The sequence below is a fragment of the Moschus berezovskii genome, chromosome 20, assembly GCF_049115385.1.
Source record: "Moschus berezovskii isolate FMDL1 chromosome 20, NW_MosBer_1.0, whole genome shotgun sequence".
Lineage (NCBI taxonomy): Eukaryota > Metazoa > Chordata > Mammalia > Artiodactyla > Moschidae > Moschus > Moschus berezovskii.
The window spans coordinates 30,423,077-30,489,429 of record NC_142479.1 but is presented as its reverse complement, the minus strand read 5'-3'; the positions used below and the strand labels follow the sequence as shown (position 1 = coordinate 30,489,429).

At 49.5% G+C, this 66,353-nt stretch overlaps 1 long non-coding RNA gene across 1 annotated transcript; it reads right to left on the bottom strand.

The window, feature by feature from the left end:
* Positions 1-10,450: 10,450 nt before the first annotated feature.
* LOC148774665 (uncharacterized) lies at positions 10,451-12,466 on the bottom strand. The gene is made up of 2 exons (XR_016035468.1): positions 12,021-12,466; positions 10,451-10,631 (listed from the first exon to the last, which is right to left on the bottom strand). It is a non-coding gene; the product is annotated as an uncharacterized LOC148774665 (long non-coding RNA).
* Positions 12,467-66,353: the final 53,887 nt, after the last annotated feature.

Genomic DNA, 66,353 nt, shown 5'->3' with positions numbered 1-66,353 from the left:
GAACAAGGTCAGTGTCTCCCGATCTATGGGGTTTTTACCCCAAGGCAGGTTGATTCCTCCCAGCCACGGGGATGGGTGTGTAGGGCAAGGTGATAGAGACACGATGACCCTCTGTGTCACACCCGCCCTCATCTCGGGGGCTCTGAGGTTAGCTTGCTTAGGAGGAACCTGACTCCTGTAGGAGTGTGGATGGTGGGGGTGGGGGAAATGGGAGGAGCCGCAGGGCAGACGTGGAGGGAGGGTCAGAGCAGAGGTGTGTGAACGCCCAGAGACTGGGCGCTTCTGAGATACCTTCCTGGAAGGTGCTGGTGGGGAGTGCGGTAGACCGGGGTGGAGAGGGCTGCTCTCCATCTGCACTTACTGGCCGAATGACCCTGGCAAGTAATTTCACCTGTAAAATGTGGGCAATAATAATACCTCTGACCTAGAGTCATTGTGAGAGTGTATGGAGAAGCTCTTAGCACGGGGTCTTGGCACTGAAAATTTTCTCACCAACTGAGAGCTGCAATCATTATCATCATGGCCTGTTCTCTAAGGCAGGCTTTTTCCAACTGTAGGAGGTAACCCATGAGTGGATCATGAAGTAAACTGAATAGCTTGCAAGCAGCCATTTTTTTTTAAAACATGGAACAGAATGGATTAACATCAAGTAATTTGAGTGCATAAGAACGGTTTTATAAAACATTTTCTAAACGTATATATATGTCCTCCCATGAGGCATGACTGAATGTTTGAAAGCCACGCTTCTAAGGCAATGCTTCTCTAAAGATGGTCGGAAGGAGCGTTTTTCTAATTAGTAATTTGCAAGCAACTATCATTACTTTTTGGCTTCCCTGGTGGCTCAGATAGTAAAGAATCCGCCTGCAATGCAGGAGACCCAGGTTCTATCCTTGGGTCGGGAAGATCCCCTGGAGAAGGAAATGGCAACCCACTCCAGTATTCTTGCCTGGAGAATTCCACGGACAGAGGAGCCTGGTGGGCTACAGTCCATGGGGTCACAAACAATTGGACCCGACTGAGCCACTCACACACTGTCATCACTTTTGCCAGAGCAGAATACCACTTGTGCGTGTGTGCTCACTCAGTCTTATTTGCTAAATACTGGTCTTTCAGTTAGCTCATTTGAACCTCATCATGATAACAATATTCATGAAATTTATTTTTTTAAATATCTATTACATTGTTTTTTAATCTAAAACCATCTCACATATGGCTTTGGGGACACGGTGGTAAAAGCAGCATCTTTCTGAAAGTATTTCTGAAAGCTGGGAACCACCAAAACTGTGAGACACAGATGAGTCCAGCCCTCTCAGGGTCCCGTTCTGTCCTTGGAGGCAGGCCCAGCCCTACTGCCCAGTTTCTGAATTCTTGTGGTTGATCTTCCCACAGTGGGCACCTAAGGAAGCAAAGAACAGGCCCTGTCTGCTTGTGGACTGATTCAGGACCTTTTCCTGGGACATAACCCCCTAGTGGAGGAGGCCAGGGCCCTGCTGTATCTTATCTTTTCTCTTGTGAGCCATGTCCTGACGCTGCACAAGTTTGCAGAAAGAATTTCCTTTCTTGTCCAGCTTTGATTCCATTGATGGGATTAGGCACCCCCCACAGCCATGTCCTTTGATGTGGTCAGGGGGTAGCAGGGAGATTTCAAGCTCTGGGAGCAAATCTTAATCTTCTGCGGGTTTCTCTGGGATCAGTGCTGGGGTAAACCCATTACATCCCTGCCCTTTCATCCCCCCAGGACACCGGCTCCTCCAGACTCCTCGAGTCTCAGAGATCCAAAGGGTCTGTCAGATTTAGAGAGAGCAATAAAAGAGGAAGAGAAAGCAGAGCACGAACCTCAGACCCCTGCCAGCACCCGCAGCATCACCAGCAATGTCAGGGCATCTTCCTCTTTCTTCCCTTCTAATCCTGGGCTCCCACAAAATGGGGATTACAGAGGCTTGGGGCCAGCGGCTGGCCGTGCCCTAGCACTGGGCACCTCTGCCGGGCCTGGCCGCCATCTGCCCTATCCTCTCAGATCCGCTTTCCTGGATGCACCTGCCTCTGTACATCTGTCTGTCCTGTGCTGGGATCTCCATGTCAGGGCATGGGGCAAGCTGGCAAATTGAGCAGCTAAACCACTCAGCCCCCACCACAGTGAAGTTTTAAGGCTTGATTTGGATCGGTGAGGCCAGGAAAGAGAAGATAGGACCATAGCCAATATCTATCCCAGGCCACAAGCAGGTATGTCTCATTATTAAACCTGACTCCAAGGCTCTCTCTGAAGAGAAGCAGGGAAATTCAACCTCAGTCATTATTTAGGTTTACCCATCACTCCCTCTGCCATGGGCTTCCCAGCTGGCTCAGTGGGAAGATTCTGCTTGCCAATGCAGGAGACTCGAGTTTGATCCTCTGGAGGAGGAAATGACAACCCACCCCAGTGTTCTTGCATGGGGAAATCCCAGGGACAGAGGAACCTGGCAGGCTACAGTCCATGGGGTGGCAAAGAGTTGCACAGGACTGAGTGACTGAGCTCTCTGGTCCTCTGCCGTGGTCCCTGGAGTCCCCGTCTTGAGGATGGGGATCTTGGTGAAGGCCTAGGGATGCTTCAGACTAGGCTCAGATGAGGCAGGCGATTGCCTCCCCCACGTCCTGCTGCCCCCAGAGATGAGAGTGAGGCAGCAGGTACCCACCAGTGGGGATTCCACTGAACTCCGACCCCTCTCCAGCCTTGGGAAAGTGCTCCCGGGCCTCGAGGCTTTTCCGTACGTCCTTACTCACTCCCTCCCTCCCCGCTAAAGACCTCGGGTTTTCCTTTAGGACAGCACAGCAAGGAAGAGAGGTGGTGGTCAGCAGGTCACTGGAAGGGGGCGTGGAAAATTAACATTTCAGAAATAGTGCTGCAGGGTACAGTGCTTGGCGTCTTATATTTAGTATCTCCTTGATTTGCCCAGGAGAAGGGCCTGGCCGGCCCCGCAGGCTCCCGAAGGGGAGGTTGAGGCGGGCCGGGGAGGCGGCCCGGGAGCGGAGCGGCCGGCAGGGGGCTCTCGGCGCCGGCCTTCGAGGGAGGAAGCGCTGGCAGCGGCCTCCGACCGGTCAGAGGAGGAAAAGGGAAAATTACTGGGGCTCGGGGGCGGGAAGCGCTGCGTGCCTGGGAGGAAGGCACTGGAGACTGTCGAGTCTGGCAGCCCGCGGCCGGACTCGATCCCCGGGGCGGCGCGGACGGCCAGGGAAAGGGGCGCCAGTGCCGCCCCGACCCCGCTCGGGTGTCCTCCTGCCGGTGCCGCCGGCTGGAGCGGACTCGGCGGCCCGGGGCGGGGGCGGCGGCGCCGAGGGGCGGGCGGAGGGCGGGCCGGGGCGGGGCGCGTCCTCCAGGCTCCGGGAGGCGGTGCGGCGGGCGCTGGCCGCGTCCGCCCGCTTGGAGCCGCGGGGCGCGCAGCCTTCCTGATGTGTCAGCAGCACGTGGAGCCAGCTCGGGCCGCGCCGCTAGCGGGAGGAACTCCCCCAACTTTCGAGGGGTCTCGCCGCCCCGCTCCTCTCCCCGCGGCGCCCGGCTCGCGCTCCTTGGGGAGGCGGCGGCGGCGGCCCCCAGGTCCCGGGCGGGCCGAGCGAGGCCCCGGACCCCGGCCCGGCTTGCGCGGGGCCCCGGAACGTCGGGGTGCCGGGCCCGACTGGTGGATTCGCCCCCCGGACCCCCAGATGCAGCGTGGGGCACGGCCTGCGGTGCGAGCGGCCCGGCCGGCCTTGCGCCCGGCGGATCTAAGCGCAGGTAACCCAGGCGGCGCGGCGCTGGGCCTCGCGGGCGCGGCGTGGGATCTTGGCGAAGTTTCTCTGCATGGAACTCTTGCGCTCGGCGGGCGGTGGAGGATGGGGAAAGGCTAGGTCCCCGCGCCTCCCCCGCCCCAGCCCTGTCCCTCGGCCTGCGCCCCGGCGGCCCGGACGCCGCCGCTCGCTGGGCGTCGTGTAACCCTTCGAGGGCTGGTCTCGGAGCCGGCTGGTGGAGGTCAGGCGAGCAGGATGCCGCCTTTGGGGGATGCCGCTTGGGGAAAACCCAGAGCCTCAGCCGAGAAGAGCGCGTGGAAAGCGGGCGGCCGGATCCAGCCCCAAGAAGCCCGTCGGGGGCGCAGCCCGAATCCGAGACGCGCGGGAGCTGAGAGCTGGGTCTTTGCGGGCGAGATGAAGGTGTCGGTTCAACTGGCCTACAAAGTCCCAGTCCTCGGCCCCCAGGACCGACGGCTCCTCCTCGCCCCTCGCCGTTTTCTCCCTGGCGGACGCGAGCTCGGCGCCCAAGGCGGGGCGGGGACTCGGGCCGGGCCGGGCCGCAACCTCGCGGGTCCACAGGGAGATGGGGTGGAGGGGCGCGCTCGCCGCGGGCTCTGTGTGGAAGGTTCGAGGGATCCCTGCTCTTGGCAGGAGCGGTGGGAAAGCACTCAGAGGTTCGAGTTGGTCTCTGCGGGCGGTTGGTGTCCTCCGGGTGGAGCCGGATCCTGGCCGCGGCCGACTTGGAGGGAAGGAGAGACGGTGCCCCTCTCTCCCCGGCCGAGCCGATTCGCCTACAGGGCCCTGCCCTGCTGGGCTTTCCGGAGCCTCCACCTTGAGCTTGAGGGTGGTGAGGACCGCGCGAGGACTAGAGTTGCCCCGGGAATACGGGCCGGGATGTGGAGATTTAGCCCCTCTCCCTGAGCTCCACTACCATTTCTTTAAAGATGCATTTTTGTGGGTGTGTTCTTAATGGCCAGCCTTTTGTTCCCTGACCCAGGCAACATTGTGCTGACCACCCCCCACACCCCCAGTCCTCTTAAGTTTTCCGCTGAAATTTCCTTCTTCAACCGTTTATCCAGTAACTTTGCTTCTACCTCCTCCCGCAAAAGAAAAACCCCAGTAACCCTTGAAACCTTGCGTCTGCCTGGTCTTGGAACTTTCTGTTTATTTTTGTTTGTTTGTATTGTGTTTGGGCTGTCTTGGCAGTGGGGACCTTGGGAAAACATTTGGGAACATGCCGGGAGGTGACCTGAACCGTGCGAAGGGCCAGTTGACAAAATAGGGCTCTTTGGGCCCCTTTCTTCCCGGATTTGGAAAACAGGATAGATTTCTGGAAGCAGGGAGGAGGGAGAAACCCGTCCTGCCAGGTTGGCCCACCTCTCAAGGATGTGGAAGGTTCTTCCAGAATCTTCTCTGACTTCTGTGGGCCCGTGTAGAGGAGACCTCACAGGAATCCTACCACACCTGTATCCCCATTCCAGTGGCCATGAGGGGGCCTGAATGGAGGGGACACCTTGGGCTGTGGGGTCACCCAGGCAGGGTTGGGCCTGTGCGTGAGCCCAGGAGTGGGCAGAACCCGGAACTGCTGTTGACCAGCATTTTTTCCGTTTGAGCTTTGTCCTGCCAACTCTAACCCGTGAACCGTGCAAACGCCAGAATTGTGGGAGAAAAGTTTCCTTAGGGCCATGCATCTAAACGTACAGACATACTCAGTTTTGAGGAAAATTGTCTGGGAGGGGACTGGTGGACTTCAGCTGGAGTTGTTATTTAGTCACTAAGTCGTGTTCGACTCTTTGGGACCCATGGATTGTAGCCCGCCAGGCTCCTCTGTCCGTGGAATTCTCCAGGCAAGAATACTGGAGCAGGTTGCCAATTCCTTCTCTGGGGATCTTCCCGACCAGGGATTGAACCCAGGTCTCCTGCATTGCAGGCGGGTTCTTTACCACTGAGCCACCTGGGAAGCTCTCAGCTGGAGGGTTTTCCCTAATTAAAAGGGTCTGTTCGGAGTACTCAGTCAGGCTGGGAAAAGAGTCCTCCCTTTGAACCCATGCGTCTCCCGGCTCTGGGGATCAGTATCTTAAATGAAGTGGAAATCTCTAGAATATTGCGTGGTCGTAAAACACCTGCAGGACTGGTCTGGAGCAATGAGATGCCAAAAAGCTTTGCAACCACCCTGGAGGTGAGGGGCGCGGAGGACAAGGGGCATAAACCCCTGGGAATAAGGGATTGCCCATGTGGCCGGCAATTTTCTCTTTAAGTCTGTGCCCCCTTCTTGTGGGCTGCTCAGAGTTAGGGGGATTTTTAGGAATCGCCTCTGGCTTCATTTCTTGGGGGGCGGGGGAGTGAGTGATTAGGTTTTTCCTTGGGGTTTTTATTTTCCTTTGCAAGATGTGATTGAATCAGCTACGCCCGTAGGCTGGACTGGCCTGGCCTCCAGCAGGCGAACTATGCTGCGATTTAGGCCGTTGTATTTAGGAATTGAGAACTTTTTGATTTCCCGCCCCTTTTGAATTTTCAAAGTTTCCTCATGCTGATGCCTCCTTCTGCCCCACCCCCACCCCCAATCCATCCCTCTAAGCTAGATACCTAGAAACTTGGTGGGGGAAGTGGCTTAAACTGGGAACTTGTTTGCCCTGGAGCTGCCTTCAGGAAGCTGCTGAATGCAAGGTGGGAAGCTGGTGGGAGGGGAGGATTTTAGCCAGACCCCCAGGGAAACCCAGGGAAGACTCTGTGAAATCCCCTTGCCTACTGGAAGGAAACGTGCATTCCCTTGATTCTTAAGTAAATTGCAACCTGGTGAATAATTAACCTCACCCATTTAGCTTTTTTTTTTTTTTTTTTAAGAAAAATAATATCCAGGCCTGTGAAAGATGAGAGATCAATTTTTGTCCAGCCTGATTGAGTGGACAAAGAAGCGTTAGGAGAGGCTGACCCTCTCACCTGCTTCCCAAAGGGCTAGCTGGCAACTCTGATAGTTGAAAATGCCTCCAGGGTTTCCCTGGTGGCAGTTGTAGAGACAGCCTCTGAGCTGCCTCCCCAGGTCTCCTTCAGTTCCTCTGCCCAAAGCCAAGCTGTCTGAAGCCTCAGCAATGGTCAGGATCCTGCCCCCGCCCCACCCCCTGACTTTCTGTAGCGACAGCTTGGCCTTCATTCCTGCACGGAGTTGATTCTGCTGTCAGGCCAGTTTGTGCCTCTGCACAGGCTGGTAAATATTTGGCCTGTCTCTGTTCTTTCACACAGAAGGATCCGATCCCGATCCGGGTCTGTGCGCAGATGTCCCAGCTGTCAGAAGCAGGGATCCACTGGGGCTCCGTGAAGGCTTTTCTCGAAGCAGCCCAGTGTGAGGGCCACAAAGGTGGATTTGGGGTCCAGATATGCTAGATTTGGGCTTCCCTGGTGGCTCAGACAGTAAAGAATCCGCCTGCAATGCGAGAGACCTGGGTTCAATCCCTGGGGTAGGAAGATCGCCTGGAGGGCATGGCAACCCCCTCCAGTATTCTTGCCTGGAGAATCCCCATGGACAGAGGAGCCTGGCGGGCTAGAGTTGGAGTCCTCCTAACTGCTGCTTGCCAGCTGGACAGCCTTTGACAAGTAACTTCTCTGTGCCCATTTCTTCTGTTGTACACGAGGGTTCTGAGACCTCCCTTGTAACACTGTGGTGAGGCTTCTGTGAAAAGTGCAGGCTGAGTGCCTGGCACATACCAGTAGACCTTTGAGAGTGCCTCTTATTTTGAATAAGCCCGTGGCTTTGGGCAAATCACTTAACCCACTGGGAACAGCAGCTTTGTAATCCTAAAGCGGGGTGATGTCTGGGACCCCCTTCCCCTGTCAGAGCCTATTGTCCATGAACCACATGCCAGGGCCTGGGCCAGGCTGGGGTGACAACTGTGGGTAAGATAGTCATGCCCCCTCCTGCCTACTCCTGTCTGTACCCCAGCTCTGAGAGCAGATGAGGGGTGTGGTGTGTCTTGTTATAGCTGAGGCTGCAACTCTGAGGGGCAAGACTCCCCCAGGATCTCACAACTGCCTTTGGTGCTGAGGGAGCGGGAAGCCCAGCCTTCTAGTGCAATGGAGCCTCCTGGGTTGGAGCCAGCCCCCAGTGAGCTGTGAACAGGCAGGTGGGTGGCTCTGCTTCCTTAAAGGAACCCTGGGTGTGCAGAAGTGGCCACCTTGCACATCTACTGTGCTGTGCGTCCAGCCTGAAAGGTCCCAAGAAGGCCCCCAGGAAAGGCGAATTGCCACAGCTGCTCTTGGCCTGCTCACTCACTGACCATCTTGGCCATCTTGACCAACTTGGCCAGCCAGAGGCACTCTAGTGGGACCAGTCGAATGGGGTGCAGAATCGAGGGGAGGGGAAGGAAATACTTTGATATTCCAAAAAGTGCTGCAGAGTAATCAGCATGGGAAGTTAAAACATCAGGATTTCCTTGGACTTCCTTATGCTTTTTTATGGCCTTGTTGTTGTAGTTGCTTTGTGACCCCATGGACTGTAGCCCACCAGGCTCCTCTGTCCATGGGATTTCCCAGACAAGAGTACTGGAGTGGCTTGCCGTTTCCTTCTCCAGGAGATCTTCCCCACCCAGGGATCAAACCCACTCTTTCTTGCATTGGCAGGCAGATTCTTCACCGCTGAGCCACCAGGAAAAGCCCTTCTTATGGCTTAGTGGTGTTTTTATTCTGCATTTCAAACTGGAGGTTGAGGTAGACCCTAATCCCTCTAGCCCAGGGCAGTGGGCAGGGTTTGCGGGGATACCAGGCAGGTGACTTCTCACCCACTGAGCGCTCCCTCCCCCCTCCCTCCTCCCCTCTGGCAGGCTCTGGGGAATTTTGAAATTGCCCTGGAGCCAGACCCCTTGTGTTGGCTGCCCAGGAGGACTGGGGAAGGAGGTGCTGTGTGGAAAGAACCATTGCCTGATTTTAATCTCAGGTCTCTGAGATCCCCTCTCTCTGTCAAGTGGGGTCTGCACCGAATACAGCACATACCCCTTGTAGCCAAACATCCTAAGGTCTGGAGCCCAGAGGCAGCCTGCCCGGAGGTGCAGAGGAGGGCATGGAGCTGGGACCCTGGGAGGGAGGGGAGCAAAACTGAGATGTGCAGCTGGGAAATTTGGATTGGTCTTGGAGGATTTTGTGGTTCATGCTCATGAAACGAGCTTCCTCTCACTGGATTTCTGCCCCAGGGTGTGTGGGGCTCAAGGAGAAACGCTGGCGTCTCCTCCTCGGTGACTGAGGCTTAAGTTTGGGTCTTTCAGTGCTCTGTCTCCACGTCCACCATGAGGCAGACCTCCTCCCCAAACCCTTCTGAAAACAAATCTGTTGCAGCGCTGCCTACATGCTGATGGCACCTGGTTTTGCAGGAGGCTGAAGGCAGGCGTTTGGGAAAGGGCAATAGCTTTGCAGGCTCTCCCTGTATTAGCTGGGTGACTTTGGACCCATGACTTGCCTTCCTGGGACTGTTTCCCCATCAGTGATGATACACGTCCGCTCTGTTGTCCAATGCAGGGGTCACATGAGGAGGCCTGGGTGAAACACTGCCAGGCTCGTGGTGGGGGACTGGTGGGTCGGGTGGGGGGGGAGTCCCAGTGGCTGTACTTCAGTGACTCTATAGCTCACCCCAGGATCTATGGGGCCAGGGAAGGAACCTCAGGGAAGTACACCCTGAGCCTGGCAAGCTTCCTTGCCACTTTGCTGTCTGGGGAGAAAACACTGCAAGAAAAGCCATGTGGGGGTGGCGTGGGGGTTCCCGTTTCTTCACAGAGATAGGCCTGGTATCCCCTAAGAGGGGAGGGTGGGGTGTGAAGTCACAGATTCTTCCAGTTGTGAGTTCATTTGATTACTTGTGAGTGAGAGCTTTTGAGTGGACTCCGGGGGTTGGTGACGGCAGGGAGGCCTGCGCGCCGCAGTCCACGGGGTTGCAAAGAGTCAGACACGACTGGGCAACTGAACTGAAGTGAAAGCGTCAGGATCCTGTTCTCGAGAATCCTTTCCTAGGGAGCTTGCTGTTGTGAGCTTAAGAACATGGGGGAAAAAAAGTCTTTGCTCTTGGAACCAAGAGGGCGATTCAACAGATACTTAGAAGCAGAATGTTGGTCTCCAACTTGCCTGGCCAGACCCCTGTGTATCTGGGAAAAGTCCGCCAGCCCTCTCACTCCCAGCTGGCCAGTGCGGAGGCTTCCTCCCGCCCTGGGCTGAGCCTCGGTCCATCTAGCCCCACAGCCCTGCCTCGGTGTTCGCTTTGTCGCCCAGGTCGGGGTGCATGCAAACCTCGGCCAAATCGCTGAGTGTTAAAACATCTGGCAAAATATCACATTTCCACAATGGGCCTTTTCTATAGAGCTGGGGATAGAGTGGGCAGTGTCGGGACGCTGGGAAATTACTTAAGCTTTGACAGTGGAAAGCAGCAGGGTCTAGGATCCTGACTTTGAACAGAAGAGGTGAGGATGAAGCGGGGAGGACACGCCTTAAAGCAGCAGCAGGGCCCCAAGAACCAGCTCCCCCTGTTTCCAGAGCTGCTGGGGGAGGGGGGCTGCGGCCAGCCTGCCTTGGCATCCTCCCTTCCGGCGTCCTCTCCTGGATTTTGTTGTAATGAGACAAGTCCTGACAAATATCCCGTCGCCCTTTGGGCCGGAGAGCTGTAAGGCGTCCTGCCTGGAAACCCAGCCCCATTCACTTGGGAGCCATAATTAGGCAAGAAAACAGTTCACCGGCCCTTGATTCAATAAAGACCCTTTTATGATGTTGGTTTTTCCCAGAAAAATAATACCACTTTGCCCCGTTTATTGCATTTAGATGTGTAATCGTATTAGGGCTCAGCAGCCCCGGGGACTGAAGTTACGTAGTTGGGGTTTTCACCAAAGGCTGTTAACCGGTCTTCAGAGGCAAACAGTGACCTTGGGAGAAAAAAAAAAAAGACGACAGTGAACACTTTTGAAGATTTCTCTCTCTCTTGGCATTTCAAGGACGTTTTCTGCCGTCCGGGTGAGAGGCGACCCGGGGAAGAAAACTAGAAAGTGAAACTAACTCTCCTGGCCAGTGTCCCTGCGGGCCACGGCCCTGCACGGCCCCTCCCTTGTCGTTGACCAGATCTGTCAGTCAGATGGGTGGCACGTGCCCGGCAGAGGGCTGGAGGAAGTGTCAGCGACGATGCCCGTGGCTCGGCACCAGGAGTCATGGTGCCCCAGCACGTCCCCACTGAGACGCCGGCAGGGCGGCAGGCACCGGGGTTTGTGCAGGTGGCCGGCCTGGGCCTCCCCCGGGCCCCGCCCTGCTGGGGCAGCCAGCCCTGACTAAATATAGTCCTGGAGGGCGAGGCGGCTCTCCGTTGGTTGGAAGGGTTTGCTTGCCCCGTCCCCTGATCACCGCCACCTTCCAGATACTTGCCTACCCGGGCTCTCACCTGCTGGTCCCTTCCCCCGGCGACCATCCCCTCTGACCTTTCCCCAGGCCTTGTGTCAGGCAGGCTAAGAACTCTGCTCATCACTCCTGGAGTAAAACCCCCTCCTAGAAACCGGCCCAGTGCCGGGGTGTTGGTACAGATCACCAGTGGTGTCCAGCACCTGTTTCCCAATTTGCGGTTGGTTTAGAAATCTCAGGCGATGAGGAAATTTCTGGGAGTCATTCGTAGGCGTGCTCTTATTAAGAAATAGGGTAGGACCTTTCATTAAAACCGTGTTGCCTTAAAAAGGGGGATATCCATTTAATTCCAGGACGTGTAATGGGAATTGTCACCGAAATCTCTTTTCAGATAGGACCCTTTAATGCAGAAGAACTGCATTATCTATTTATAGATACTAAAATGCATACTAAAATATTCTTTCATTGTCAGGATTTGAGATGTGTGCGATTTTGTTTTTTTTCTTAAACTTTAGACACTTTATATTTTTGGGGAAAAGTGCTGTTTTATATATATATATATAATTGTTTTTTTGATTCCACACCCCCCACACAGGAGTATAATTAGAACGTCCGAAACCAGATTATCCAATTAGTAGTTGTTATTTAGTCGCTAAGTTGAATTCACTCTTTGTGACCCTATGGACTACAGCGTGCCAGGCTCCTCTGTCCTCCACTGTCTCCTGGAGTTTGCTCAAATTCATGTCCAGTAAATTGGTGATGCTAGCCAGCAGTCTCATCTGTATCCAATTAGTACAGTTTTCTAATTAACTATTAGAAATTTGTGATGAGATAAATTATTTTAGATTTCCAATGAAACTTTGGCCACAAGGAGGTACATGAGGGGAAAGATTGTGGGTTTTCAGTTTTGGCTACCACCTACTCACCTGCTCCCCACAGAATACCTAATTTGCCTGCTGTTGCCAGCAACAGTGACCAGAAAACAGTTTTCTTTTCCTTGTCCCGAGTAGAGCTGGAAGCATTTCTCATTTATGATGGCTTCGCTCTGCTCCTGACAGTGGAGCAGGCAGATGAAGGTGGGGTTTAGATGCTACGTTCGTACGTTTTTCAGCAGTAACATTGGTCCTTTGGACAAAAACGCAAATTTGTGATGGTCTGCGTTCATTCACTTTGTGTCTTCGTTGTGCCTTGTGTGTGCTTCCTGTGCCAGGAGGCTTGGTGAGGAGAGGGGCAGCCTGCAGGGGTGGGGACCTCCAACCAAGACCAAGGAATGGAGTCAGTTCACATTTGGTAACAGTGCCCGGTGCAAGCCCCAAATCCTTTATCCGAAATTCTAAACTCTGAAAAGCAAAAGTTGTGTTTTATAACGAATTTCATGGGAATTCTTGACCCAAACTGACTTGAGCCTAGATTTCTCCCGGGGAGCATGAGTCTTCATGGCTTTCCCTGCAGAGATGTTCCTTCGTGTGATTTCAGGGGGGTGGGGGGTGCTGCTCTGCTGGTGTGTTGTGCAGTGTGTGGCCTGTGCACCATGTTATCTAAGACCTGAAAACTTCTGCAGCACGTCGGGCCAGAACGTTTGGGGTAAGAAGATGCAGTCCTGGAGCAGGAGCACGCGCCTGATAAAGGCGGCTGGACCTGAGGCCTGCAGAGCCCTCTCCCCCCAGACCTTGAACTCCACGAAGGCCGACCAGGTTTTGCTCACTGTTACATCCTCACTACCCATCTGGGCGCCTGGAGCCTCCTAGGTGCAGAGTGAATGCTGGTCAACAGTAAGCGTTGGCCAGCTTTGTTTGGGAAAGCCAAATAGTAAATACCTTAGGCTCTTGGGGCCATGGGGCCTCTGTAGCAACTCTCTTCTCTTTCATTTCCTAGAACCCATGATATAAAGTGCTGAAGATGCTTTATACAAAAAAAGATATTCGCTATGCTTATTGTTTATAACAGTGGAAGTTTAGAAACAACGTAAAGGAAACAGTAAGATACCTTATGGTGAATCCTCCCTGTGGGATATTTGTGTGTGTGGGCTCAGTTGTGTCTGACTCTTTGTGACTCCATGGATTGTAGCCTTCCGGGCTCCTCTGTCCCCAGGATTTTGTAGGCAAGAATACTAGAGTGGGTTGCCATTTCCTCCTCCAGGGGATCTTCCCAACCCAGGGATCGAACCCATGTCTCCTGTGTCTCCTGCATTGCAGGTGGATTCTTTACCACTTGAGCCATGACCATGTAAATGAATGAGTACCTGTGTTCTGATAAAACGGTGAATGTGGTGGTGGGTCTGGCCTGGGGGTCCACAGTTGGCTGATTCCTATGAGGAGGATAAACACAACCTAAGCCTAGACATTTCCCCATTTGTTAGCCCTACTGTCTACAGGCCTGGTCAGTTTGTTTCCCTGCCCCAATACCATCTCTGGTAAAGAGATACAGGCAGTGCCCACCCCCTGGTGTCTGCCTCTCCCATGTTCTGGATACATGGCTAAAAGGGAGGCGCCGTGCTCCCTGGACCAGCCTGGTTCAACGGAGTGGGTGAATGCGTTTGGGCTCCGGTCCAGCCTTGCCAAGGGGCACTCGCACCTCCACCTGCCGATGAGTGTTTCGGGGGCTGAGCTAACCTCAGGGTACAGGGCCCATCAGCATCAGGCCAGGCAGGGCTGGCATTCGTGGGGTGTGGGGGGGGAGCTGAGGGGGTGAGAGTGAGTGTTTAGGAGGCGTTCTCAGCCAGAGAATTTCTGGCAGAGAGATGAGTGAACGTAAACCCAGGCGCTCAGGTCTCCTGGCTGTGTTCATCTCAGCCCCGGAGTGGCCAGCAAGGGTGGATGGGCCAGCGAGTCCAAGAACGCTTTCCATCGCAGCCGAGGCCCAAATCCAGCCAAGATCCCTGACTCTCACCCCCACAGCAGGCTGACCTGGGGGCAGGGGCGTGGGTGGCTGGAAGGAAGGCAGCACCTTACAGAGCCCACGCCCCTAAGCTGAGTGCCCCTGTGCCCAGCTTCTTCAGGCCCAGCCCTGCCGCTAGCCCTGGCCGTGCCCAGCAGCTCCTTCCAGGACATTCTGCCACCTCTGCTCTACCACCTCCTTCCCTAGTCAAACAAGGGCTGGTACCTCTGGTTGGCCTTTTCTTTTCCTTCTATCATGGTTTTGTGATTTGCTGGCAATTTTGGGGTGGAGCCCCCATGCTCAGCAGCTCCCTCGGAAGCCTTGATGACTTTTTAGCCCCCAGGAGAAGGGTGCAGCGCCCCCTGACCCCAGTCAGCAGCGTGAGTTCAACTCAGTGTGAGGGCTGAAGGGAACCAGACTGGGGGCTGGTGTTTGGTGATGTCAGAGCCAAGCCCAGGGAGGTCCCCATCTTGCACCAACACAATGTGGGGATCCTCTGAGAACTGTCCAGGGCACCCCTATCCCCCAACCTCACCGTGTTATTGAGCACCTGGGCCAGGCACCGCCTGTACCACGGTGGCCCAGAGCGGTGCTTCTCAAACTTGTGTGACCCGGTGAACCACACCAGGAGACTGTTAGGAATGCAGACTCCAGGGCCCTTTGCTTGAGCTCCCGGGCCCGAGAGTCAGCGCTGCTAATAAGCGCAAGGGATTGTGATGTGGGTGGTTCCAGGTTGGTGCTGAGGGGGGCAGGGGTGGGGGGATAGGTGTGGAGTCAGGGGGAGCACGGGGCTCTGACCCGGGGGTGGTGGGGGGAAAGAGGAAAGGTGAGCTGAGCCTTGAAGCACAAAGCAGGCATGGTAGTGATTGCTGACTCTGGAAATCTTGATGCTGGGCCCAGCTCGAAGCCTTTATAGGCATTGACTCATTTAGTCCTTCCAGCAACCCCATGAAATAGGTAGTTACCCTGATTTTTTTTTTAAGTATTTATTTGGCTGCACCAAGTCTTAGGTGTGGCATGTGGGATCTTTTGTTGCAGTGCGCAGGATCTAGTTCCCTGACCAGGGATTGGCCCCAGGCCCCCTGCGTTAGGAGCATAGAGTCTTAGCCACCAGACCACCAGGGTGGTCTCTCATTACCCTGATCTTGGAGCACAGAAGGGTTTAGAAGCCCTGGGTTCTTGGTTGCTAAGTGGTGAGCTGACCCTTAGAAGGGCTTCTTCGGATGTGGTCATGTTGCTGAGTGATTCAGAAGGTTTGGATCCTAGTGTGTAGAGACGGTTTGGCTTTTTTAAAAAAATTTTTATTTCGTTTAAAATTTATTTTTGGTGGTGCTGGGTCTTCACTGCCATGCGGGCTTTTCTCTAGTTGCAGCAGGCGGGGGCTCCCCTCGAGTGGTGGTGCTCAGGTTTCTCATCGTGGCGGCTTCTCTTGACACGGAGCTTGGGCTCTAGGGTGCACAGGCTTCAGTGGTAGCGGTGCTTGGGCTCAGTAGTTGCGGTTCCCGGGCTTTAGAGCGTAGGCTCGATGGTTGTGGCACATGGGCTTAGTTGGTCTGCAGCATGTGGGATCTTCCAGGATCAGGGATTGAACCTGTGTCCTGTGCATCGGCAGGCAGATTCTTTTTCACTGAGCCACCAGGGAAGCCCGACAGTTTGGCTTTTGCTGGTGGAGTATATGCATGATGATCTTGGTTAGGGCCAAAAGTTGTAGCAAGGTAACAGCTGCTATAATGTAGGTTTGAGAGGCAGCTGGGATTTGGTACACATGTTCTCCCTCTGATTGAGGCAGGACCCTGGGGGTGTGGGAAGATGGTGCAGCATTTAGAGCTCACGGAGCAGCGAGGCCTGCGCCCCAACACCCCATCTCCACCTGCCCCTCCGAGAGGGAGGAATTCTCCACCGCCCACGTCCTCAGAGACTCCCAGGGAGCCTGGCCCAGCTCTTGGGGTCTGAGGGCAAGGGGGAAGCTGCTTGGACAGGGGCAGACATTACGTTGGGAACCGGCCCAAACCTTTGTATGCTTTCCTTCCTTCAGTCTTCACATCACCCTGCAAAGGAGGCCATTCGTTCTGTTTACCCATGTGCAAGCCAAGGCACACAGAATCTAAGCAACTTAGACGCCATCACACAGCAAGTAAGCGGGTAGTGGAGCCTGGTCTGTTTCCTGTGGGACGTACTTTACAGCAGGGTCCGCCTTATTCTGAGAGGCACATGTCCTGCTGCACCCACAGTGGGGGGCCTGTGACCAGGGGCCCCTGAGGAGTGGTTCAGTGCCCGGCTGTGTAGGGCAGGCTCCCAGCGGCCAGCTGAGCCCAGCCCTGGGTGGGGTGGCCTAGCTTCATGGGATGGATTACTGACTGACCAGTGGCATTCTGAGGATGCCAAACGTCTGGGGTCTATGGGAGTGGCCAGCTGGGGTCTTCCTAGTCTAGGGCCCTAATACTGGGAGCTGAGCCTCTGCTGTTCTGACAGAGGCCAGGTGACCCTTCCCTCGGGTCTTCTGGCTTTGCCTAGGTCTTGGGACCCCCTCATCCACTTGGGATTCTGCCAGGATTCTAGCCTATGGCTCCCTGTGGACAGAAGGCATTGGGTTCCAAGTTGTCTCTGGGTGGACCAAGGGCTCGTCTCTCCTGGGAGTGCCTGGGGCGTGGGGCAGTGAAGCCAGCCACTGTCCAGGCTGAGAATTGTGCCACTGTGAAGACCATGCAGCCACCCCACCTGCCACAGAGCTTCCTGTGGGCTGGGAGGGGTGGGCCAGTGTTGGGGAGGGGTCACCGTTTCTACCTTGGCTCACCTGGGTCAGCTGGCTGACTCCTTCCTCACCTGGAGAATGCTCGAGGACAGCAAGAAAAATGAGGGACTTTCAGGGGCAGCTGTGTTTTCTGACTCAGTCATAATGCCCCTAAAAATCCTTATTGTTCTTGCAGTGTGCATCAGGCGGCGGCCCCAGCCTAGCCCTTGCCCACCTGGCCCCTCTGGGATGGGGAGAACTACCTGGGGTTCAGCTGGCGTGTCCTCCCACATCGTCCTGAAATGAGACTGTAGGGGTGGATTTGCTGATGATTTAATGTTTTTGTTGGTTGGTGCACTGATTGGCATGTACTTTTATAATTTCTTTTTGGGTGGAGGATAGGGTAGGCTGAGCACTGAGATACTCACGCACAGATCAGAGCCCAGGAGAATGCAAGGCCTCCCTGGCTTGTGCACAGTGAGGGATCCCTAGAACCCAGCTGCACATTACAACCTGAGGAAGGGGGCTTCAAGGGCAGGTGTACCCAGGGCTAGGTCCTGTCCTATTCTTGATGACCCCATGGACTGCAGCCTGCCTGGTTCCTCTGTCCATGGAGCTTTCCAGGCAGGAATACTGGAGTGGGTTGCCATTTCCTTCTCCAGGGGATCTTCCCAACCCAGGGATTGAACCTGCGTCTCCCACATTGGCAGGTAGATTCTTTACCACTGAGCCAGCTGGGAAGCCCCATTTAGGGACACTGTGTTTTAAAGTGGGAGGAGCCTCAGTGTGCACCCTGAGACCACTGAGCTGGCTGCAGTGGACTGAGGTCTTCCCCGCAGCTGTTGCCCCTAGAGCCTGCTTTCTCCTGGGCAGGTGGTCTCTACCCCGTCTCACTTCCTGGGTCTCCACCTTGCCCAGCAGGTGCCTCAGCCAGTTATTTTGGATGTTTTGGGTAGAACTGGGGTTCCTGGGGGATGGTCAAGCAGACATACAAGTTGGTGACATGTCTTCCTGAACACAAGAACGCCATTCAACAAAGATGTCACTAAATGCCACGGCCACACAATCATCCGCTCTGGCTGAGGCTGGGCAGGTGGCCAGCCCACGGATGGACTGACAGGGAGGTGGCCAGGCAGTAAGCAGGGCTGAGCCTGCTCCCAGGCCCGCCACCCACCCTGCCCGCTGGGGTCTCACTGGCCTCCCAGGTCAGCTGAGAAAGTTCATCCTTAAGGTATTGCTCAGGCTCCCTCCCCAGGTGCTGACTTGCACGCTCCTGTGTCCTGAGAAGATGGCCGTGTGTGGGACTCTGACCGCCAGGATCCTCCTTCCTCCTGGCCAGCCCCAGCCGCCCATTCCTCCTGGGCTCCTGTGATCCCAGCTGTGTCTCCATCCCAGCCCCAGAGACAGTTTTTAAGGAGCTTCAACATTCTTCTGTCCAGGGGGAGGGACGGCTCCAAGGTAAAGGTAAATGGGCGGGTGGCACGGGGCGGGGGATGATGTTTATTACTTTTTGGCGAGATGTGGGCGGGGCTCTTGTGAAATGTGATTCTCACATCATAGGTGGACACAAGGCCACAGAACACATCCCACCCTCTCTCATAGCTAAGCATTTGCTACCGTCCACTCAGCTGTCCCTCCCTTGTGTCCCCACAAACCTCCTGTTCCAGAGTGTTTTCCTCATTCTTTATCCCAAAACATCTGGGAAAAAAAAAATCCACTTTTAAAAAAGACTACATAAGAAATAAAACATTCCTGGTTTTCCCTCAATCATATAAGAACTGCTTTCCAAGTGCAGAGCATTTCAAAAATGCAGAAGGATGAAAGAGGCTTATAGGTGCCCATACCTAGAGATCATGTCATCTAATAGATTCTTCCAGGGTTTTTTTTTCTCTTTGCATGTACGTGCGTGCGTGCAAAGTTGCTTCAGTAGTGACTCCAACTCTTCATGACCTTATGGACTGTAGCCCACCAAGTTCCTCTGTCTATGGGATTCTCCGGGCAAGAATACTGGAATGGGTTGCCATGCCCTCCTCCAGGGGATCTTGACCCAGGCATTGAACTCACATCTCTCAGGTTTCCTGCATTGGCAGGTGGGTTCTTTACTACCAGCGCCACCTGTACACCCTTCACCCAGTTAGCAGGAGTGGGGCTTCCGAAAGGGGGAGGGCTCGTAACTCATTTGCGTGATGGCCTTGGGCCCATCAGGAGGCAGAACATCTTTGATTTTCTTTCTGCCAAGTGGGCCGGGGACTGACGTTTGCCTCCAGCAAGGAAGTTTGTTGGAGGGTACTGGGGCAGCACTGGGATTCCCTCTCTAAACAGAGACTGGGGAGGGTGCTAGAAACTTAGGCTCTGGGACTTTTTTGGCCTGTCCAGTGGTTAGGACTCCATGCTTCCTCTGAGGGGGCACAGGTTTGATCCCTGGTTAGGGAATTAAGATCCTGCAAGCCACACAGCCAAACAACAACAACAACAAACAAAAATGTGGGCTGTGTCCCAGTTGAGTTCTAAGTAAAGCTGCTGCAGCACTTCCCAACTCCGGTCACACAGAAGAATCACTTAACGTTTAAAAAATGTCAGCGCCACCTCCCACGCCAAGACCCGTTGGATCTGAATTGCTGGGTGTTGGGAGGGACCCAGGCCCTGGTATCTTTGTTTTCCTTCTGTTCCTCAGGTGATTCTGTTAAGTGGCCAGAGAACTACTAAGCCAGCTCCACACTCACAAGTTAGCGATTTCCTCCAGCCTTCAGGACCTGACGGAGGAGACGGGGCCATTTGCCGCTGACAGCCTTTCACTTCCAGGATGTTCTCTGCTGCTCACTGTCACTTTTGATCCTCACTTTACAGACAGGGGACCGAGGCTCAGGAGACTCCCCGGAGGACACACAGCAAGGATGCGGCCAAGCTGGGGTACAGACATGCAGTTTCTGATTCCAAGGCCAGTGCTCTTTCTGTAATTGCTATTTATAGTAAGCATATGTCGTTAGAACCAGATGTGGTCATCACAGCCTCCTGAGGTGGGTGGGTAAACTCCACGGTCTCACGGAGAAGGTGTCTGCCCTCCGGGGAGGCTGGGTGCTCTCCCCCAAATGCCGAGTGTGCACATGGCCAGCTTAGAGCCACAGTCTGCCCCCATCAGCCTGCATGCTGCCGAGGATCCCAGTGCTGAGCAGGGCAGGGTTTAACCCTATTTGCACACCTCACAAAAGGCATGGCCCAGGTCTCACAGCTGGGGGGTGGCAGAGGCCCACTGGTCTCTGCTCCTTGCCGGCATGCTACACAGAGTCTGTGTGGGGTTTGCTCATCGGGGCCCTGCTCTGAGCTGGCGGCCCTCAGGGTCAGGACGCCTGCTGGGGGCGCCTCCCTGCCCCTCCCTTGTTCCTGCAGAGCTGGACTCCTGGAGCCTGGCCTGAGAGCCGCCTGGGCAAGCTGCCAGTGCAGGGAAGTAGCAGGCAGGCGCAGTGTCGGCTCCAGGAAGTGTCTCTGTTCCTGGGCTGGTCTGTAGGACCGGAGGGCCTGGACATAACAGCAGAGATGGGAGCTTGGGGCTAAGCACACCCCCCGCCCCTACCCAAGGCCCAGCAGCTCCGGGCCGGGGCCACGCCTTCCCTTGCTGGGCCTGGACTCTCTCCTCTGTCTGGCTCCTGCCCTGCTCCCCACCAGCTCTGTGCTGCCAAGTACATGCTCTTGGCGGCAACGACATCCATTTAACCTGCTTCCCAGAAGACAGCATAGTTACGCGGGCCAGCTCAGCCAGCACCATGGTGGGAGATGGGGAGGGGGCCCCCTCATCTTGGTCTTTTCTTGCCCATATTTCTTAGAGATCTGGGTGTGTCGGGGGGTGGCCCTAGGCAACCTTGCTTACTTGGGTCAGAAGTAACCTCGGCTCCACTGGAAGCCTTGAGCAGCCACACTAAAGATCCTGGAGTTGGTGGGTGTTTATATTAGCAATCATTTAGCCTGAGGCTGAGGGTAAAGCTAGCTTCCCTAGTAGCTCAGTTGGTAAAAGAATCCACCTGCAATGCAGGAGACCCCAGTTCAATTCTTGGGTCAGAAAGATCCCTTGGAGAAGGGATAGGCTACCCACTCCAGTCTTCTTGGGCTTCTCTAGTGGCTCAGTTGGTAAAGAATCTGCCTGCATTGCAGGAGACCTGGGTGCGATCCCTGGGTTGGGAAGATCCCCTGGAAAAGGGAACAGCTGCCCACTCCATTGTTCTGGCCTGGAGAATTCCATGGACTGTATAGTCCATGGGGTTGCAAAGAGTCAGACATGACTGAGTGACTTTCACTTGGGTAAAGCTGCCTGCCCTCTGAGCCTGTTGCTGCATTTGTTTGTTTTTTAATGTTTATTTTTTTGGCTGCATTTGATCCCTGACAAGGGATTGAACCTGGGCTCCCTACATTGGGAGCGCAGAGTCGTAGCCCCTTGACTACCAGGGAAGTCCCGCCACGTTCGTTTAATAGCCATAATAGAACACTGGAGGACTACTCTCTAGGCATATTCTGAACACATAAATTGTGGTTCCTTCTGCCCTCCCCAGATACTTTACCGGGGAACTGGGGAGCGTGTTCATTTCACGCCTGCTGTGCTGTGCTGCTCAGGAAGCGAGTATAGGTCTTCAGGCATTGCATCGTGTCTCCTGTTTGTGATCTCTACAAAGATGACCTTTCCTGCAGTCTCCTCTCTGGCCATCCTGTCCTGGCCAGACCCTGTTAGGATGGTGGTTCTGGACTGAGAAGCTGCCCTCCTTGCCCCTTTGCTCCTCTCATCTGGCCCTCGAGGCCCAGGGAGGCATCCTCCCCCTCATTGGGGTTCATCCTACAAGTCCAGATGCTGTCGGCTCCATGGCCTCCCTCTGGGCCAGAGCTCCTCCCTCCCCACCAGCCTTCTTGGGGTGCAGATGGATGGCCCAGCACAGTCAGGAATAGCCCTCTGCTTTGGCTGATGGGGAAGAGATTACTGCTCACTTTCTGTTTTGTCTCTTATATTGAGCTAACACACAGAGCCTCTGAGATAGCAGAAAAAGCAGCCTTGGGTCTTGAATGAGTCTGGGGCCTGTTCCTGATGACCTGGCACCTGTTGAGTGGAGGTGTCTGGAAGTAGAATGGGTGATAACACAGCTTTCTGGGTACGTGGAGAGAGGTGAGGACCATCTGTTGGTTTTCCTGACCCAAGGTCCTCTGCCCTTTCATGGTTTCCTCTGGGGATTACTCCTCCCCACCCCTGAGGTTGGCATGGGGCCAGCCCCATCCCCTGGCTTTAGAGGCTGGCATGTGTCCCAGCTGGACACTGAGATGCCTCCCTTGGAATTTTGAAGCGGCCATGGGGAAAGAGGCATTCACTTTTCATGGGAGTTGCTGGGTTGATGGAACTCCTGGTGACCACTCCTGTTCTCCACTTGAGGATGAAGCCAACAGAAAGGCAAGAGCCACGAGGTGGGAAAAGTATGCTGCCCAGATATCAGTAAGCCCCTGGACCCAGTCATGCCTGAAACCGACCACATCGCTGGGCTAATCTGATTATGTGAGCCAATGAATGCATTTCATTTTTTCAAAAACTATCCTGAGTTGTGTTTCTGTCATAGAAAGGGTCCTAAGAAAACTATATTTTTCTTTGGTCTCATTAAAAAAAAAATCAACTTTGAGGTATACTTTACATGCAACCATTTAAAATGTCCAATTCATATGTTTTTTTCAAATGTGTACACCCTTGTAACTACTACTGCAATCAAGTTGTAGAACATTTCAAGTTCCTCATTCCCCTTTATGGTCAGTTCTCTTGACCCCAACCAACCACTGACCTGCCTTTGTCCTAGAGATTTATTCAGTCTTCTCTTGGTTCAGGTCCCTGGAGGTTGAGGAGAACATTTCCTCAATGCTCATGTAATGGATCAACCTGGGTCATTTCTCCTGGGACTCAGAGTCATCCCTGGTCCAACTGTGCTGAGGCCGGATGCACCTCTGGGCCCTGCAGTTTTGTGGTTCAGCCTTCCCTTCATTTGAGCCAGCTCACCACAGAAGAGAGTCCTGGCTGATACAGCTCAACCACCGCACCCTTCAGTGAAGCTCCACCCAAGAACCTCCAGGCAAAACCAACTAATGGTCAGTCCAGCTCACTTCCTGGGAGCCAGACGCTAGCAAGTGCTTTACATGCATTATCTCAAGTCTTCTCAGCAACCCTCAGGAGGTACTGTTAGCCCCACTTTACTGGGATGTGGGTGTATTGCATACCTGGGTACCTCTGCAGCTCCTCTGTCCACCAGATTCCTGGCTTCTTGTCCCACAGCTGAAGCTGACCCCTCCCAGACCACATGCCAGGGTAAGGGGGCTGGATCCCGAATGGCCACAGAGGCTGGAGAACTCAAGCCATACACACAGAGGGAGTGAGTTCTTGGGATGAACTTTGAGCAGTAGCGTAAGCACCTTCGGCAGGAAAGAGCTCTCTGCAGGAGGCCCTGTTGTCAGTAACCTAGCACACCTTTCAGATCTTTTGATCACATAATACCTTGCCTAACCTGCTGGTTCTTCCCACAGATCAAAGAAGTAGAAATGAAGAATAAGTAATTACCAGGTGACCAGATCTCTTCCCCAGCTTCCCCTTCAGTAATCTCATGAACAAATGGTGGGAACAAGAAAGATCACAAGAAGTCGACAAGCCTGCACACAGCTAGGGGGATCATGACACCTCTGACCCCCTCTATCCGTGATTAACTGAGCTGACTTCCCTTTTTCCCCTAAGAAACTTCCATGGCCACGCAGACTTCAGAGGTGGTTTTGGCAGAACACCCGAGTGTACCATCTCCCCAGATTGCCGGCCTTCTGATTAAAAGGAACTTTCTTTTCTATCAACAATGGCTTCTCGGGTGTTGATTTCCAAGCAGCTGGACTGAGTTTGGAAACAGCAGATGAGACGGGAGGATAAATTCCTTCATCCTCCATCCCTTGGACCATTTGAGGCACATTTTCCAGATGGGGTTTGTTGTACAGTGGTTACACATCACCTTGCTTTGCTTCCTTTTCTTCCCGACCTCCTTTCTCTTATCCTTCCCTCTAGCTGCCCTGGAATTCCACTTCCAAGTTAATGTATCAGCCCTTAATCCCTTGGCAGAGGGCCCACTCTCTAGGGAACTCGGCAGTCTGACTCCTGGGTCTGCACTACACGGCCTCAGTGAATGCTGACCAAGAGGACAGATACACGACGGATCATGGCCATGGGGTTGGGGACTGGAGAGGGAATACGGATGGTGCCAAATTCACCATCACAGATACCAGCGATAAAGGCGTCCCCGTCATCTCTCCCCTTCCATTCACTGGGTCTAATCAGTCAAATCCTGACTCCATGCTATAGGTCAGAGACTGTGGCATCCCCGACTAACCTCTGTCCAGTACGAAACGGTCCACGCTCCTTATCCATCACTTGCTGGGTATGTGATGCTGGCAAGGTACTCGGCCTCTCTCAGCTGCTTTCTGTGGAGATGCCTAATGGACACTAGGTTTGTGCCTAAAGCAGAGTAGGGGGAGGGCATCATGGAGGCTCCCTGTCCAACAGCGGTCCTGCTTTCTTTAGACAAGCACCCCTCCTTCCTTCTGTCCCTACTGGGTAAATAGGGCTGTTCCACCCCTACTGCCAGATCCAGGCCAATCCACACATCTCTACTGACCACAAGATTGGATCAGGCCTGGGCATGAGATCCAAGTCAGACCAGTCCCTGTCATAGTTCCCTGAAGTTTCTGGAACAAGGAAAGAGGTGTTTGCTCTTTGCTTTTAGCCTGGAGCTACCCAAAGCCATTTTTTTTTTTTACTATTTGGACATGTGAGAATGAACGTCAGCGCAGTGACGTCAGAAGATAGCAAAGCCAAGAGATGGAGCAGGATGCAGACTTGTGATGGCCTTGGAGCTCCCAGATCTACCATGCCAGCAGCTAGGGAACCCCTGGTATTTTTAGAAATTAATACATATGCAAAATTTTTCCATTTCAGTTGCCAAAGCCAGTTCAGGTTGCATTTCTGTTACTTAAAACTGAAATGGTCTTGGGTCTTACCTTGTGGGCCAGTGGTGAAGAATCCACCTGCCAGCTTAGGGGACATGGGTTCGATCCCTGGTCCGGAATGATCCCACATGCCACAGGGTAACTAAGCCCACTCTCTAGAGCCCATGCTTCTCAAGAAAAGAACCCACTGTAACAAGAAGCTTGTTTGCAGGCAACAGTAAAGAGCCGGCGACTAGAAAAAGCCTGAGCCCAAGCAACAAAGATCTCTTGCACCTCGTTAGAGACCCAGCGCAGCCAAAATTAATTTCTTAAAAAACTGAAATGGTCTTGACTAATACTATAGGTTCTTTATAAATGATCACTGCCATTATTGCAATTAATAATGTTATAAACACATTCCTAGGAAGATGCAGCCTTGGGGACACACAGGCCAGGTTTCCCCAGGGGTCACTGCTGCTCTCCACACATACTAACCCTGGATATGAGCTCCCCAAGGGCGGGGGATTCCTGTTTGCTGCTGATGTATCCCAGGTGCCTGGTGTCTGCACAAGGTAAGTGGTTAATAGACACCCACTGAATGAACAAATGGTGTTGGCCCACTGCCCCTGGCCCCCAGGCCCGGCTTCGCATGTTGCCCTCTGTCCTTGGCTGACATCTGAACCCACTGGGGTGTTCTGCAGGAGTCTGTCTTGGCAAACTGGTCTGTTTTCACAGTGTCCTTCCTAGGGCCTCACTCATCCCTTCATCTGCTCATATACTCAGTTTCCAAAATTTTTATTAGAAATGTCCATTATGGATCACAGCTTTCACAAAAATTAACTCAAAGTGAATCAAACACTTAAATGCAAAACTGGAAACCATAAAACTCTTAGAAGAAAACAGGGACAAAGCGCCTTGACATGGGTCTTGGCAATGATTTTTTTAGATACGACGCCTGAAGCACAAGCATCAAAATAAAACCAAATGGGACTATATCAGACTAAAATGCTTCTATACAACAAAAGAAATAATAAAATGAAAAGACAACATATGAAATGGGAAAAAAAAATTGCAAGCCATATATCTGAAAGGGGTTAATATTCAAAATCTATCAAGAACTACAAGTTCATAGCAAAGTAGTAATAAAGATGACAATGCTATAGTTAACACAGGACCTGAAAAAACACTTTTCAAAGAAGTGGCCAACAGGTACATGAAAAGATGCTCAACATTACTAATCATGAGGGAAGTGAAAATCAAAACCACAGTGAGGCATCACCGCACACTTGTTACAATGACAATCCTCCAAAGACTGGTAAGTGGAGAAGGGGGAGCCCTTGCACAGTCAGCGGGAATGTAAGTTGATGTAGCCACTATGGAAAACAGCATGGGATTCCTCAAGGAATTAAAGCTAGAACTACCATATGCAGAACTGCCATATGACCCAGCAATTCCACTTCTGGGAATATATTTAAGCAAATTAAAACACTATGATGAAGAGATGTCTACCCCCATGTTCATAACAGTGTTATTTACAACAGCCAAGACATGCCAACAAACTAAGTTCATTGACAGATGAATGGATAAAGAACTGCTATGCCCACACACAATTATATACATACACGCAATGGAATATTAGTCATAAAAATAAGGAAATATTGCCATTTGTGACAACGAGTAGACCTTGAGGGCAATATGCCAGGTAAACTCAGTCAGACAAACACTATATGATACCACATATATATATGTGTGTGCGCAACCTAAAACAGAATAAACGAGGCCAAATGCACAGAAAAAAAAGATTTGTCATCTGTGCAAGGGTTGGGTGCTGTGGGGAGGGGGAAACGAGGCAGTCAGTTAAAAGCACAGACTTTCAGTTATCAGACAAATCTCTAAGGATGTACTATAGAACATGCTGGCTATAGCTAACACCACTGTATGGTATATTTGAAAGTTGTTAGGAGATGGGCTTCCCAGGTGGCGCAGAGGTAAAGAATCCACCTGTCAACGCAGGAGATGCAAGAGACTTGGATTCAATCCCTGGGTCAGAAAAATCCCGTGGAGTAGGAAATAGCCATCCACTCCAGTATTTTGTTTGTTTTGATAGGTAAGAAGTGGACTTATTCAGAGAGAAACACACTGCACATACGGAGTGTGGGCCATCACAGAGGGTGCCACTCCAGTATTCCCGCCTAGGAGGTCCCATGGACAGAGGGGCCTGGTGGGCTACTGTCCACACGGTTGCAGAGTGTTGGACACGACTGAGCACTCGTACGAGAAGAGATCCTTTACACAATATTGTAAATCAACTGTGCTTCAGTTTATTTTAAAAAGCAGTAAGAGTCACAAGGAAGAAAAGCTTCATCTGTTTATTTTACCTACATAAAATGAGAGAGGGAATTCCCTGGTGATCCAGTGGTTAGGACTCCAGATTCCACTGCAGGGGGCATGGGTTTGATATCTGGTCGGGGCCTCGCGTGCCATGGGAACCAGGGAGAGATGTAAAGTGAACAATGCTTTGCCTGCCTTCAGGGAACTTCTAATGGGGGTGTATGTCAACAATTTTGGTACAATTAGGTTATTTTAGGCATTTGGATAATTTTCTGGTATTCTTCTACAGGCCAGATAATGAAATTAAAGAGTGTATTTTGGTTTTAAGCTAAATTGAGACTAACCTGTTTAGCCTTCTTCAAAGAAGGTGGAAAGAGAGACCAAGTCCCTACTGAAAGGACACACAGCAAACTGGGAGCAGGTCTAGAACTCATACCCAGGTCTTTTGCGTCACGTGTGGCACTGGTCTAGAGGCAGGGTGGTGGAGCAGAGAGGGTTTGGGTCTGAGAACTGGTGATCTGGGCTTGAACCTAGGACCTGCTGTTTATAAGCAGTGGGACCTTGGGCAACAACACCCCACCATCTCCTCTGCCAGTTCATACCCCACCTTGGTAGAGTTTTTACATTGTTCCTGGTATTGACATTCACATCCTCTTCTGCTCCACAATCAAGTCTTTATTGCTTTCTCCATAGGTTGACTCAAAAGATTAAAAGCCTTGAAACAGCATTTATGTGACTACAATTGTTAAATATCGTTTATTGTAAACACCCCCTTTTAACTGAAGCTAGTTGGATTGAGGCTTGTGTTTGGTCATGTTTTGTTGAATTGGATGAGATATATCCCTAGGCCTCTGGAACAGAGCTCCCCCTGGGCCCATTTCTTGGGCCTATGACCCAAGCAGTCACCCAGCGCCTGTGTTCAGAAGGGCCCTGTGCTTGGTTTGATGTTTCGCTGTTGCTATCTTGAAGTTCTAGATACTTTTGAACACAAGGTCCCACAATTTATGTGGCCAGTCCTAAGTGCACAACCTTGATGCTAGAGGCCCAGGTGGTCTGAGAAACTCCCTTGTTGAGCACCTTCCCTTGGGAGGAAAGCAGGGCCCTTAGGCAGGTCCTCAAGTAGCCAGGAAAAATTAAAGTGATACGCTGTGGACCTGAGTGATGGCTTGTGAGTGTGCTCCACGTGGTGATGTCAGGCTGCCCCGTTTCAAGTTCCCTCTTAAACAGTGGCTGAAAGGTTGGTGAACCGTGGGCTGCTTGAAGGAGGTAGGACTGTCCTCGTGAGGGCATCAGGGCTGAATGTTCTGCCCAAGGTCCTACTGCTTATAAATGGCAGGTCCTAGGTTCAAGACCAGGTCACCAGTTCTCAGACCCAAACTCTCTGCTGCACCACCCTGCCTCCAGACCAGTGCCACACGTGATGCAACAGACTGGGGTGTGAGCTCGAGAGCTGCTCCCATTTGCTGTGTGTCCTCTCAGCAGGGACTTTCCCTCTCTGAACACTTAGCCCAGAGGGAGGGAGTGGATAAACTTTAAAAGTCCCTTTCAAACAATCACTATGTAACTAATTAAGAGAAAAGAATTTCTTCTATAGACAGATTTCGGCTAATGAAAGCAGAAGGAATGAAATATAATACCATTTGGCAGCCCCCATGCTGAAGCTGAAACTCCAATACTTTGGCCACCTCATGCGAAGAGTTGACTCACTGGAAAAGACTCTGATGCTGGGAAGGATTGGGGGCGGGAGGAGAAGGGGACGACAGAGAATGAGATGGCTGGATGGCATCACCGACTCGATGGACATGAGTTTGAGTGAACTCTGGGAGTTGGTGATGGACAGCGAGGCCTGGCGTGCTGTGATTCATGGGGTGGCAAAGAGTCGGACACGACTGAGTGACTGAACTGAACAAACTGTTTGAATGGCAGCTAGCATGTTAAAAGAAAATCAGATACCATGGACCTCCTGATAAAAGATCTCAACACCACCTTGCCAATCTCAACACAGTTTTGCCAAAAAACAAAACAAACGAATCAGATCTGCTTCTAATAACCAGTAGGACAAAGGACAGAAGAACATGTCCAACTACACCACAGGGCAGCAATCAGCAAAGTCCAGATGGAGTGAAATGCAACAAGATAAACAACCAGTTTCTTCCAACAAATGAAACAAAACACTAGGCCCAAAGAAACTCAAAAGACATCCTGACCAATTATACCTTATTTGGATTGAAATGTAAACAAACTGTAAAAAGACAATTGTGTCACAACTGGAAATGTGAATATTGGCTCTTTGATAATATTAGGAAGTGCTAGTTGCTCAGTCATATTCAACTATTTGTGACCCCATGGACTGTAGCCCGCCATGGAAATTCTGTCCATGGAATTCTCCAGGCAAGAATACTGGAGTGGGTTGCCATTCCCTCCTCCAGGGGATCTTCCTGATGCACAGATTGAACCTGGTTCTCCCTCATTGCAGGCAGGTTCTTTACCATCTGAGCCACCAGAGAACCCCTAACAATATCAGGAATTCTTAATTTGGGGGGTGTGATCCTGGTGCTATGATTACGGTTTATTTGTAAGGAAGGGTCCTTTCAGAGATACACACTGACATATTTATGGATGAATGGATGTCATGCCTGGGATCCGCTTCAAAGTCATACAGGAAGAGAGATGTGGATGGGGAGGTGGGTCTGGATGAGGCAAGTTGAGCCACTGATTGATGACTGTCACAGCTGAGTGATAGAGAAATGGGGGGTTGTTATATTTTTATTGTCTCCGCTTTTGTGTGTAGTTTTCTATTTTTAAAAAGTTCCTCCAGCCTATGCGAGAGGCCAGTGGTGGCCAGGGCTGAGGGTGGGAGGCCAGGGGAAAGACGGCCATGGCTTCTCGGAGCAGGGCTGGGGGCTGACTAAGGGGTCACCACGTCCTACCTCTCCCTGCCCATCTTCCCTGGACAGGCTGAGCCCTGGAATGTTGCAATCACTTGTGCCCAGGTTCAGACTTAAAGGGTGGCTTTCTTGGTGTTCAGATGAGCTCATGGAGTTGGGACACTGTAACTGCAGAACTCTGGTCCCTGCCCACAACCCTCTCTGTCCTCCCCAGGGGACAGCAGTTTCGTATTCCAGGCTCATCATGGGCCACATCAGGCTATCTGGCCACAAGCACAGGCAGGAGAGGGCATGCTCAGTGTCTGACTCTCTGCGACTCTATGAACTGCGACCCACCAGGCTCCTCTGTCCATGGGATTTTCCAGGCAAGAATACTGGAGTGGGTTGCCATTTCCAGGGGATCTTCCCAGCCCAGGGATCCAATCCACCTCTCCTGTGTCTCCTGCATTGGCAAGTGGATTCTTCACCGCTGAGCCACCTGGGAAGCCAGCAGCTGGTAGGAGCTGGGTTATTCCCACACATACTTCCTACAACATCCCTGGTGGCGGTAGTGTGGCCAGGCCGGGTACTGAGGACCTAGAGGGTCAGAGGCCCATTCTCAGGCCCACTGCCCAGGAATGCTCCCCCAGGAAGTTGGTGCCAATCACCTTACTGCCTAATTTGCTGCATGACCTTGATTAAACACTCTCCCTCCCTGGGCCTTGGGCTCCCCATCAAAAAGAAGACTGCTCTGTATTTCGCGGTGGGCTGCTATTGACCTTCAGGATAGACAGTTCTCCCTAGTTTGCATTCCGGGGCCCCGACTGTTCAATGCCCACAGCAGTCCCTGTTACCGTGGCAACCAGAAAACACCCCACACATTTCCAACCACTCCTGGGTTGCAAACTGCTATATGTCTCCAAGACATCACCAAGCCCAAAATTCTGTGTTTCTGGAGAATTCAGGACAAACTGAGGAAGGGAGGGGCAGAAACTGTTAATGTGGCTTGTGGTCTCACAGAGAGATGATATTTGGGTGGGTCCTGAAATGTAACTAGGAGTTTGCAAACTGAGCAAGTGACAGCAGCCGGTATGGGGGGAGCTGAGAACATTCTGGGTGACAAGATCAGCCCAGGCACAGCACAGAGGGATGCAAGCATGGAGTGTTTGGAGGACAGGGGTTCCCTGTGACCCCCGGAAAACCAAGCAGTGGAGATGGGACATCATCGTGGGGGCAACAGGGGACCAGCAAGGATTTTCAAATGGGGGCGGGAGCAGATTTTTCCACCCTGATCCCTCTGGACGAAGAAATCACTGGATGCCTTTGTATGAATCAGGAGATTGTCACTTTTCCTAGAAGATCTCATGGGTCAAAACTGCAGAGGGTACAGTTCCCTGGAATTTCTCGCCCCCGTGGCACCCTGATGGGAGAGAGATTTGGAGGTGACAGTGGAGGAGGGGCTGCTCACAGTTCTCAAATCATCGAAGAGGCCTGAGCGGGGAGCAAGAGTCAAAGTGTGTGGGTGAGTGTGTGAATGTGTATGCAAGCCTGCAGAGGAGTGTGTGATGAGTATGAGCGGGTGAACAGTGCTCACCCAACAAGTATATGGCGGGCACACAGCGGTGAGCAAGCACTGACCTGGCCCTTGTCCTCACGGAGTATGCAGTCTCGTGGATCTGGGGGAGGAGAGAGAAATAGACAGGAAAGCAGAACCACATTCCTGCCCTGGCCACAGGACAGACCCGGGACCCCAGGGCAGCCGATCAGAACCTCCTTCTGACTCTTGGGCAGAGTGACACAGAACCCCCCGCTGCCTCCTGCCCTTCATTGCTGCTCCCAGTCTGGCCACTTGGCCCTCTGGGGCTGTCTTGTTTCTTACCCCTGCCCAGGCCCGTTTTCCAGCCTTCCCAGTGATTTCCGGTGCTCGTGTGGGTGGGTGTCTATCTCTGTGTGGATTTGGTTTTGGCTCTGAGATGAGCAAAGCCAGAACAAGGGTGCTGTGAGCACATATGAGGCTCTCTGGGAACCCCCCCCTTCCCGTGACCCTCGCGGAAGGGGACGCGGAGGCCTCCCGGGGCCGGCACCCCTCCCTGGCACACATGTCGTGAACACCCACACCCTCAGCACACTAACCCCCCTGAGCCAGCCAGCGTGCCGGCCTCACGGGAGGAAATGCCAGCCGCGTTTCTCTAAGCCTCTCTCGGCCTCCCCAGGGACTCTCTGCCGCCCAGCGCTTCCTCTGAGGCCGAGGCAGCGGGGTGGGCCCGGGCCGCCCCGGGCGGGCCTCCAGTGGGGGCCTGTGACTCAGGGCTCAGTCAGGCGGAGGCAGGATGTCGGCCCATTCACTGGGCCACGAGGAATCTCACTCTTCTATTTATAGGCCGCACGACTGCTGGCCCAGCCTGGTGGGAGGAAGCGGCCGTGGCTGGCGAGTCAGGGGAATGGTGGCAGCGGTGCTGGAACCTGCATGAAGCCAGGCCTCACCGGCCGCCTCCACCCACCTCGGCGGGGGGGTGGGGGTGGGGGTGTGGTTTCTAGACTGGGAGTCAACTGGACTAGCTCTTTCACTCTGGAACGGTCAAGGCGGGGATGGGAAAGGAGATGAGCCCAGGGCCCCTGTGACCTACGAATTGAGCTAAAGGAGGTGGTAGACACAGGGTGGCTTGGCCTGTCGTGAGTCTGGAAAGGTGGGCAGAGGTCAGGTGAAGGGAGTACCCAGAGGCCAGGCTTTCTGAAGTTTGGATCCCGGAAACTCATCCTATTCTTCCCATGTCGGAGTCCCAACTCACTTCATCAGTCAAAGACCGCCCCCCACCCCGACCCCTAGCTACCATCTGGCCACGTGGCCAGGATGGCTCCTTGTTCTTAGGAAGCTATGATTTGATACCTGCTATGAGCTGAACCCTGTCACATACACTGTTACGTTCAATCTCACAAAGCCTTGTGACATAGGTATCAATAAGCCCATTTAACAGAAGTAAAAATTGAGGTTCAGGATGGTTAAGGTACTTGCCTGGCTTTGAGCATGCGCGCAAGTGTGTATTAACTGTACAAGATGTGCAAAACGGGGACGATGGAGCCCTGTCTGAGGGTGCCATGAGGAGTGAAGGAGCTGATGCTGACTGTCCTGTGTTGTCTCTTTATGACGCACCATCCACGAGCTTTATTTACTTTGTCCTCAGTTGAGCTTGGGCTTCCCTGGAGAAGGAAATGGCACCCCACTCCAGTATTCTTGCCTGGAGACTCTCATGGACAGAGGAGCCTGGTGGGCTACCGTCCACAGGGTCACAAGGAATCTAAGCGACTAACACTTTCACTTTCACAGCTGAGCTTGCATCTCTGATCATATCCTTTTGATGGGAGTCAATTTCCGGAATAGGAGACCCTTCCAACTGAGCGTACTGGGGCCACTTCAGAGGAAACCAGCCAAGGGCCGCAGTGGATGCTGCAAAGCTGCTGTCACCCTCAGAGAATGTGCGAGGAGCCCTCACGCCTTCCTTGCACCCCCAGGGCCTCCATCCTCGGTTCCTTCCTGAGCCCTGGATCTGGCTACTCTCTGCGGCTGCTACGACTGCTGTCCTCAGTGACCCCAGGCACACTGTGTCCTGAGGATGCCTGAAGCAGCTGTGAGTTCTTTGTTGAAGGGCTCAGGCTCTCATCTCAAAGCCAGGCAGGATGGGAGGGAGGGCTAAGGGAGGGGCTGGGTAGAGGGGATCAGGATCAACAGGAGGTGGATCCTCATGGCCTTGATCTGAAGAGGGGCCGACCCCGGCCTTAAATGTCTCATCTACCTCCCCAAAGTTCTCACCTTTCCTTTCACCCCACACACATCTGCTCCCGAGGTGATCAGCAAATCTCAGGGCCTTTTCTGCATCTTGCAAACTTTGCAACCTCTGCCAGTCTCTGAAAAAAGTCACTGACCCTTTTCTTTCAAGCAGGACACCATGAGGGCACATCCAAGGGCAGAGAGGGTTGGTTCTGTGGGGTTCTTTGAGCCTGAGGAGGAACTAGGGTGAAGGGAAGAGAGGCCTCCAGGGGTGAAGGTCTCGGAGAAGGAAAGGAGGTAAAGCTTTCAGAATTTGGAAGAAGCTCTGGCTGGTTGAAGGCCTGAGGCTCGAGTCCAGGGTGAGGTGGGGAAGTAGGGGGAGGCTGGATGGAAGAACAGCTCTCTGGGGCCTGGGGTCAAGCTACACTTTCCTCTGAGCACACAACTGAAGCCAGACAAGGGTCCAGGCAGAGGCCATTTAGGAAGCTCCTCTGGCCTTGGGGGTTGAAGGGGTTGGAGGAGACAGGCTGGCGGCAGGTAGGACAGTGAGACCCCAGCACGGTTTTCCTGGTGAGAGATGAGAATGGATGAACTTGGGAGGGGGAGACAGGGCGCTGGGAGGGAGAGCGATGATATGAGATTGACTGGTTTCATTGCCCCCCCCCACACCCCCTCCATACTGATGAGGGTGGGGGTGACCAGAATGGGGAGGGGAGGAGCCCCTGATGAGCCCGAGACCCTGGTGACAGGGCCAGCTGGACGGGTGTAGAGATGACATCATTTTCGTCTACTAAACCCAAGGTAAACAGCTGTGGAGAAACCCAAGCACTCATTCTCTAACTTGGTACCCGGCTGCCGGCTCCTTAACAACCGGTTTCCTGGGATTCTGCAGCTCCCTCGCAGAAGGGAGCCAGAACTAGGGGCTTCCCCTCCCTGGGCGCGGGCAGTGTGACTCGGGCCCCTTTGCCTGGGGCCTCATCCTTGGACTCATGCCCTACTTGCTCACGGAACCTGGTTTCCTGAGGGGCCACGCCGCAGGCCAGCCATTCGGGCTCAGTGGGGATTAAGTGAGTGTGGTCTGGGGATTTGATCCTAGTGACCAGCTGGGCTTGGGAGCCCAGGGGTACTGGAAAGTGGGGACATGGGTGGGAGCTGTTTAGAAGCATTCAAGCAAAAGCTGGATGAATTTGAAGGCACCCTGGGGATCACCCAGGCTGGCCCTTGATGCCACTGAGGCCCAGAGAAGTCACATGCCATATCTAGAGTCATATACCTGGAGAGAGGGGTGGGACTAAAACCCTGGTGTTCTGATATCAGTGATTCTGATGAATTCACTGAGAAACTGGCCGACTCAAGAATATAAACAGTTCAGGGGCTAAGACTCCATGCACCCAATGCAGGGGGCCTGGGGTCAGGGAACTAGAGCAGCTCATATGCTGCAGCTAAGGCCTGGCACAACCAAATAAATAAAAATTATACACACACACACACACACACACACATATTTGTGGGGGTAAAAAAGAAAAAATAATTAAAGCATGTAGACTAGCTTCCTTCTTCCCCTCAACACCCTGGCACACACACCTGTGGGTTCTCTAGAGGGTCAAAGAGAGAGAGAGAAATGCCTTCTTGCTGGCTGGGTTCCAAGTGCTTCCCCCTCACCCCCAGAAGCCACCCTGTGATCTAAATCTGGAGCAGGAGGAAAAGCTCCCTCCTTGTGGAAAGAGCCAGCAGTGACCACAGTGGCCAGGCGGCCTCAGGGGCACCGGCCCTTTGCCATCTCTCCCTGCAGCGGTTCTGGGCACGCCTGGCCCTCTCCACCCATCCTCGATGGGAAGCCCCGGTGGCGGGGGCACCTGTCAGAGAGCACAGAGGCCTTGCAAGGCTCTGCAGGCTGCTCACACTCAGGGGCTCCAGGCCTTTCCAAAGGACCACTGCCTGCCCCACAAAAGATCTGGTAGATTTTGTTCTCTGCCTTAAACAAGAGTAACCACAAAGAGCAGTACCCCTTTCGGAGAATGGATGCATATGTATGTATGGCTGAGTGCCTTCGCTGTTCACCTGAAACTATCACAACATTGTTAATTGGCTATACTCCAGTACAAAATAAAAAGCTAAAAAAAAAAAGTACCCTTTTCTCTAATGTCAGTTGAATGAAACAGACAGTATGCAGGAAAGCAGGAAACCTAGCCCAGCAACTTTCAACAGGTCCTTAGACACCCCTGGACCTCAGTTTCCCCAGTTGTGTTGACCCCTAAGTGTCTCTGAGCTTCACGACCCTGTGAGTCTGAATGACTATTAAATATGAATGCTTAACTCCAAGCCCCAAACTCTACCCCAGCCATGTGAATCCCTCACGTCCTTTTGACAGCCCCCCAAGAAGATGTCCAGCCTGCCTTCTTGAGTTATGTGCCAGGTTTCATCATGACCCTGATCGATGTCCACGTCCTAATCCAAAGAACCTGGAAATGTGTTACCTTAAATGGCAAAAGAGAATTCATAAATGTGATAAACTAAGGATCCTAAAATGAGATTATTTTGGATTATCTGGGTGAGCCCTATACAGTCACGAGGGTCCTTATAAATAGGGAAGTGGGAGAGCCTGAGTCCGAGAATATGACGCAAGGACAGAGCAGAGGAGAGAAGGCAGAGGTCAGAGTGATTTGAGGAAGAGGCCATGACCCAGGCGGGCAACCTCTGGAAGTCAGAAAGGCAAGCAAATGGATTCTCTCCTGGAAGGAACGTGACCCTGCCAATGCCTTAGGACTTCTAATCTCCAGTATTGTAAGAGAATAAATCTAGTTGAAGCTGTTAATACTAAGGCTGTGGTACTTTGCTGCAGTAGCAACAGGAAAGGAATACTGCTGTAACCAGCTACCTGCCAGGGACAGATGGCCACTTACATTCATCGCGGGCCATCCTGGCTGTCCTCTGCCCCTTCTACTGGGCCACGGCCACTTCCGTGGTGACTCCAAGACAGCTGCCTCTGCTGGCTACAGTCTTCACGTGGGCTTCCCCAAGACACCCCAGATCTGGAGGTCCCTGCTTGTTCACCCAGCAGGAAATGCTGACACTCTCCAAGGAACAGCAGGCGTTCGCTCCTCTCCTGGGTGCTGAGTGGCGCACATGCTCCCTGCCCTGAGCACAGACCCCTCACAGGCTGGGCAGCTGCCACATCATACATGGAACCATCCTCACCAAGACCATGGAGGCTGGTTTCTTTCTTTTCTTTCTTCCCTTCTGGCTATCATTTTATTATTTTTCTCTTTATAACTACCATTGTTGAAAATGTAATGCTTGCTTGATCTCAGCAATTCCTCTTCTTTTTTTGTATTTAAACTTTTTATTTTATATTGAGGAACAGCCGATTAATGATGTTGTGAAAGCTTCAGGTGAACAGTGAAGGGACTCAGCCATACATATATATTCTCCCCCAAACTCCCTTCCCATCCAGGCTGCCACATAACATTGAGGAGAGTTCCCTGTGCTGTACAGTAAGTCCTTGTTGGTTATCCATTTTAAATACAGCCGTGTGTACATGTCCATCTCAAACTCCCCAACTATCCCTTTCCCCTATTCCTTCCCCAGCAACCATAAGTTCATTCTCCAAGTCAGCAAGTCTGTTTCTGTTTTGTAAGTTCATTTGTATCATTTCCTTTTAGATTCCACATATAAGGGACGTCATATGATATTGCACCTCTGTCTGACTTACTTCACTTGGTATGAGTCTCCAGGTCCATCCATGCTGCTGCAAACAGCATTATTACATTATTTCATTCTTCTTAATGAGAGGCTGGTTTCTAAGTGGGTCTACCTGTATGAGAGGCTCTTCCCTTCTTCATGAACTCTTTTCAGGGACCCCCATTCCACCCAGCCCATCATCTCCAGGGTGGCCCACCATTCTCAGTATGAATGACTCCAGCTGTGTACGTGGTTCAAGGCCTATGTGTTTCTTCCAAAGAGGTTGCCCAGCCCCCCCCCCCCATAATTCAGTTGACCCATGTAGACGCATGGTGGGGACAGAGGGTGTGGCAGGTGCTGAGCTTCACATGCCATGAACCAGCTTGAAAGGCATGATGTAACCTGCTCACGTGGCTTGTCAGCTGGGGTATCTGTGAGGTGGGCTCATGACTGTTTATGAGGTCTCCACACCACCCTGCTCATAATCTGGCCAGATCACCTGATAGTGATGTCCCCTACCCCCTGCCCACCCACAGATCTCTCCCCTAATTACTCCCCACTGGTGGCATTAATAAGCCCCCTCCCTGTGGCCGACTTTCTTGAGAAACCACAGGCCAGGGGCAGTTTTGCTGGATCTTGGGGGTATCCTCCTTTGAAAGTAGACTTAGAGCTTCCCTGGTGGCTCTGTGGTAAAGAATCTGCCTGCTGATGCAGGAGACATGGGTACGATCCCTGGTACAAGAAGATCCCACATGCTGCAGAGTAACTAAGCCCACGCGTGTGTGCTAAGTCACTTCAATTGTGTCTGACTCTTTGTGACCTTATGGACCATAGCCCACCAGGCTCCTCCTTCCACAGGACTCTCCTGGCAAGAATACTGGAGTAGGTTGCTGCACGCTCCTCCAGGGGATCTTCCTGACCCAGGGACTGAACCTGAACCTCTCTCTTAAGTCTCCTGCATTGGCAGGCAGGCTCTTTATCACTAGCACCACCTGGGAAGCCCAACTAAACCCGTACACCATACCTATTAAGCCTGTGCTCCAGAGCCTGGGAGTTGCAACTACTGAGCCCACATGCTGAAACCACTGAAGCCCATGCACCCTAGAACCTGTGCTCCATAGCAAGAGAGATCACTGCAACGAGAAACCCATGCACCGCAACTAGAGAGTAGCCCCTGCTCAATGCAACTAGAGAAAGCCAGCATGCAGCAACAAAGACCCAGCACAAAAATAAAGAAATTTTTTAAAATGAATAAATGAAAGATGAGAACACACCTAGGTTTTAAAAGAAAAAAGAACGTGGACTTAACTTTCACCTAAGTGGGCAAGTGACATGCATTCTCTGTAGAGAAAAAATTAGGGAAAAAATAGTAAGAAGAAAGGAAGGAAAGAAGGAACAAAAGAGGCAAGAAACTTAAGTGTACATTGATGGACAAATAGATAAAGAAGTTGCTTGTATATGTATACAATGGAATATTACTCAGCCTTAAAAAAGGAAACCCTGCAAATTGTGACAACACGGATCGACTTTGAGGGCATTCAGTTCAATTCAGTTCAGTCGCTCAGTCGTGTCTGACTTTTTGCGACCCCACAGACTGCAGCACGCCAGGCTTCCCCTGTCCATCACCAGCTCCCGGAGCTTGCTCAAACTCAGGTCCATCGAGTCAGTGAAGGCATCCAACCATATCACCCTCTGTCCTCCCCTTCTCCTCCTGCCTTCAATCTTTCCCGGCATCAGGTTATTTTCCAATGAGCCAGTTCTTTGCATCAGGTGGCCAAAGTATTGGAGCTTCAACTTCAGCGTCAGTCCTTCCAGTGAATATTCAGGACTGATCTCCTTTAGGATGGACTGGTTGGATCTCCTTGCAGTCCAAGGGACTCTCAAGAGTCTTCTCCAACACCACAGTTCAAACATGCTGGCTAGGAGATCGGAAAAGGAGGATGCAATGAGGTCAGAGGGCATTATCCTAATTGAAATAAGTCAGACAGAGGAAGACAAACACTTTATGATCCCATTTATATTTGGAATCTAAAACACCAAGCAAACTACCCCAAACTCATAGAAAAAGAGATTGGATTTGTGGTTACCAGAGATGGGGCTCGCTCCTTGGAAGAAAAGCTATAACAAACCTAGACAGTGTATTAAAAAGCAGAGACATCACTTTGCCGACAAAGGTCCATATAGTCAAAGCTATGGGTTTTCCAGGAGTCATGTACAGGTATGAGAGTTGGACCATAAAGAAGGCTGAGTGCTGAAGAATTTGATACGTTTGAACTGTAGTGCTGGAGAAGACTCTTGAGAGTCCTTTGGACTGCAAGGAGATCAAACCAGTCAATCCTAAAGGAAATCAACCCTGAATGTTCACTGGAAGGACTGATGCTGAAGCTGAAGCTCCAATACTTTGGTCACCTGATGCGAAGAGACAATTCTAGAAAAGACCTTGATGCTGGGAAAGATTGAAGGCAAAAGGAGAAGGGTGCAACAGAGGATGAGATGGTTGGATGGCATCACCAACTCAACAGACATGAGTTTGAACCAATTCCAGAAGATAGTGAAGGACAGGGGAGCCTGGCCTGCTGCAGTCCATGGGGTTGCAGAGAAGGACACAACTTAGCAACTAAACAGCAGCAGCTGATACAGATATCAGATCACTTATCATTACCGGAATATTACTTCTTTATTTTAACACAACCACAATCACACGTGCTACTCAGCACAGGCTTTTTGTCATGCAGCAAATGCGGGATGGACTGCTTTCTGTCAGATCTATGTCTGCATCACTATTTTTCATGGATATATGGTATTTGCCTCTGTGAATGTGCTATATTGTCATTAAGTCTGGTGTTGGACAATTATGTTATTTCTAGGTTTTCAAAAATATAAACAGTGTTGCCTTGCAAATACTTCTTGGCCCACTTACTCAGCTATTTGGGGAGCATAAGTTCCTAGAGGTGAAATTGCTGGGCCAGAGGGTGTGTACATATTCAAAACTTTTGGTGCATTTTTGTGCTCTGTTCTTAATTCCAGACCCATTTCTTTTATGCTCTGTATTTATCACCCACTTTACAAGGACAAATAAATTTAGGTAGAGATTCTGCTATTTGTAATTCTCCAGGCTATGTCTTTCCATTCAAATGTATGGTTGTAAAAAAAAAAAAAAAGACTCTGTAGTTTCCATTTTTAAAGCACCAAGCATATCCAAGCATAGTCTCACCCTGATAGTCCAGTGTGCCTGGCTCTTCCTGGTAATACTGGGAATTGGATTAAACGCTGCTTTTCCCTTCTAGAGTGAAAAGTTTCTAGGTCAAGCCCAAAACACGGTCATTTACTGAACCTCAGTTTTATTGTTGCTGGTGTTGTTTAGTAGCTAAGTCGTATCCGACTCTTTGCAACCCCAGGGACTGTAGCCTGCCAGGCTCTTCGGTCTATGGCATTTCCCAGGCAAGAAGACTGGAGTGAATTGCAATTTCCTTCTCCAGGAGATCTTTCTGACCCAGGGATCAAACCCATGTCTCCTGCATCGGCACGTGGATTCTTTATCACTGAGCCACCAGGGAAGCCTGAACCTCTGTTTACTCATCTGTAAATTGGAGGTATTAATAGTTCTTTGTAGGATTTCCCTGGAGGTGAAAGGAACCCAGCTCACTGTCTGACACACAGTGTCTGTCTCAGCACTTTTGTGCTGTCCCATCCCTCGGGGACAGGTGGTGGGTGATGGGGTCTCCTGGCCCATATGTTGGCTCTGATCCCAGCAAGGCCTGCCCACATTCCCAGCCACCCAAGGCTAACTGTCTCTCTCAAGAACAACCCCCAGACTTGCCCCACCTTACGAAGCCCTTGAGCTCTCAGAAGGACAACCACAAAAGAGAACAGAACATTAGAGAAAATCGCTTGTCTAAAATAGACAAATAATTTTCATTTCATTCTGACTTCTGTGTTCTACTTTCTCTCTCTCCTTGCTGTTCCTTTTTCTACAGAAGCCAGGCATGAGGGTGATATTATTCCTATAAATTCTTCAGATGGATTACATAATAATCTAGACTGGAGACTTAAAAAAAAGAAAGGCAACTGCCTGGTAAATGGACAGAAGTCTTTGCAACTGTTTAGAGCCAAAGCCCAGGCCATTCCTTAGCTCCTAACACTCGGATCTGACTGGTCTCATTCTCAGGGTTCCCAAAGACAGTCATGGTTGCACATGCTCAGAACTGCATGGCCCAACTTCCTGGGTGATCAGAATCACCTGGGATGCTTATAAAAATGCAGATTCCTGGGCCCCAGGCCAGATGTGAATCAGATTCTCCTGGAGGGAGACATGCATATTTACAAATATACAGTATACATTTAACAAGTGGCCACAGGCACTTCTTAACATCAGGAAAATATGACCAGCACTGTTATAGATGGAGAAAACTTGAGTAATTTTCAAACTTGGCTGCAAATTAGAGTCTCCTGGGGACTTTTAAAAGCCCCCAATGCTCGGTTAACTCAGAATCGTAATCACCTTGAATCCTGTGCGGGAGTCATTGGAAAGACCTCTGACTATGAGCATGTGGGCCAAGAGTCCAGGATTCTAACACTGGCTTTGCCACTAACCCATTGAGCAGCATCTCTAGTCCCGAGCTTCATACATGCAAAATGAGGGACATGGACTAGCCCACAGAGAAAACACTTCCTGTCATGTGTATCAGTCTGACTGATTGGAGGTGGCTGCTTGGGCTGCAATAATGAGAAGGATTCCAGGGTTCAGACTGGGCTAAATGGAAAACAATGGATCAATTAGTGATGTCTGCCACAGGTGCAGATTAGAGGGTGATGGCTTGTGTGTCAAGAGTTTGCTATCTCTGGACTAGATCCTTTATAAGGTTCCCTCTGAGCCTCAGTGACATAATAATAATAATAACAATAGCAGCAGATTTATTGTGAAGAATAATTGAGATAATCTATGCAAATATTTTGTAGCCTATAAAGTGCTATACAGATGTTAGTTATTATGATAATAGTTATTATTTTAGTTCTAGGATGCTATTCCTTTGACACTTTTTAAGGCAGAGTAATGAGCAACAGGTGGCCTGTCTGGGTGGCAGTGAGATGTCTGAGTCAAATGCACTATTGGATTGGGAATCACATGGGGTTATATGAATGGACAAATTTGGAAAACTCAGCACTGGCCACAGGACTGGAAAAGGTCAGTTTTCATTCCAATCCCAAAGAAAGGCAATGCCAAAGAATGTTCAAACTACCACACAATTGCACTCCTCATCTCACACGCTAGCAAAGTAATGCTCAAAATTCTCCAAGCCAGGCTTGAACAGTTTGTGAACCATGAACTTCCAGATGTTGAAGCTAGATTTAGAAAAGGAAGAGGAACCAGAGATCAAATTGCCAACAGCTGCTGGATCATTGAAAAAGCAAAAGAATTCCAGAAAAACATCTACTTCTGCTTTATTGACTACACCAAAGCCATTGACGATGTGGATCACAACAAACTGTGGAAAATTCTGAAAGAGATGGGAATACCAGGCTGCCTTACCTGCCTCCTGAGAAATCTGTACGCAGGTCAAAAAGCAACTGTTAGAACCAGACATGGAACGACGAACTGGTTCCAAATTGGGAAAGTAGTACATCAAGGCTATATACTGTCACCCTGCTTATTCAACTCATGTGTCTGCATATAAATATGCATCGTGCAAAATGCCAGGCTGGAAGAAGCAGAAGTTGGAATCAAGATTGCTGGCAGAAGTATCAATAACCTCAGATATGCAGATGACACCTCCCTTATGGGCAGAAAGCGAAGAGGAACTAAAGAGCCTCTTGATGAAACTGAAAGAGAAGAGTGAAAAAACTAAGATTAAAAAAACATTAAAAAAACTAAGATCATGGCACCTTGTTCCAACACTTCATGGCAAATAGATGGGAAAACAATGGAAACAGTGACAGACTTTATTTTCTTGGGCTCCAAAATCACTGCAGATGATGATGGCAGCCATGAAATTAAAAGACACCTGGTCCTTGGAAGAAAAGCTATGACAAACCTAGACAGCATATTAAAAAGCAGAGACATTACTTTACTGACAAAGGTCCATATAGTCAAAGCTATGGTTTTTCCAGTAGTCATGTATGAATGTGAGAGTTGGACCATAAAGAAGGCTGAGTGCCGAAGAATTGATGCTTTTGAACTGTAGTTTGGAGAAGACTCTTGAGAGTCCCTTGGACTGCAAGGAGATTCAACCAGTCCATCCTAAAGGAAATCAGTCCTGAAAGTTAATTGGAAGGACTGATGCTGAAGTTGAAGCTCCAACACTTTGGCCATCTGATGCAAAAAACTGACTCATTGGAAAAGACCCTGATGCTGGGAAAGATTGAAGGCAGGAGGAGAAGGGGATGACAGAGGATGAGATGGTTGGATGGCATCACTGACTTGATGGACATGAGTCTGAGCAAGCTCTGGGAGTTGGTGATGGATAGGGGAAGCTTGGTGCTGCAGTCCATGGGATCGCAAAGAGTCGGACACGACTGAGCGGCTGAACTGAAACTGATAGGAATGGACAATTGAAATCACTCAGGGTTTCAAAGCTAACACACTCCCCCCACCCCCAAACCTGACTGAAGAATGAAGTGGCAGAGGGAAGGCAATAAATTGGGTTCTGGATTCCAGAGAACATCTCTGGCCCCATAAGAACCTATTGACCATGAAGTCTCTCTACTCACAGGCAGGATCATAACTCAGGAAAACCTCCACCCCTGTCCATCATCCGTTCATGCACCTGTACACCCATACACCCTTCTTTCCACCCATCCCTCCACTCATCTACCTGTGCATCCATTCAACTGTCTATCTGCATATATTAAGCATTTACTATGTACCAGGCAGATTCCAGGTTCTGGGATACAGGTGGGGCTGCTATGCTGTACAACTCCATGATGTAGATATTCACATAGGTATCACACAGATAGATATTTGCATAGATCCATGGAAACGGAGTGGAACGATACAGGCGAGGTCTTTGATGGCATAAACCTGTCCTTCTAGAAAGAGGACAGAAAATAACCAAGCAAACAAAATGAATGAACAAGATTGTTTCACAAAGTAATAAGTTCTTACAAGAAACCAAAACAGTGACATGACAGATGGTGACAGGTGAGGGACAGGGTGGGCATTGAATTTGGATAGGGTGACCAGGAAAGGTGATATTTGAACAAAGGCCTGAACAATAAGAACCAGCTTGCCATGAAAGCTTAAGTCGTGAGTCTATCAGGCGGAAAGAATAGCATGTGCAAAGGTCTTGAGGTGGGAACAATTCTAGGAACCAAAATGATACCAGTATGATTAGGGCTTGCTGTGTGAAGGAGAGAATAATAAGAGATAAATGCCTTTAGGGCTTCAGCAGCTGGGTCAATGGTTTACGCACTTACTGAGATGGAGAAGACTGGGGGAGAGCTAGCTGGCGGGAAGTGAATCAAGTGATTTTTTTGGTCATGTTACCCTTGAGATGCACATTAGACATTCAAATGAAGATATTGAATAGCCAATGGGATTTAGTAGTTTGGAACTCAGAGTTCAGGGTAGAGGTGTGAGTTTGAGAATAGTAGTGGACACGGGGATTGCTTGTCCAATGCCCATACCCTTTCTCATGATAACTACCTAATTTACGCTCTGTTGTCCGCATCTCCCCTGTACTTGGGGGAATAACTCCATGCACTAGGAGTGAATACAATGCTCAAGTCTAAGCAACAATGGGCCCCATCCTCTGGCCATGGAACTGGTCTGGAGTGGGCACTGGGTCCTATTTGAGTCAATGAAACTAAAGAAGGCAAGTGTTAAGGTTTTCTGGCCTTCTTGAGAACATTCTGGAAGAAACCTCCTCTCTCTCCCTGAACAGGAATAATCTGAAAGTCATTGGCAGCCATTTTGTCAGGGGTAGGGGTGGGGCAGTTTGCAGGATGACAGATGGACACAATGGAAGGTAGAGCAGAAGACATGAGAGACAAAAGGTAAAGGTCTGACATTTATTAGTCTCTGAAGTCTGCTCTGCATCAAGGTTTTGTGAGACAAGAAACCCACCCAAGGGTCTAAACCAGACTGGGCTATGACCTCTGTTTCTTGCAGCTCAACACAACCCAGTGGATATAATGGACATGGTGCTAGATGCCATCTTCTTGGAAGAGAATGTAGATGAACCAGGGGGTGAGTGGACCCAAAGGAAGGCTAGTGAACGTTTCCCAGATAAAGGGGGCTGTGACTGCTGAAGGCAGCAGTCCCAGAAGTTTTCCTGTGTATAGTCTGGATCTTCTACTGAAGAGGAAGTGAAAGCGCTGGGAAAACACACAGTGCCGGAGCAGCTAGATATGAACAACCTCTGCCATTAGCCAGCTCTGTGAGTTCTGGAAACTCATTTAATCCCTCTGAGCCTCAGTTCACTCCTCTGTGAAAAGAAGGTAACAATACCCACAACGAAGGATGGTGTGAGGGTTACTGATGTGAAGAATGTACTGGGCTCTGCGTGTGAAAGTTTCTGCGCCTCCCTTTATTCTTGTCCTTGGTGGCATGATCCTCTCCATGCATTCTGAGGGACGCTGAGTCATTTTATTATAAAATTTAAAAAATGTAAGTGCTCCCTGAAATGACTCTGTCTCCAGAGAAGCAGTTGATCGTCAGGAACATTTGTTCCCCCTTTGCATGCATGTATCCACATTTGAGCATGAAAATAGATGCTCTAATTAGGAGAGAAAGAAGCACGAGCTCCAGACTGGTAGCTGCTCAGTGATGACTCACATGAGACAGGAAGGAAAGGCTGCTTCTAACAGGGGTCACCCTGGTGGGATGACACCCCCACCCTGAGAGGCCCCAAAGGTGGGAAACACACAGAGCTTTTCCGGAACTGGAATGTAACGACTGGAGACTGAGCCAGTCACAGGAGGCCAGGATGCTGGTTATTGTGGGGGTTAACAACAGATTGGTTCCAAATAGGAAAAGGAGTACGTCAAGGCTGTATATTGTCACCCTGCTTATTTAACTTATATGCAGAGTACATCATGAGGAACGCTGGGCTGGAAGAAGCACAGGCTGGAATCAAGATTGCCGGGAGAAATATCAATAACCTCAGATATGCAGATGACACCACCCTTATGGCAGAAAATGAAGAGGAACTAAAAAGCCTCTTGATGAAAGTGAAAGAGGAGAGTGAAAAGGTTGGCTTGAAGCTCAACTTTCAGAAAACAAAGATAATGGCATCTGGTCTCATCACTTCATGGGAAATAGATGGGGAAACAGTGGAAACAGTGGCAGACTTTATTTTTGGGGGCTCCAAAATCACTGCAGATGCTGATTGCAGCCATGAAATTAAAAGATGCTTACTCCTTGGAAGGAAAGTTATGACCAACCTAGATAGTATATTAAAAAGCAGAGACATTACTTTGCCAACCAAGGTCCATCTAGTCAAGGCTATGTTTTTTCCAGTGGTCATGTATGGATGTGAGAGTTGGACTGTGAACAAAGCTGATCACCAAAGAATTGATGCTTTTGAACTGTGGTGCTGGAGAAGACTCTTGAGAGTCCCTTGGAATGCAAAGAGATCCAACCAGTCCATTCTAAAGGAGATCAATCCTGGGTGTTCATTGGAAGGATTGATGCTAAAGCTGAAACTCCAATACATTGGCCACCTCATGCGACGAATTGACTCACTGGAAAAGACTCTGAAGCTGGGAAGGATTGGGGGCGGGAGGAGAAGGGGACGACATAGAATGAGATGGCTGGATGGCATCAATGACTCGATGGACATGAGTTTGGGTGAACTCCGGGAGTTGGTGATGGACAGGGAGGCCTGGCGTGCTGTGATTCATGGGGTTGCAAAGAGTCGGACACGACTGAGCAACTGAACCGAATTTCAATAAAACTTCTCCCCAAAGGGTAGAGAATAAGGTCGTCCCAGCCTGTTGCCATACATCTCATCCACTGGGGAAACATTTCTTGGTTGGGGCCAAGTTCCAGCTCTGCTACTTAATAGCTCCATGACCTGGGCATGTTATTTAATGGTCCTGTGCTCTGTTCTTTCATCTATAAAACATAAGATTGGGAGAGTAATTCTTCTGAGTGTGCTTATATATTACTGGCAGGAATGCAAAACAGTAGACCTACTATAGGAGGGAATTTGGCAGTATCTAGTAAAATTACATATGCATTTATCCTTTGACCCAGCAATCCCACTTCTAGGAATCTATCCAAAAACCACAATGGCAAAATAGAAAAGATATATGCACAAAGCTACTTGTTGCAGTATGGTTTGTGGTAGTAAAAGGCTGGAAACAATCCAAATGCCCATCAGCTGGGGACTGGTTGAGTAACTCCATCCATGCAATGGAGTTCCAATGCAATGGCAAAATGGTGAGGACCATTTAAATATACTGCTTTGGGGTGATCTCCCAGCTACAATATTAAGTGAAAACAAGTAAGGTGGAGAATACATGAAAAAATGTGCAGCACCCTTAGTTATTAGAGAAATGTAAACCCAAACTACAATGGGGTATCAGCTCACCCTGGTCAGAAAGGCCACCATCAAACAGTCTACAAATAACAAATACTGGAGACCATGTGGAGAAAACAAAACCCTCCTACACTGTTGGTGGGAATGTAAATTGGTAAAGCCACTGTGGAAAACAGTATGGAGGTTCCTCAAAAAACTAAAAATAGTTACCATAAGATCTAGCAGTCCCACTCCTGGGCATATACCCAGCAAAGATGAAAATTTTAATTTGAAAAGATACATGCACCCCAATGTTCACAGAAGCACTATTTACAATAGCCAAGACATGAAAGCAACCTAAATGTCCACTGACAGATGAATGGATAAAGAAGATGTGGTGTGTGTATATATATGCACACACACATACAATGGAATATTACTCAGCCATGAAAAAGAACGAAGCAATGCCATGTGCAGCAACACAGGTGCAACTAGAGATTATCACACTAAGTGAACAATGTCAGAGAATGACAGATATCTTACTATATCACTTAGATATGGAATCTAGAAAAGTGCTACAAAAGAACCTATTTACAAAACAGAAATAGACTGACCAAAAGAAAACAAACTTATGGTTACCGAAGCAGAAAATGGGATGGGGACGGAGGGATAAATTAGGAGTTTGGGATTAACAGATACACAGTACTATATGTAAAATAGATAAACAACAAAGACCTACTGTATAGTACAGGGACTATATTCAATATCTTATAATAACCTATAATGGGAAAGAATCTGAAAAATTATATATATACGCATATATATATGTTTGTGAAACTGATTCACTTTGCTGTACACCTGAAAATAACACAACAGTGTAAAACAACTATACTTCAATTAAAAGTATTAAAAAGTTGAAAAGCAAACAAATGAGGGAGATTCTAAATTGGAAACACACAAACAGACAGAGCTAATGGTATGTAAAGTGTGATTTTTCCGGGCTCCAAAATCACTGCAGATGCTGATTGCAGCCAGGAAATTAAAAGACGCTTACTCCTTGGAAGGAAAGTTATGACCAACCTAGACAGCATATTAAAAAGCAGAGATGTTACTTTGCCAACAAAGGTCCATCTAGTCAAGGTTATGGTTTTTCCAGTGGTAATGTATGGATGTGAGAGTTGGACTGTGAAGAAAGTTGAGTGCTGAAGAATTGATGCTTTTGAACTGTGGTGTTGGAGAAGACTCTTGAGAGCCCCTTGGACTGCGAGGAGATCCAACCAGTCCATCCTAAAGGAGATCAGTCCTGGGTGTTCATTGGCAGGACTGATGTTGAAGCTGAAACTCCAATGCTACCGATGCGAAGAGCTGACTCATTGGAAAAGACCCTGATGCTGGGAAAGATTGAGGGCAAGAGGAGAAGGGGGTGACAGAGGATGAGATGGTTAGACAGTGTCACCGACTCAATGGATGTGAGTTTGAGCAAACTCTGGGAGACAGTGGAGGACAGAGGAGTTTAGAATGCTGCGGTCCATGGGGTGCTAAGAGTCTGACATGATTTAGTGACTGAACAACAACAGTAGCTTATGAAAGGAGGTGGAAGGGGAAAGAGTCGATTTCTCTGAAAGCACATCATAACACCATTCCACTTTTGCAGATGTTTGAAATCTTCCATAATACAATATATGTATTTTTAAATGCTGCTTCTTTTGACTTCACACTAACCAATGGACCCCCACAACATGGCAAAGAGCCACCTCAACCTAAGGCTTTACCCTGGACTTTTACGTGAGGGGCAGAAGCCTTTTCTTGGTTAAGTGACTGAATGTTTGGCATCTTTGTTCCATAGCTTAACCTCCCCTAACTGATACACAGTCCTGCCATTTATCTTCCAGGGTTTGGCTTAGCCTTTCCTTCCTGGCTTGAAAGGTTTGGATTCATCTCAGAGGGGAGCAGTCCTTCTTTCACAATAGGTTCTCCAGGAGAGGAAACCATGAATCTGGATCCCACCTCCTCCTTGGCTCCATCCCCAGGCCCACAAAGGAGTTGGAGATATATTTGCAGCTCTATATTTTTTTTCTGTTCACTTGTTCTATAAGCTAGGGACTCTTGCTTTGGCACAATGGGTTCTGATCCTTTATCTTTAAAATACAGAGTTCTTTCGTTTAAATCTTACAGTGACACCAGCTTTTTAAGCAGATAAAAGTAAGCTCTGGTTAAAATAGAGAAGAATTCAGATCCCTAAGGTCTAAGCTCCCTCTGCAGCAGGGCCTACCACTTGTCCACATCATCATCCTTTCCCCTCTTTCCCCTTTGTTAATAAAAGCCCTATTTTTAGCTGGGCATACTGCTGCCTGGAAAAGAAGAGACTCTCTTCAAAGCTTCCTTTGCAGCTATGTACAGTCAGGTGACTACTACATCCTGGCCAATAAGAAATAAATGGAAATGTTGTATATGATTTCTGATCTCATTAAAATGAAGGAAGAATTTCCTTTCCCCACCCCTACCTCCATTCCACTACCTAAAACACAGATGCAATAGCTGGAGCTCTAGCAGCCGTCTTGGATTATGAAGACAAGGGCCACATCCTAGGGATCGCAGAGCAGAGAACTGGAGGGAGCCTACATCCCTGATAACCTGTGACATCACCACACCAGCTCTGAGCTAGCTACTTCCGAACTTTGTAAAAGAAGTAAACATTTGAGAGAATAAACTTCTATCTTATTTAAGCCACTGTTATTTTATGATTTAAAAATGAACAGTTTAATCCTAATCAATATGTTTTCACACACGTACACTCTCCCTCAACAGCAGATCTAAAGTACCCCTGCAGGGCTCCAGACTACTGACTGTGGACCACCACTCTGGCCACAGAAAAACAAGATAGTCTTTGTGAAGTACACTGGCTCATAAAGCTTCTGCCTAGAACTGAAACATGTCATTTCAGCTCACATTTCATTGACCAAAGCAAGTCACGTGACCTAGTCTGATGGCAGTGAGGTGGAGATGTACAGTGCTCTGAGAGAGGGGCAGGAAAAATTTGGAAATAACAAAAATCCATCTGATGTGAAAAAAAATAAGACCTAGAGAAGTAAAATGGCTCACCTGAGGTTGTACAGGCAGAGTTAGATCCCAGATGGGGCTGATTCCGGCTCTAATGCTTTTCCATTCGACTTCACTGTCTCTCAAAAGGATCGTGTGATTTGGGAACTTACAATGGCTCCCAAGGACACAGTGCTTGGCAAAGTCAGGCTCATATTCCAGGTCCCCATGTCCACACTTCTCCCTTTGTTTCACTCTTCTTGGGGATAGCATTTATAACTTGGCTTCTCATCCCATTTCTCTCCTCTTATTCCTCACTTTGGGGGTCCAAAGTATCAAAATCTGTGATCATAACGGAGACTAGGACGAGCAATACTGCCTTAACTTTGGGAAGGGTCATAAAACATGTGGAGGGGTGTGTGAGACACTTTCTACACACAAGCTTGGACATTTCCAGGGGTAAAGAGAGCCAGTTAAAGAAACCAGCACGTCCACCCTGGGAAACGCTGAACGAACTCAGATATTTTAAGGATACAAGCAAAAGTTGGGAGGACAGGCATATTCCCAACTGACAGGCAGGATGTCCATTTTTCTCCCATTGTGTGAGGTGTCTCTACTCACTGATCTTCCAAGCCACTAATTTGATTTTCCGCAGTAACCAATCTACCTAGTTTTATCATGTGACTTCTATCAGTTCAAGAAGAGCTACTTGTTTGACTAGAGAAAATGAGAAATAAAAGGGCAGGGGGAAGAAATAGTAAAAAGTAAAATGAAGAACAGGTGTGAAATAAGATTGGTAGGAATACAGTCAAGAATATCAGTTATGATACCAAGAGACAAAGACAACCCACAATAAATCTATAAAATAAAATATATGGACAAGAGGACACAAAGTAAAATGTGGGGATTTCCTTGGTGGTCCAGCGGTTAAGAATCCAGCTTGCAGTGCAGGGGATGCGGGTTTCATCCCTGGTCAGGGAACTAAGATGCCACATGCTGCAGAGCAGCTAAGCCCATGCACTGCAACTTCGAAGCATTCAACACAACTATGCACACTCAACATAACTATGCACACATGACATAACAAAGCTCCCACGTGTCATAATTAAGACTCGACCTGTGTGTGCATTAGTCACTTTTGTGAATCTTTTGTGATCCACATGGACTGTAGCCCGCCAGGCTCCTCTGTCCATGGGATTCTCCAGGAAAGAATACTGGAGTGGGTTGCCATCTCCTTCTCCAGGGCATCTTCCCAACCCAGGGGTCAAACTCCCGTCTGCTGCTTGGCAGGCAGATTCTTTACCACTAAGCCACCTCCTGACTTGATGCAGTCAAATAAATAATATTTTAAAAAACAAAAAATAAATCCCAGTTGGGTTAAAATTTTAAATAAAAATTAAAGTAGCAGAAAATTTAAACACTATAATTTTAATAAGACAGGAACTCTTAATGTTGTAAAGAAAAGATTATATTTCACAATGTAAAATTAAATTTTACACGTGTTGAAAAATCATAAACAAAGTCAATGGCACTTGGCAGAAACTATTTTTGCAATACATAAAGGATAAAGGATTAAATCCATAACATTTCAAGTGCTCCAAAAATTGATTAAGAAATATATTCTGATAGAAATAGGTGAATGTAAGTAGGCAATTCCTAGAAGAAAAGCTCAAATGTCTAATAAATATATTTTTTAAATGATGTTCATTCTCTCTAGAAGTCAAGGAAATGGACATGAAAATAACAGAGAGAGATACCATCAGATTGGCAAAACAAACAGAAAAACAACCCCCGCCCCAAATGAAAATGTTCAGTCTTGGTAAGGATGAGGGGAGCTAAGTCATTCATACATCTGCTGGTGGAAATGTCAATTGCTGGAGCCTTTTGGAAGATGACCTAGTAATACCTAGTAAAATTTTTAAAAAACCCTGCACATTTCACATACCACACATTCACGTATATGGTATCTCTGAAAGGGACCTTTCCACGTGACTCAGTGGTAAAGAATCCGCCCGGAAGGCATCAGACACAGGTTCCAGAAGGTGGGGGTTCCATCCCTGGGTTGGGAAGATAACCTGAAGGAGGAAATGGCAACCCACTCCAGTATCCTTGTCTGAAGAATCCTCTGGACAGAGGAGCCTGGTGGGCTACAGTCCATGGGGTCGAAAAGTGTCAGACACGATTGGGCAAACATATTAAGCATGCACATCTTATTTCTTTCAGCGTATCTCTGAAATAAAGCCTGAGAAAATGGTAACAGAGGTCGATCATCTACGGAGAAGGAAACCAGGTTCTGAAAAACAGGGATGGGTGGGCAATTTTTATATCATGGTAGTCTTTTACACATTTTGAACTTTATATTGATATATACCTTTTAGTCAACAAATTTAAAAAATCTTTTGTAATATTTTTATTTTAGAGCTTTGTTCTTTTTTTTTTTAATAGGTGTTTATAGCTATAATTTTTCCTCTAAGAACCTTCACTGCATTCTCTACATTTTGGCAGGCTGTGTTTTCAGAAATAAGTATTTGTGTTTTAAGTAGCACAAGGCACTTTGATTTCTCTTCCCCTTGGTGAACCATTGGGATCGTGTGATGGTGGGGGGATGGGGGTGAGGGAGGGCCAGAGACAACAGTCTGCCCCCTCAGCTGCTCTCAGACCCCAAGTGACAAGTATACAGTCGGCATCTTGTTGAGCTGAACGTGATTCCAAAAATGTAAAGGCACGTGTATTGGGTTGGCTAAAAAGTTCATTCAGGTTTTCCAACCCCAAACGAACTTTTTGGCCAATTCGATACTTCTTCCAGTGTGACCTTGATGTAAGCCAATTCCTTTTCCAGAGCTCAACCAAAGAAACCAGGATCCACCCCCATAACGGAGGAAAGAGTGTGTTGTGCTGAGTGAGTAAGAGACAATGTGTCCAGCGGGAGGCAGACCCCCCTTCTATGTGCATGGCTTTCAGCGTACACCGTGGCTGCAAAGCCCCGAAGACATGACTGCCCTGTAGCTGGCTGGTCCCCTCTCTTTTCCCCTCCCCAGCACCACTTGTGCGCTTTCCCTGCTCCATCCTTTCTCCCCAATATCATTCATCACTTTCTAACACTTAATTTATTTATTTTTTATGTTTATTGTATATTACCTGCCCCCTCACCCACCACTTCCCTACCTACCCCCACAAAGCTCCAGGGGAACTGAGAATTCCACCTGCTTTGTCCATTGATATATCCAAAGTACCTAGAACAGAACCTGGCACCTGGTGGAAACTTTATAGATATTTGTTAAATGAATGTGTCTCAGACTAGGAGAAAGCTTTCTAAACTTGATGTCAAAGAAAATAACCCACAAAGAAATAGACTCACAGTCTTCTCTATATAAAGGTATAAAATTGCTGAGACACAATCAAAACAACAGCTGAAGTGTCTAACAATGGCATATCAATATAATAAAATAAATATATACAATGGATATATTAATAAATAAATATTACACATCTATACAGTTGCAAAGAGTCAGACATGACTGGAGCGACTGAACAACATACAGTGGAACACCTCCAGCCATTTAGAGTGGCGATGTACATCCACGTAGACGGTCATGACGAAGGCTGTGTGAGACATCATTAACTGAGAAGAACCCGTTCCAAAGAGCTCACCAGGTGTTTGTTTACAAAGGTATAGAAAAACCTCGTATACAAAGGTTTGTATACAAAAAAAAAAAACAAAACACCTTTGTCTACAAAAGTATAGGAAAACCTTGGGGACTTCTTCCTCAAGGGTAACCACTCAATAGAAAAGTCATTAAAACAGTAATTTTAGTTGCACATTGATTATTACTAATTTTGCCCTTAGGAGTTCATGAGATAGTACAGGGGTGCTGCCCAACAATCCAGAAAACTCCTCAAATTTTGTGTTTCATAATTACTGCTTGTTTGCATTCTAATTGTCTTAAAAGGCGTTTCCTATCCGATCTGTCGCTCAGTCGTGTCCGACTCTTTGCGACCCCGTGGACTGTAGCCTACCAGGCTTCTCCGTCCATGGGATTCTCCAGGCAAGAATACCAGAGTGGGTTACCGTTTCCTTCTCCAGGGGATCTTCCCGACCCAGGGATCGAACCCGGGTCTCCCGCATTGGAGGCAGATGCTTTAACCTCTGAACCAGGCATTTCCTATACTAAATGATAAATTCCTGGAAAACAAGGACAAAATGTATGTATCTGTGCTCTTCACTCTCAACCCGTGTGTTATAAGTGCTTAATACATGTTTTTAACTCTAAGGAAAACACAAAGCAAAAATGAAAAGGAATTATAGAAAAGTGTCTGGAAAGATAAAAAGATGAGCTTGTCTCCAGATGTTTTATACGTGATTGAATGAGGTTTCTATAGCTTTTCTGTATCTTATCACTCTTCTATAATAAACATGTACAAATTGAAATGAATAAGTTATTCTGGGGTGTCCCTGGTGACTCAGTGGTAAAGAATCCGCCTGCCAACGCAGGAGACATGGGTTCTATCTCTGACCTGGAAAGATCCCACATGCGAAGGAGCAGCTGGGCCTGTGAACCACAACTGGTAAGCCCGTGCTCAGGAGCCACAACTCCTGAGCTCATGTGCTGCAACTGCTGAAGCCCGAGCACCCTAGGGACCATGACCTGCAACAGAGAAGCCACCACGATCAGCCTGCATGCCACAACTCGAGAGTAGCTCCCGGGCACTGTAACCAGAAAAAAGCCCTCTCAGCAAAGCACCAGCACAGCCTCAAATAAGTTCATTTTCATAAAGTTATTTTTGACTAAAAATCAACAAATTGAAATGAAAAGGCAAATCTCAAACTAGGAAAATTAAGTACAACACAGGTGATTCACAAAGGATCCGTGCCTTTAATATACAGAGTTTTTAAATCAATAAGAACGCCTTCCTCTTTTCCTTCTCTGCCCCAACTTCCTGAACAATTTGATGCTGAAGTCATTAGGCGAGCAGAACAAGGCAGGGACCCGTTAGTCACGGGGGTGGATGGAGGCAACCATTAAGGTTTTATCGTACTCAAAATGATAAACAACGAATTCAGGATAGCAGTCTCCCCTGGAGGGGGCAGGAGGGTGGAAACGAGGGAAGTGACATCAGGGAAGGCTCTTGAATTCTTCAAGTGTATCTGTGAGGTTGTTCTTTTTTAAAGTCTGAAGCAAATCTGGTAAAATGTAAAACACTTGGCAGACTAGGAAAGTGGACAAGGGGTGCTTGTTATTCTGATGCTAGAACTACTCCATTAAAAAATACTAGGAGGGAGGGAGGGAGGAGGCAAGGGGGAGAGGGAGGAAGGGGGTAAGGGAGGATGAATGAATGACTCTCCTTCCTCCCTTGTTTCAGAGAGGTTAAGTGCTCTCCCCAAGGTCACACAGCATGTGATGACATGTCCCCGAGGACTCTCTGCCAGCCAGTGTTGAGTCCATCGTGCAGTTCAATCAGCCCCGCCAGGAAGCAGCTCCATCTAGAAACACACCACCTGGTTTGCTTGGGCGCACAGTCTGGAAGTTTGATCAGGTTCAAGGACTTGGACCTAAGAATGTCTACAGACTGTTCACACTTGGGCTCCTGGGGCAGTCAGATGCCCAGGGAGGATACCAAAAAGCATCCTCCCAGGCCAGGGCAGTGGAGCAGGGGCTTGGAGGCAGGTCCTTCCTCCCTCCCCGCCACTCCCCTCTGCTGCACACCCTCTTGATCACCTGAAACCCTGGACCAAAGAAACAGCAGACTGTGATTTTCCAAGGCCCACAGTGGGAAGGGGTCAGCTCGGAAGGAGTTCTGACTTTTTCTATTGTTCTTTAGGATGTGGGCTATTTCTAGGGTGGGTGGACCACTGGGATATTCATCTGCCCCAGTGAGCCTCCAGTAGGACTCTGTGAGCTGCTGCTTTAAGAAAAACAGACAATGTCCGGAGACCCACTCTGCTCCTTTCCTCCTTCTCCCAGAGGTACACACAGAATGGCCTGCCCCTCCCAGCCAGTCATCCTAGGGTCTTCCCAAGGCCACTGATAACTCATCCCATTTGCCTGGAGATTGCTGCTCTGGGACTGTGGTTGTCCAGGAGCCTGGTGACATGCTAAAGAGGTTGGTACAATCAGAGCCCCATTTTACCCAGAGGCTTAGGAGAGGTAGAGTCTGGTATGACCAGATTCAGTTCTAGGGCCTTAACCTTCCTGAGCCTCAAGGTTCACATCTGCAAAATGGGCAGAAATGCCAGATGTCCATCAAAGGACTCTGGCCCTGAGGGCAGGCAGTGTCCTCGTTGTGAAGGACTATTCTGTGTATTATGGGTTATTTAACATCCCTGGCCCCAGCCCCCTGTGTGCCCCCACTCGCTGGGACAACCCAGATGCCCCAGGCATTTCTAGTGTCCTCCAAGCCAGCACTTCAGTTGGGAGACTCTAAACTTCTTGAAGGCAAGGACCATGTCACTGTGTCACCAGAGCCCAGTGCCCAGAGGGGCTTGATTTGACTTTGCTCCTTCCGTGAACTTTCGGCTTCCCAGGTGGCGCTAGAGGTAAAGAACCTGCCTGCAATGCAGGAGACCTAATGAGACAAAGCTCTGTCCCTGGGTCAGGAAGATCCCCCGAAGAAGGAAATGGCAACCCACTCCAGTATTCTTTCCTGGAGAACCCCATGGACAGACAGAGGAGCCTGGTGGGCTACAGTCCATGAGGCCAACTCTGTGACTTTCAGTTTTAATTAAAAGAAAAGTCACCTCTGGAGCACTGTTGTGATTAGGACAGACACCTAGTCCAGCATCCATGGTCCTTGTCCAAGCTGTTACGAGGACAAGGAGGCAGGCTGGACACAGCAGCAGCCTGGTGGGGAGGTGGGGACAGTCTGCCACCACCTTGTAAGTCCCAGAGTTCAGCTCAGTGGGACTGCGGCCGACAGAGGCCTGCAGTGGGGTAAGGTGTCAGGAAGGGAGTGTCAGAACCCAGAGTGACACCGCCAAGCTTTCGGGGCAGAGTGACATGACTCTTGCAGTCAGACTGGCCTGATCCCACCCCAAACGGGTTGCCTTTCCCTGAGGCCCAGCCTACATGCTCCAGGCTCCTTGGCTCCTCTGCCCAGAGCACCGATGGTCATATACTCCGTGGCCTTGGGTCCCCTTATGGGCAGGCCAGCTTCTGGGAACACAGCTAGCACAAGCCTCTAGGGGCAGGACACCTTACTCCTCTGAACCTTCTTCCTCATCTGAATATAGCAATCTGGCACTCTCACTGAAGTCACACAGTGCATCTAAAGAACACTGACGCTCTGTTCCCACCGACCCTTCCCACCAAGAAGCAGCTGGGGCATCGGATAACCTTGATGGCAAGTCCTGGTTTTGGAATTTACTAGCCACCATCATGAAGGGTCATTTCACATCTTTGAGCATCTGCTTAATGGTCAAATAAACAGAGTAACTATTGCTGACTTTCTTACCTCCCAGGAGCTGTTGTGACAATTAAATGAGCTAATTGCTGGAAATATTTTTGCAAACTTCCAAACCAGCGCACCCTCCCCTCTATCTGCACCCCACCCGTCTGGCCTAGAACTCTAACATGATGGTCCAAGGGGTGAGCAACGCCTTCCAGTCCATTCCTAGTGGGTCCTTCTGTGGAGACAGCTCTCAGGGACTCTCAAGGATTTTGGAATCACATTTTAAACAACAATCTGATTTCCTTTAACTAGAGGGGTATTTTTTCTTGGCTATACAAAAATTTACTATTTTTTTTTTCTTTCACTTTGTCATCGTTGGCATTTTTCTCCCTTTTTTGGTGTGTGTTTTCTGTTCTAAGGTTAGAAGACCCCTTAGCATGGCAAGACTGTCTTGGACCCTTCACTTTCCCCCAACTTGCCCTCCCCATGCCCAGTGAAGATTGTGGGAAGCAGATCGCTTTGCAAATAGATTGCCTTGGTCCACAGGGCAGACCCCTGGCTGGAGACTACAGGGCTGATAGGAGCAAATGTCATTGGTAAGGGACAGTCTATGCCTCTGTAACCAGGAAAGAGGATTGTTTTCAATCCACTTATTAGGAACAGATCTTTCAGCTACTTGGGTAACACGTTGGAAAGCACAAAACAGCCTTAGTGAACTGGTGGCCCAGTGGTCCTACACCCCACGATCCCACATCTTGGAGCCTGCTAGTCTCTGAGCCCCTTCTTGCCTAGAAGCTGGGGCCGGGTGCTCCCCCCAGATAAAAGCTCCTCCCTGAAGGCAGGATTTAAAACCAGAGATGTCAGTGCTTCCCTCTTTAAAAGAGAGCCTGCAGCCAAAAGCCGGACAGTTTTAACCGATGCAGCTTCACCCTGCTGTGCTCCCTGACAGCTCATTCTCCCCAGGACCCTGAACCTCGAAGGCCATTCTGAAGCCTCTTCCTCCAGGAAGCCTGTCTGGCTTGCATCCCACTGATCCTCAGTCACAAGCACTTGGTCCCTTGAAACCCTAGGCATGAGACCTTGCTCTGTTGTCTGCATCCTTCTACACTTTCACATATGCATCTGGATCCTTTTCTCATCCATGCCATCTTCTTATAATGGTGAGGGTAGGGATAACCCCACTTCCTGGCACGGCCCCAGGATGCTGGTACAGAGCTGTTCCTGGGGTAGATGCTCAAACAAGCCAAGTATTATCTCCCTTCACCTTGGCTTGACCTCCGCCTTCCAGCTAGGCCAGGGCGGAAGATTCCTTTAAGAACAAGATGCCAGAGAGTTCCCTGGTGGTCCAGCGGCTAAGGCTCCGCACTCCCAATGCAGGGGGGGCTGGGTTCGATTCCTGGAATATGGGAATTAGATCCCATATGCCACAATTAGACCAGGCACATGTGTGCTAAGTTGCTTCAGTTTTGTCCGACGCTTTGGGACAGTATGGACTGCAGCCCACCAGGCTCCTCTGTCCATGGGGATTCTCCAGGCAAGAATACTGGAGTGGATTGCCATGCCCTCCTCCAGGGGATTTTCCCACAGCCAAATTAGAAAAAAAAAAAAGAAGAAGATGCAAATCTCATCTTCATTTACTTCTCTTACTGATGCATCTCCAGCACCTAGTACAGTGCTTGGCACTTAAACATCCAAACGTTTCCTGGATTAATGCATAGCAGGACTGAACACATACTCACACTACACTCAGATTTAGAAAGAAAACATCACTTCTTTCTCTGTAACTGATGTACCTTTCCTATGAGACTGCTAGGGAGCCAGGCCAGCTCAGACTTAGCCATGAAAGAGATTCTATCCTACAGATTCAAATGCTGAGTAAACAGCCACGAGCTTGATGTTCTGAGGGTCTCCATACCTATTTACACATTTCTTATCCCAAACAGTAACTGAGAGAGGTTTTATTAGGGCTTAATACCCTCTCTGCCCCAGAGCAGTGACCTTGGAGTCCACCTGCTCACAGAGGGAGTGAAGATGGGGTCCTCCATGCGAGATGCCTCTTGTGCCAGAGGAATGGAGAAAAGCTACTGCTCTCCACGGTGCCTGGCTCGCAGGCTCATTATCTTGCTGTTTAGTTGTTTAGTCGCTCAGTCGTGTCTGACTCTTTGCGACCTCATAGATTGTAGCCTGCCAGGCTTCTTTGTCCATGGGATTTCCCAGACAAGAATACTAGAGTGGGTTGCCATTTCCTTCTCCAGGAGATCTTCCTGACCCAGGCATTGAACTTGGGTCTCCTGCATTGCAGGTGGATTCTTTACCATCTGAGCCACCAGGTAAGCCCAAGCTCAACTGAGGACAAAGTAAATAAACCACGTGGATGGTGCATCATAAAGAGATGACAACACAGAACAGCCAGCGTCAGCTCCTCCCTTTGCTTCTCACAGCACCCAAAGAAACACAAAATGCAGAGAGCAAGCCCACCGATATATGAATGGATAAAGAAGAGGGGATGTATATTGGGTTGGCCAGAAAGTTCGCTCAGATTTTCCCGTACCACCTTCTGTGGTGCGAACCATTGTATGAAACACTACTCACCCATAAGAAAGGAATGAAATATTTCCATTTCCAGCAACATGGATGGATCTGAGATTATTATACTAAGTGAAAGACAAATATCACGTGATATTGCTTATATGTGGAATCTAAAAAAGATGATACAAATGGACTTATTTACAAAACAGAAATAGACTCACAGATGTATAAAACACACTTGCAGATACCAAAGAGGAAGTGGGAAGGAATAAATCAGGAGTTTGGGATTAAAATACACACACTGCTGCTGCTGCTAAGTCACTTCAGTCGTGTCCGACTCTGTGCGATCCCATAGACGGCAGCCCACCAGGCTCTGCCGTCCCTGGGATTCTCCAGGCAAGAACACTGGGTTGCCATTGCCTTCTCCAACACACACTACTATATATAAAATAGATAATCAACAAGGATCCACTGTATAGCACCAGGGAACTATACTCACTGTCTTGTAATAACCTACAATAGTTCAGTACAGTTTAGTTGTTCAGTCATGTCCAAGTCTTTGCGTGCCATACACTTTCTGCCTACAATAGAAGGGAACGTAAATAAAGTGTATATATATACGTGTATAACTGAATCATTTTGCTTTATACCTGAAACTAATACAACACTGTAAATCAATTATATTTCAATAATAATTTTAGAAAGATTTATAGGTGTGGAAACCATATGGAAAAAACTGTATATAATCATATTTATAAGTATAAAATATATAGATACATACCATAATTTTACAGTCAGTATTCACAGGCTCTGTACTTCCAAATTTGCCCACTTGATAAAATTTGTCAATAACCCTCAAATCGATACTCGTGATGCTGTTACTCATATACAGAAAGAGAAGAGGCAACACATTCACGCTCCCCACCATGCCCCCAGCTGAGGGTGAACGAGCTGATGCTCTGCCTTCTTGTTTCAAGGCTCATACTACAAGCAAGAGTCCTTTTCACGGTCTACTTAGTGACATACTTTCTGCACTTTTGTGCTTTTTGGGTGATTTCACAGCTTAAAATGGCTCCCAAGTGTAGGGCTGAAGTGCTGGTAGTAGTTCTAAGAGCAAGAAGGCTGTGCTGGGTCTTATAGAGAAAATATGTATTAGGTCAGCTTCACTCGGACATCAGTTATAGAGCCATGACCCATGGTTCAACGTGAGTCAATCAACAGTATGTTTTAAATAAGGTATCTTTAAACAGAAATTTGGGGATTTCCCTTGTGGTCCAGTGGTTAAGACTCTGCCTGACAACGCAGGGGACACGGGTTTGATCCCTAGTACAGAAAGATCCCACAGGCCATGGAGCAACTAGGCCTGTAAGCTGCAGCTATGAAGCCCACCCTGTCTGGAGCCTGTGCTCCACAACAAGAGAAGCCCCCGCAGTGAGAAACCCGAGAACTGCAACTAGAGAGTAGCCCCCACTCACTGCAACTACAGAAAGCCCGTACACAGCAAAGAAGACCCAACACAGCCATAAATAAATATTTTTCAAAAAATCAGAAACATGCATAAAACAAGATTATGTATTAATCAGTTAGCAAAATGTCACCAGAGGTGCACAGGCAATGAACTCTGTATTTCCCCCAGAAGCAAATGGTTAAGCACTTGTTTATACATATCTATATATTTTGGCGGCACTGCAAGGCATGTGGGATCTTAGTTCCCCAACCAGGATCGGACCTGTGTCCCCTGCAGTGGATTGGTAGAGTCCTAACCACTGGACTGCCAGGGATTTCCCCAGCATTCATTACTTTAGTATGGGTAGCAACTTACAGAGCATAGCTACCATGAATGATGAAAAAAAAAAAAATATATATATATATGGATATTCTACATCTAAGAAAAATTTGTTACAATTTTTGGGCCCCAGAAACTGAACCTCCTTCTGTAATTTAGGGAATTTTGCCTCCTGCACCCCAGAGGTGTTGGCAGGGCATGGAGCCCACCTCCTCCTCTAGACCAGGATGTAGGAGGTAACCCAGGTACTGCCAGTTGGATCCACTGGGCCAGAGTCCAGTGCCAGGGGCCAATGCAGGCAGGGCTGACAGTACCAGCCTCAGTGCCCACGGTGTCCCACACTGGTTCCAAGGTGCCACAGCCTGGAGCCTGGCTGATAGCCTGGAATCTGGGCCTCCAATTCTCTGGTCATCCTGGAGACGATCCAACATCCTTTAAATAGAGCTATTTTCTGTTTAAATTAGCCAGAGTTGGTTTCTCTTGTTTGTAACCAAGAACCATCCGCGTGTATGTGCGCATGCACAAACGTATGTATTGATATTTATTTGTTGTGCGTTTGCTTATTTACAAGGGAGTGGGCATCAAGGACGGTGGGTGAAAGGCTTGTGGAGGAGCAGACCCCTGGGCTGGGTCTGAAGGGTGGCTGAGGGTTTGCCAAGGGAACAGGAAGGAAAGAGGGGGTCGGGCAGTGAAGGCACAAAGGCTGGAAGAGCAGGACATCTGGGACATCACAGGACACTGGGTGAAGCCGGTGAACGAGGGGACTGGGGGAGGAGAAGGTGGAAGTGGGGCCGTGCCGAGAGCTGAGTGCAGATGCTGCAGGAGAGGTCGGGCTGAGGCTCTCGTCCCCTCCCCTCCGCCCCCAAGAACCCCGTCCCACACTCTCATCCACTCCAGCGAAACCTGCTTTCACCTTCTGGGACCAACCTAACACACACCGTCAAGCCAAACAGATTTACTCCCGAAGGTAGAGGCAGCCAGGTCACTTGCCAGCTGGCCGGGGAGAACGGGGGTTTGTTATAATGAGTTCTGGAAGTGCCCTGAAGAATAGCAGGACCATGTTCCTCCAGGGAAGCTAAAGGAGAATGTGACTGACTCAAAGGCTGTCTTGGACAGCTGGGGCTGTAGTAACAAAATACTACAGGCTGAGTAGCTCAAACAAGAGATATTCATTTTCTCACTGTCCTGGAGGCTGGAAGATTAAGGTGCCCACATGGTCGGGTTCTACTGAGGTCTCTCCTCCTGGCTTGTAGATGACTGCCTTCTCACTGTATTCGCACACTATGGAGGAAGGGAAAAAGAGAAATCTCTTTCTCTTCCCCTTTTTATAAGGCCAGGGTCCTATTGGATTAGGGTCCCACCCTTATGATCTTATTTAACCTTAATTACCTTGTCTCTAGGTACACAGTAAGTCCCCTACATATGAACCAGATCAGTTTGTTCATAAGTTCAACAAAGTTAGCCTAGGTACACAGCTAACACAATCCTTTATATAGTACTGTCCTGTAATAGGTTTATAATACTTCCCTGATAGCTCAGACAGTAAATAATCTGCCTGCAATGTGGAAGACTCGGGTTTGATCCCTGGGTTGGGAAGATCCCCTGGAGAAGGGAATGGCAACCCACTCCAGTATTCTTGCTTAGAGAATTCCACGAACAGAGGAGATACGTCACTATTCACATAAATTATACAGAAAAACAAACACATACCCAAAACATAAATTTTTTTTTAATCTTATAGTACAGTACCTTGCAAAGTACAGTAGTACCAGCTACATCACTGCTGCTTTTACACTTGCTTCTGGGTCCCCTGGGCTTGAAATAAAGATACTGTACTACTATATACAGCACCGTAAAGTACACGAAAGCACAGTTACTTGTAGAGGATGCATGCACATGACAATGTACACCAGACACATGAACTAACTTAGTACCAGGACATGTGAACACACATTTGCCTCTTTAAAAGTTCACAACTTGAAGGTTTGTATGTAGGGGACTTACTGTAGTCAAACTGCCAGGGGCTGGGGTGGGGGTAACGGCTTCCACATATGAAGGGAGATACAATTTGGACCATGGCACTGACCTTCAATGAGCTTCCTTCATGGGGATAGAGGCCTTGCTGGAAGTCCAGAGATCTGGGTCTCACCCCAGCCTGCTCTTAACGGAAGTTTGGCTTTGAGTGAGTCACATGCCCTCCCCAGCATCATTCAGAAAATGATAAACTCAGGTGAAGCCTCAACATTCCTTCTCTCACTAAGATTCTAGGGGCTGTCCTGGGCTCTTTACTTAGGATTCGGGGTGGGGAGACTCTCTCCCAGTCCTACAAGTCTACCCCAACCCCCCCGAGGAAAGGTCGGGTCAGGAAGAGCTGTGCTGTTTTCTCTCCAGCTTTTCTAATGAATGTGCTTGGCGCAAGGACTGTCTGTTGCCATGGTGATTGCTTCCTGTGGTGCTGGGCCTGGGAGACCCTCGACAGGGACTGCAGCATCTTGGGGGTTGGGGGGCTGTTGGGAACAGGGGATTGAGAGGCATGTCAGTGAATTCCACCTCGGGATGAGGCCCAGAATCAGATTTTCTAGCGGCATTGGCTGAACGTGGAACTTAGGGAGACACAAAAGGATCTTGCAGTTCCTCAAACCCCACCAATTCTACTGCTTTCTCTTCACGACCACAAGTAAGGGATGGTTTCTCTTCTGCTAGAGTTGACTCTTGTAGGCTGGAAGGCTCTCAGAAACCAACCTGAGGAGGGGGAGGGTTGAGTGATAAGCAGTGTGGTGAAGAATCTCAGTACTCAACATGTGGTCCTGAGCACCAGCACCGCTGCATCCTGCATCCCCGGATGCTCATTAGGATGCAGGGTCTTGGGACGTCAGACCCACAGAATCAGAATCTGCATCTCAGCAAGCTCCCCAGGGATTTACGTGCACAGTAAAATTCCACAAACTCTGGTACAGTAGGAAGAATGCTGGCCCGGAAGCCAGCAGACTTGGTCCCGGGGCCAGCTTTGCCCTCTGCTCTGTGACTCTGGCAAGTCATTTTTGGTTCTCTGGGATTCAACTCCTGTAAAATGGAGAGGTGACAAGACTCTTTCTCTAAGATGACATTATCCTCCACTGAGAGGCTTTGCTGGGGACAAGTTAGTGCATCCTGGAGGCCTCACCTGGCTCTAGAATCCAATGATCCCAACCATGTTGCCCTAGCCAACCTGTGGGAGTCGGAACCATTAATGGGGACAAAGGTGACTGATGGTCTTTTGGATATATCTTCCCTTTTCTCCTTTGCCTTTCGCTTCGCTTCTTTTCTCAGCTTTTGGAAACTGAGAAAGAACAGACAGATGTTCAAGGGACCTCTGTTTGATGAAACGGGGAAGTCAACAAATCTAGTCGAAGGGAAATGGGACCTGATTTTTCAGGGAGGGAGGAGGCTGTCCCTTCAGACCAGACTCCATTCACACACAGCTCACATCCCAGTGTAGTCTGCTCAGCACAGTGCCTCTGAAGCTCAAGTGTGCATCAGAATCACTTGAAAGGCTGGTTAAAACACTGATTGCCAGGTTCTGTGGAGTTTCTGACTCAGCTGGGGCCAAAAATGTGCATTTCTAATCCAAGAGATAAGGATACTGGCAATCAGTCCCCATCCTTGGGTGTATCCCAAAGTCATCTAGTTAATATAACAAGACACCATCATTGCTCTTATCATTTAGGAAATTCCAAGTGTTCTAGAAGCTCTGTGCCAGAAGCAAGAGGAAGACCAAATATATATTTCTTATCATAAATCACAGAATCACAGAAGGAAAATGCGGCAAATGTTAGCACATGAGGCTGGGCTGATG